The sequence below is a fragment of the Carassius gibelio genome, chromosome A11, assembly GCF_023724105.1.
Source record: "Carassius gibelio isolate Cgi1373 ecotype wild population from Czech Republic chromosome A11, carGib1.2-hapl.c, whole genome shotgun sequence".
NCBI lineage: Eukaryota > Metazoa > Chordata > Actinopteri > Cypriniformes > Cyprinidae > Carassius > Carassius gibelio.
Window position 1 is genome coordinate 19,581,965 of NC_068381.1, and position 65,069 is coordinate 19,647,033.

General features: G+C 38.4%; 2 protein-coding genes across 3 annotated transcripts; one reads left to right on the top strand and one right to left on the bottom strand.

Moving 5' to 3' along the window:
- Positions 1 to 6,035: 6,035 nt before the first annotated feature.
- LOC128022596 (zinc finger protein OZF) lies at positions 6,036 to 10,141 on the top strand. Of its 2 annotated transcripts, none has more exons than XM_052610312.1 (3): positions 6,036 to 6,273; positions 8,654 to 9,220; positions 9,537 to 10,141. In XM_052610312.1, exons 1-3 carry the CDS (start codon positions 6,108 to 6,110, stop codon positions 9,962 to 9,964), a joined length of 1,161 nt encoding a protein of 386 aa, XP_052466272.1. In that variant the 5' UTR covers positions 6,036 to 6,107; the 3' UTR covers positions 9,965 to 10,141. The 2 variants fall into 2 exon arrangements, with proteins under 2 accessions (XP_052466272.1, XP_052466273.1); XM_052610313.1 differs by lacking the exon at positions 6,036 to 6,273 and adding an exon at positions 6,722 to 7,079.
- Positions 10,142 to 18,382: 8,241 nt separating this feature from the next.
- LOC128022606 (copine-5) lies at positions 18,383 to 57,699 on the bottom strand (the record flags this gene model as incomplete). Its single annotated transcript, XM_052610325.1, is given in 13 exon segments — positions 18,383 to 20,030; positions 22,467 to 22,540; positions 23,606 to 23,663; positions 37,031 to 37,133; positions 38,668 to 38,795; positions 39,144 to 39,325; positions 39,778 to 39,824; positions 46,439 to 46,500; positions 47,273 to 47,326; positions 49,902 to 49,977; positions 50,071 to 50,112; positions 56,589 to 56,693; positions 57,596 to 57,699. Coding segments are annotated over 13 exon segments (1,224 nt in total), but the record flags the coding sequence as incomplete, so codon positions are not given.
- Positions 57,700 to 65,069: the final 7,370 nt, after the last annotated feature.

Consider the following 65,069-nt stretch of genomic DNA (forward strand, 5'->3'; position numbering starts at 1 on the left):
CTTCTGCTGTATTCATCAACACACTGCAAAGGCCTTCTCCCATACATTACCTTCAGTTGGCGCCACAGCAGCCCGGAAAGCCACCACCCCTGGATGGATACCCTGCATGAGTTCTTTCCAGCATTCGGTTATCACATTCATTCCCAAGACTGCCCTGTCACTGCCCAAACACTGGTCTTCAACAATTATCACACCCTTGGTAGTAATGCATACCCCTCCTACCTTACAGTCCATCATGGCATAGCCTATGTAAGGTATTCGTAGTCCATTGGCTGCCTTCAGTGTCAACAAGTTGGATTCATCTATCGTATTAAGGACAGTCTCCTGGAGTTGGCTCTTAAACAGGGTCTCACTAAAGAGGGTTACTTGAGAACCTGTATCCAAAAGACACTTAATTTGTTTACCATTAACTTCAACTTTTACTCCAGGACACGTACCTATTAAAGCAGGTTTTGACAACGGACCACCCTCGGTTGCATTCACCCCCGTCACTCCTTCCCCTGTGACGGGGGTCGCTAAAAACCCTTTGATTGTCCTCGTCTTGGGCAGTATCTCTGTATATGACCTGCATCACCACAATCCAGACAGATTGGCCGGCCATGTACGTCCCACTGATAATTCATGGTGGATGGAGGCGGACGTTGACGTCGCACTGGAAGAGGAGCCTGCCGGGTCCCAGGAATGGCTAATTGGCTAACTACCGGAGCCACATAGGGAGATTGATTCCGCAGTTCTTCTACCAATTTGCTACTAAGGGTTTTTAATTGCGCTGCCAGCTCATCCTGCAGCTCGGACTTCAGGATCTCTCAGAGGTCATCCAGGTCAGACTTACGTCCACCCCTTGCATCAGAAGAAACTATCTGGGTATGAATAGCATGAGCCTCTGCTTCAGCAGGGGAGCTGTCTAACTCCCTTTCCAATACAAGAGCTTCTTTCAGGAGAGCCTGAAATGTTAGCCTCTCGTCTCTTCGCAAAAGTCGCTGTAATTCATGTCTTACTGGTCCTGTCCGAAGGCCCAACACCAATTGGTCACATAATAGGGCATCTTCGTCCATGGCAGCATTCCGTTCGGTGGCGCACCACCTAGCATAGCATTCTCGTAGCCTCAAGCCAAATAGACTGACGCCCTCATCTGGACATAATTAGTGGCGACATAGGTGGAACTGTTATATTACTACCTGACTGCCCGTCATCATTCTGTTGGCTCATGTTGCTGGGACCCTGCCGACTACGCCACAAAGAGGATGTCAGAAGTGCCCCTCTACACACTAACAGATTCCCAGGAACTAGAGCCAAACATATATTTTAGAAGCCTTAAAATCCAATTTATTCCTTATAATTCACACACTAAAAACTAGGGCAGATCACAATGAATACACAATTTTCTACAAATGGAATAAAATCTGTTCCCAAACAACAGCTATCCAGATTGCTCTTCAAGCTGGCCGTTTAAGTCAACCCACGCCGGGGGAGGAGAAGGGGGGGGGGGGTGGTGATCGCGAGACACAGTGGTTCCCTGGAGTCGTGGCCGAATGCAGACACGTTAGAGCAGGGAATCCCGGAAACGTCTTCACCACCGGCAACGTATCTTCTCCGACCCAAACAAGGAGTAATATGGCAAATAAATAAAAGACAGAACCACAACAGAGCTCAAACTCTCATTCCTGGACGAGTGCAGAAAAACTACTTTCCTGTCCAGGGTTGGCAGACGCTCTGTTTCTGGGCCTCGCGGTACGAGGAGCTAGGGTGCGGCTGGGGCATCTCCCACCCAGATGCCCCACGGGAGCGACGAGGGAGGAACTTATGGAATGCTTGTTTGCGGGCCTCCTGAAACCTGTCGATGACAGAATTGACTGCGTCGCCAAACAGGCTAGTCGGCTGAATCGGGGCGTCCATGAGGCAGACCCTGTCCTGCTCTTTCATGTCAGACAGGGTCAACCATAAGTGCCTCTCCGCGGCCACCATAGCTGCCATGGACCGCCCAATGGCTCGAGCGATCTCCTTGGTGGCGCGGAGGGAGAGATCAGCGGTCCTTCTTAGCTCTGATATATCGTGGGACTTGATCTCCTCTCCCTCATCTAGCTCCTTCAGCAGGTCGGCTTGGTACGCCTGTAACACCGCCATGGTGTGCAGACTCACACCAGCTTGACCTGCAGCCGCATACCCTTTGCCCACCAAAGCCGATGTTGCTCTGAGTGGCTTTGAGGGCAATGCTGGGGCATTTAGAGACGATGCCGTGCCAGGGTTCCACCCGGGACATCGCTCTATAACTGTGCTCTCCCATCCCCACTACGTTCCCATTGTAGTCTGACGAGGGGATGTAGAGGAGGGCCGTAAATGGACGTTTCCACGACCTGGCGATCTCTTCGTGCAGGTCGGGGAAAAATGGCAGGCCCCGGGTGGGAGGTGGCTGACTCACGCGCAGGAAGTGTTCATCGAGCTTGCTTCTCTGCGGTTCAGTTGTTTTCTCGGCGGGCCAATCGATGCTTAACTTGGCCACCGCACGAACAACCACCTCCAAGAGCTCCTCATACTGCGGCAAGTGGGGTGGCGAATCCCTGTCGATCGACTCCACATCAACCTCCTTGGAGGAAGAGAGGCGGAGCGGCGACCCCTCTCCCTGAGTGGAAGGAACCGCTGAGCGTGCTTCTGACTCTAGGGATTGGGTGCCGGATCTGGCAGAAGTGGAAGGAGATAGGGACTGGCCGGTCTCCATTCCCTCCACCAGATCCACTTGCGAACCCCACGAGTGCAGCCGCCGTTCTGCCTCAGCAGAAGCGGGACCATCACCGCAGGGAACGCTGGCGAAGGCCCCCTCCTCGAAGAGGGCCCTCCAGGAACGAAGCAGCCGCACCGACATACATTCACAATGCGGGCAGTCGGCCCCCTCGAGAGCCGACTTAGCATGCTTCGAACCCAGGCAAACCACGCACAGTCTGTGTGTATTCCCACCCGTTATATATCTCAGGCAGGGAGGAACACACAACCTATAGCGCGATTTGGAATCGCCATCAGTGTGTTTGACTTTCGCCTTGCTCTTTGGCATGTCTAGGAGCTCTTAACTGGACAGACAACAGTAAATAAGACTCACAAGACAAACAGTTTGAGATTCACACACAGAGCGCTTGCTGAAAGACGTGAAGCTGACGCCAGCTGCGTGGCATGTGCTTTTATAGCTTCCTGGTGGCTTACGTCACTCCGCCGGTGACGTCACACTCTTCCATTGGTCTGATTTCACACGATATTCAGAGTCGCGCACGCTGGGCGAGTTCCCCAAAGCGCATTGACGCAGCTCAAGTTCCTGAAGAGGAACTACTTTCCTGTCCAGGATGGGGATGACGCCTTCCACTCCTTTGAGCTGTCTAGCAGGCGGCCTGACTCCAGTGTGGCTTGGCAGCTTTCTGTCCTATAAAGAATCAGCAAAAAGTCCTCAGCAAAGCAACTACAGCGAGCGCTAGACCATCGGCATCAAGCAATGGATTATGAGAGGGGAAAAAAAGAACGTCCCTTTATAGGAATACTTGCGTGCGTTGTTTACTCGTATCTTTGATCGATCTTGCTGTTTGCCAGCTGAGGAGCACCCGCATAGGAAAGATAGATCAGCGTCCGGACTCTCCTGCATCGTAAGTTTCCATCCCTTTTATAGAGCTATAAGTTTATGATTATAATGATCAGGAGGTTTGGCAGCTTTTTAGTCAATGGGGATCACCTGTAGTAGTCCATTACACACCCACAGTAGGCTTCCAACAAAACAACGTTAACACACGTGCTCTTATAAACACACACCACACGTGCTCAATATCTTTACACACTGACACTGCACACTACACTGCATCTCACTGTAATCAAATTAACACCCATTACAAGGGAGCCATACTATCCCTCAACCCACTTTACATTTTCCCCATCTGACATAAACATAACATTTTTGTTTTATTCTATAAACTACTATCAACATTTCTCCCTAATTCCAAATAAATGATCATTTAGAGCATTTATTTGCAAAAACTGGTTATTTTATGCCACTCCTAACTCAAATATTTAAGGAGCTTGGCTTTGTTTGATGGCTTGTTGCCATCCATCTTCCGCTTGATCACATTCCAGAGGTTTTTAGTGGGGTTCAGGTCTGAAGATTGGGCTGGCCATGATCAGGGTCTTGATCTGGTGGTCCTCTATCCACACCTTTATTGACCTGAATGTGTGGCATGGAGCATCGTCCTGCTGGAAAATCCAATCCTCAGAGTTGGGGGCATTTTCAGAGCAGAAGGAAGGAAGTTTTCTTCCAAGACAAACTTACATGGCTTGATTCTTGTCCCCTTCACAAAAAACAAATGTGCCATATTGTGCAGCCCCAGATCACCTCAGATCCTCCACCAAATTTCACAGTGGGTGCAAGATACTGTGGGCTTGTAGGCCTCTCCAGGTCTCCTTCTAACCATTAAATGACCAGATGTTGGGCAAAGCTGAGAATTGGACTCATCAGAGAAGATCACTTTACCTTCACTCTCTGCTGGTCTACAGCTTCGTTGTCTCCAATGTATGCAATGTATGAAATTCTAAGGATGGAAGCAAACTGATGCTCACTGTATTCCTCTGCCAGTAAAACCAGAACTCAACCCTTCTTTTCCTCACTCAAAACTTTTTTCATTTTAATTTCCTTTTTTTTTTTTTTTTTTTTTCTTTTTTTTTTTTTTTTTTTTTGCATGGTCAATAGTTTGATTTACATTACTCTTGAGGTACTACTAGCACTGTTTTTGCCATCCAGCTGGTTCTATTGCAAGGGGAAAGTGATGACTATGTGGTCATCTGCGGTCACTGGAAAACGTGGATAATGCAACAATAAAATCACAGAACCAGAGCTTCACAGACACAGACATTTCTGAAAACCAACAGCTCACTATAGATATTGAACTGATGAGGCACTTATTTGTATTGCTAATAACAAAGTATAATAAACCTAAATGCTACAGACTATTATTTTGGTGGATAAAAAAAACTAACATCATGCACGCAACCAATATTTGCTTTTCAACTGTTGAAAACATGTGAAATTGAATTTATGCAAGTAGCCAGACTAGGGCCTCATATGGCTGGGATTATAGGCCCTTCACTAAAGAACCAGAAACTAAACGGATATGTAATTCTTTTAATATATTCTAATTAAAATTTCAAAGAATAATACCACTTCTGGAAGAAAAGCAGAGTTATCTGTTTTTTGCTTTAATATTTGAATTTGCACACATTTGCATTGTATTCAAATGTAATATTTATTTTTTGGAGGATTAAGATTGATGACAGCGAGCTGCTTTTTGTCATGATTTGATCAAGAAAAACCCTTTCCACACTTCGGGCAGAAAAAAGGAAAGAATAATAACAATGGAAAAAAAAGGAAAAAAATGGCAGCATAAGGAAACTAGGGAGAGACAATATTTATACCATAAACACTTTCCTCCAGTTTAAATCAGCCATTACTAAGAAGAACATAGAAACATGAAACTGGATTGTTTGGATACTGTGGTCAAGAAGAGTTGAGCATGTAACATAACATTGCAAGACAAGAAGAAAGAGAAAAGTTTGCACAGATAAATGTGCATTAGCTTTACATTACAATGTATAATTTGTAAAAAAAAAAAAATATATATATATATATATATATATACAAGATAATATTAAACCTTAATCTTAAAACAACCGATTTAAGTAGGATGAATATTCAAATCGGATGAGTGTTTTTCTTCTCCTCTCTGTCAAGGTTTCACACCCCTTTCCAGTTGGCGGTGGTAATTCAGCATTTAAGCTGGTTTGCCAACCACAATAAAACATTAGAAGAAGGTCTGGAATCTGGAGTTTCATTTAATCTTTAAAATCAATTCTTAATAACAAGCACTATGAAACAACAAAGGCTGTTGGAAAATGTTTACACCTAACTAAGAGAATTTAATCTCTAAGCGCAGTTCTTTAACTGGACTGAGGAGGGCAGCAATACGCCTTTGATGCGTCTAGTCTGCCGCAAAATCTAAAAGAGGAAGAATAAACAGAAACAGAAGCAGCTGCAAATTGACGGAAGAGAGAGTTTGAAACAAAAACAAAACAAAACAAATATAAAGATGGAACTTGTGTCTATTCGTTCGTTTTTAATGAAGCGCATGACAGCAGTAGCCGAAGAAATATTAAACGCTCTCAAAGACAACATCATTGAATACGAGCAGGAGATCGAGCGCCTGAAGCAGGAGAATTATTGTCTGAGGAGCGCTCTTACTGAAACATGCCATGGTCAGTCAAACATTCACTATAAACGAGTTTGATTTTCTTGGTCCGTGTAAATATATATATATATATATATATATATATATATATATATATATATATATATATATATATATATATTCGGCCTAGTAAATATAGCATATTTGTATAATTTATACAAAAAAATCTGCATATTCTATAACGTTATATTATATATTTATCAACGCCAAGCCTTAAATTGAACCCTGTAAAGCCTGACATGTGAAATAATAGTATAACAAATACGGAGCTCATCTTAGTTTTATTCAGCGCCCCAATCTGGGCAAAAAAAATACGCAGATGGTATTTATATGGTAAAAAAGATTTTAAGATTTTGAATGTTTACAGTTTAACAGACTATTTGCAAAAAAATCACTCTATATTTCATAATATCTCTTAGCAAATTATTTAAATGTTAAGTTTTATGATAAAATAAATAAACTAGATTTAATTTTGTGCACCAAAACATATTGCAAAGGAATAATAATACACATTTTTCAAATACTTGTTAGTATGTACGATATGAAATAACAGGTAAGTTTCTTCGGTCTAGTAAATGTTTCTCCTGAAATATTAGTAACAGGTGCATGGTGTGGTTTAATTCCAGACTGCAGCACAGGTCAGTTTGTGCAGAGGACTTGTCAGGTTCCTGTGGTTCAGGGCTGTAGAGGTCGTCTCTAGATGCTGATCCACCCTCTGATCTGGATACAGACGGGATCTGGTGGCTACGGTGGCCTCGGAATAAGAGAGAAACAGACTAATATTAGCGTAGATGACATTCTTCGTACGATGTAGTGAGTACATTGTGTGTTATGGGAAGTGTTCCTGGTTCCGGTTTACCTGCAGCCTAAAAATCCTTGTAACGGATTTGGATACTAGAAGCATATTAGTGTGTTATGTGTAAGAAACTGCAAGAGTGTGTCTGCCTCCCGAACAGTGTTAGAGTTTAGGCACTAAATAAGAAAAAGATTGCAGTTGATTTTGATATTCTAGGTATTATCAAATTGCCTGAGTTTTGAGAACGTAGCGGACGTAGAGGAGTATAATGTAAAAGGAGTATAATTCAAATACTGAGGTGCTAAACCATTCAGGGCTTTTAAAGTAATAAGCAATATTTTAAAATCTATACGATGTTTGATAGGGAGCCAGTGCAGTGTGGACAGGACCGGGCTAATATGGTCATACTTCCTGGTTCTAGTAAGAACTCTTGCTGCTGCATTTTGGACTAGCTGTAGTTTGTTTACTAAGCGTGCAGAACAACCACCCAATAAAGCATTACTATAATCTAACCTTGAGGTCATAAATGCATGGATTAACATTTCTGCATCTTTCTAAGGAAAGATTGCGATCAAGTAGCACACCTAGGTTCCTAACTGAAGACGAAGAATTGACAGAGCAGCCATCAAGTCTTAGACAGTGTTCTAGGTTATTGCATGTGGTGATTACAAGTTTTTGTTACACACACACACACACACACGCACACACACACGCTTCTTAATCAGTAAATCAAGCAAGCATTATATTATGAAAATTGAACACTATACCATGTATAAATATTTGTCATTTTAACTGAATTTATGGTCATTAATGGTCTCTGTACAAAAAACAAAAATGATTAGTGTTAAGTATTGCTATTATGATAATACTACTAATACTTTTACTAATACTAACAATATACAACACACCAAGCATTAATGAGCTTCTGGGTTCATAAATATTTATCAAGTTGTCAGCCTATTGCCTATTGTGCATTAGTTCCGCCCACTACTGAATAAACCGGCATTTCTTCAGCTTATTCTTAAAAGCTGAATAATTAAGTAAACTCCGTTATTTTGACAGGAAAATACACCAAAGGAATGGATATTTTTCACATTTAGCTTGTTGATTCAGCTTGGTATGTACTGTATGACTCTCTTTGTGCATGTCTAAGAAACAGTGCGATCAGCAAAGCAATGGCTTCACAATAGAATTTGCAGTATGTCAACATGTCATACAGATCGCTTGATGGAAAATGACACTCTAGTGTATGTATGCCAAATTCATAATTAGCCTCGCACACTGGCGAGTTAAATATAAGAATTTATTAGTCAATTATTTAGTCACCCAGAGCGAAGATTTAGTCACATATGTGAGTGATTTACTTGCAATGTACAGGGTTGCATTGCTATGAAGCTAAAATATCTGAGTCTTTTCTCATTAAACTGTACACTTTACAGTTTTCTGTAGATCGAGGTCTGTCTGAAAAAGGTATTTGACCCTTTATCAGAAAAAGTATCGTGAATGGCATTTTGTGTTGACTTGAACATTGATATTCATTCGTTTGTCTGTTATACAGGTAAAAAGTAATTTTGTGCTTCATGTCACACAGATACTCAGCAGGATGGAGTTCTGCAAGGTCCAGTGGGTTCAGAGCTCTCAGAAATACGAGTAAAGATGGAGGTTGCCACTCTGATGTCCCATGAGCCTTTGACTCATGAAGCTTCTACCACTACTTTGCACCTTTCTGAAGATTTTAAATGGCAGGGACCTCATCAGCCCCTCTCACTTTTGCCAAATGTGCTGTTGAACAATGAAGATAGCGGTGGCACATTTCCACAGTCATCCATCACAGTTAAGTCAGAGCAGTGTGATAATCACACCGGTGAATCAAACTCAACTGCAGGGCAGTCAGGCAGCAACTGTCATGCTGAAATTCCAGTACAAGACCCACCGTCTCTTCAAGGTAACATTGAAACCTCTAATGAGGTGTTACAAAAGGTTCAAAATCACCAGAACACCTCAATGTGCAAGATTTGCAGCAAGTCTTTCAGCACCAAAGGAAGTTTACGGAGACACATGCTGGTGCATCGGAACATGGCGCCTTTCTGCTGTGTTTCATGTGGGAGTCGTTTTAAATCCAAATTTCAATTGAAAGAACATGAGAGGCTCCATACAGGTGATTACCACACTATTTATTGCTTTCTCCGTAAAATCTTACCTGGTATTTATCCACCCAAGTGAAACTTTCTTGGTCCAAAGGTAAATGATATGTGTGACTCCAATAGTTTCATGAAGCAATGTGATTGCTTTGGGTGTAATATAAAAATAAACGCAGTATTTGAGTCACTGGGGTATTTATTAAGTGTACCGAAAGATGTCTTAAATTGGTTCTTTAGTCCAAAGAATGCAATTATATTGCTTTATTGAGTAACCCATAACACCATTGTGTTTTTAATCAATAATCACATTTGTAGACATTTCTTTCCCTACAGAAAGACGAGCAAAGAATCAGACCGAAGAACCAGTGAGCTCACAGTTCTCCCATGTGGAAATAATTCTGCAGCCGGACAGTGTAAATGTGAACGCAAACTCACGGCAATCTACAAGATTAAGTCTCTCTGCTCAGGGCCCTGAGAAGTTTTCTTTCCATTGCAAGATATGTGAAAGGTCATTCAATCGTCAAAAGAGCCTGAAAAACCACATGCTTTTGCACCAATGTCGAAATTACGCCTGTATATTTTGTGGCAGAAGGTTCTCTAAGAGCTGGCATCTCGCAGAGCATTTAAGAATTCACACTGGTGAAAAGCCATTTGGATGTAGTAAATGTGGAAAGACATTTGTTCAGTGGAATCAAGCAAGATCACATATAATAAAGCATCATCAAGGAGATATGTCACTGTTATCAAAGGAAAAAACCTAAACCTGTAAATATGTACTTATTACCACCTCTTTAGCAAATAAATTAGAATATGTTAATTTTGAATTTCAAATGTACATTCCTAATTATTCACGTGACAAAGAGATTCTTATCTCATGTTTTGTAAATGCATACTCTTCCTTTATCTCAAGTCTGTCATTAAAAGAGCTTTTATAGTTATTTGTGTTTCTAACTATTGCCATTTTTTTATATAAAGTATATATATTATAATAATCTCTGAAATAAATAGGTCATTATTGTGCAGTTCTTTTTAAATCTTAAAAATGTTTCAAAGTGCTCTAATGGCAGGAAAAGCCATTATAAAATATGTGCTGGGGTTAGGGGAATTGATTCATTTGTGTTAAATCCTTAATGTAAACATCTATTATTCTTTCCAATCATGCAAGCAAAACAGAGTATATTCCTACAGTGTTGTGGGCGAGACGTTGCAAGTAACACGCATTTCATAATCAGATTACTTTCTTCTAGTAACTACTTTTTTTGTTTATATATATATATATATATATATATATATATATATATATATATATATGTGTGTGTGTGTGTGTGTGTGTGTGTGTGTGTGTGTATTCAAATAAGTAATGACAGTTCGTTTTCACATTTATTGATAGATCTTCTGTCCCCATGTTAAGAGAAATCTGGAGGAAGTGCAAAGTACAAGCATGCACACAACTACAATGATTCTGTTTGTTTGGACGGGTTGAACATCATGCTGAATTTTGATGTCTTTCAGTTTTACAGCAGTAGTAAACAGACTTAATTTTATCAGCCCTTGTTTACATATACAAGATACATTTAGAATTTGGGTTCAGATCCAGGAGATGCAATAGGAAGTATTAAACTTTAAGAAGTACTCAGGCTAACCTTAAAGTGAAAATACACATGAGATTTTCATTTATCTTCTAAACACAAATTTAAATATTTTCAATGAAACCCGAGAAATTTCACTCACTCCAATGAAACTACACACACATACACAAGTAAACTACACTAAATGTATTTTTTTGATGGTGATTTTGATAAAACAACAATAGGGATGAGCAATGGATGGATGTTAGTATAGTTTTGGATGATGAACAATATGACAACATGGGTAAGCTCACAAAAAGAGAGACAGGGTATGGTGAAACTACTACAGAAGGGCAGTACAATCAGAGGAGTATTATTTGCAAGACCAGACAATCTCAGACTCTAGGTGGATACATATAACACTAACAGTAGAGCATAAAAAGTCGGGAGGGAGTTAAGCTTCCTGACCGCTTAATGAATGAAGCTTTCCTTCAGTCTGCTGGTCCTGGCCTGGAGACTCTGCAGTCTCCTCCCTGATGGCAGCAGACTGAAGAAGCTGTGGGACAGGTGGGTGGGATCACCTGTGATGCAGAGGGCTTTGCAGGTGAGACAGGTTCCATAAATGTCCTGGAGGGAGGGGAGAGAAACACCAACGATCTTTTCAGCTGCTCTCACTATGCGTTGAAGGGTTTTCCGGCAGGTCACGTTGCAGCTGCCATAACACACAGTGATGCAGCTCAACAGGATGCTCTCGATGGTGTCTCTGTAGAAGGTGCACATGATGGGGGCCGGGGCTCTATCTATTCTCAGTTTGTGGAGGAAGTAGAGATGCTGCTGTGCTTTCTTGGCCAGTGCTGTGGTGTTGTCAGTCCAGGAGTTGTCCTCTGTGATGTGCACACCCAGGAACTTGGTGCTGCTCACTCTCTCCACAGTCGCACCGTTGATGGTCAGAGGAACGTGCTGAGTGTGTGCTCTCCTGAAGTCAACAACAATCTCCTTTGTCTTCTCCACGTTCAGAGACAGATTTTTGTCACTGCACCACCCGGCCAGGCGGCTCACCTCACTCCTGTAGTTTGTCTCATCTTTGTTGCTAATGAGACCCACTACAGTTGTGTCATCTGCAAACTTAATGAAGAGGTTGGTGTTGTGTGACAGTGTGTAGTCGTGGGTCAGCAGAGTGAAGAGGAGGGGGCTCAGCACATATTTTTTCTTTTAATTCAAATTAAAAATTACACTCAATGCGTTATTATTATTGTGTTTAATAATTGACTACAATATTGAGGTTCAGCTTATTGCTAATATTTGAAATAAGTATCACAAACAGCAGAACATTCTACCATTTATCATAGTGTAAACGGAAATGCACTCAGTGTATTGCCTTTCTCACTTAGTGATTTGATTCAATTTATTATTGTTCATTTTGAATATATGTAATATTTTTAAATGTTTTATTTAATGTGTGTAATTTGAGTTTGTATTTGTTACTTTATGCTTTAGAGCTACAATTTTAATTTGTAAATAATACAAAATTATTACAATTCATTTATTTATTACATTTATGCTTTTTTAAAATTATATTATTATTATTATTGTTATTATATTTCCATCATATTTGAGAGAGGAGGCATAACAATACAATTCTGCACACATTTGGTCTGAAGCGGCCCAGAACTCATGTAAAGTTTGCGTTGATATTAACACCCAAAGTTTAAAAGAATTAAATCGCGTTCTGATTAGAGTCATTATGAGCAGGAGACAGACAACTTGGGAAAAATTCGTGCTCGTTTCTCAAAAGGCCAGCAGAGGGCGCCAGTGTATTTTAATGGATTATCACCTTCAATACCAGATTCCACCATAACCTTCTCTTTAGAAAAATGGTTTTAAATAGTGCCAGAGAAGGGTTCTTCGGGTTTTAACAATATTAGAGCCCTTTTTGTGCTAAATGGAACCCTTCTGTAAGGTTCCATAAAGAACCATGCTTTGAAAATGCTATATAGGACCTTAATGTTTATTTTCATTAATATTTGTATATAAACATTTATATCATTATTTATATAATTTTGTCTATATTATTTATTCATATAGTTTTTACTCCTCTATCTGCTTGATATTACAATATCCTGCAGTCTCTATTAGGGTTTTACATAAAAACAACAACAACATAGTGTCATTTCTAATAGAACTGGTTCTACATGTAAAGAACCTTTAAAGAACCATCTATTTGTTAGAGTGTGGTATATTTTATTGGATGTATCCTTCTAAAAAGTGATTGGAAATGATGTTAGTGTTTCTTTAATGTGCAAAAAGGAATAGTACAACTAAAAAAGAAAACGTCATTATTGACTTGGATGTCGTTTCACACCCCTTTTTTAGGTAGACTCTGGACAGGTCATGCTATCGAGGGAAGCGAGAACTGGGAATTATTCAAATGCTTGCAGCAAAAAGGTGTTGCATGAGCAAATTTGATGCAGTAGAAGGCAATTCTTGTAAATAAACCAGTAAAAAATGAAACCAGTTCAGAATATATTACAAACCAATATTTGTTCCCAAACTAGCTGTAACGAGCGACATGCAGCTGCATCTGCATCCTGATGTTTCCTATTTTAATTTGCCATTTATTTCATTTGAAATATTTAGTAAAAGTTTAGTAAATGTTTGTTAAATTTTTATCCCTTGATAATCACAAATTAGGTTCACAGGGTTGCTAAATTTAGACATATCTCCTGATTTTGATAATATGAAGCAGTTATTATTTTCAGTACTTCACCTCCGTTGATGTTCAAAACAAAACCAAAAAAGTTTCAGAGCCGATATTCTACCTTTTTTTCTGGAAAGTTTCAAATGAATCAACCACTTAAAAAAAAATAAAAAAATAAATAAAAAATAAATAAAAAAAAAAAATATATATATATATATATATATATATATAATTTTATATTTATATATATATATATATATATATATATATATATATATATATATATATATATATATATATATATATATATATATATAATTTTTTTATTATTATTTATTTATTTATTTTTCCAGGTCATATTTCACTTACCTTTCTTTTCAATCATAAACAGGTCCCCCAGGATGCCCTGCTTGAGGCAAAAGAGTGTTATGTATATGCCTAATGACAACCCTGGAATAATTACTGCAAGACAAAAGTTTTTTATTTATTTATTTATTTATTCATTTTTAAATCAACTATGCCTGCAATGAAGTTTCATACATTTACTCATGTGGCCCCTGTCATCCCTCGTGATATTTACATAGATGAGTGTAGCACTAATTGAATGGGAGCACACAGTTATTGAGGCATTTGTCTGGATTCATCTGTTAGATACGACACAGTTCACACAGGGTCCTGAGAGCGTGTTTCTAATCGTGTGTGTGCAGAAGAGGCCAGCAGGTGCCTGGTCTCAGATCAGATTCGAGGCTCTGACAGCTGCTCGAGTCCCCCAGATGGCACAGGGGCTAAGCCTCTCATTAAGGAAAGTAACTGCGTGTGTGCAGAAGAGCGAGAGAGAGGAAGAAAAAAGTGACAACACATTCATTGAGAGTCTCGTTGATTCAGGTGTCAATTAGAAATCATGTGCAAGGACGTGTCATGGTTTGCATTAGCCGGCTGAAGGCTGTGATCCTTACATGGCTCTGTATGACAGCTCAATTCCTCATTCAATTTGAGAAATAATGAAAAGTTAAAAGTGGGATAAAGGCAAATGTCCAGAAGCAGGTCAGATCAGAACCTGGCCCTTTAATGTGGACGTTTACATGTAAACATTTACTCTCATTATCACTGCATTACATTGAATCATGCAAAAACTATAGAGCTTTGATCGATAAACTAAGCATTTAGAAAACATCTTACAAAGATATATATATTATCGGAGATTTAAAGTGACAACTGATGTTTATATGCATTTTATGTAAGTAGTCTGCTTTCCTGTTATACAGATCTAATTGATTTACATTTCGAGCCGTTAGAATCTACCTTTTGGCCATATGAATATCAGCAGCGGTACTGAATTGCATGTTTTTGCTCTGTTTGAGTCTGAATAAAATTGGTATTTATTCCTCCTCCAGTATGAGCTCCATAATAGCTCGTATATTACCTGATGTCTCAAGTATGATACTCAACAAAAAACCCTTAGCAATTTTTTTATTTTATATTTTGTCTAAATGTTTGTCTAAAATAAAATCTTCCGTTTCATGTTCATATTTAGTATGTTAAACATCATTCATAACCGATGCAAAACCAGTTGAGAACCACACCAAATCACTCCTGTGAAACACAACATATTATTGTTGTTGATTATATCAGTATTATTCTTTCCCTTTTTTCTTCCACATTTAATTTTTAGGCAATGACATTTTTGTTAAACCGAACTGAAAGTGCCTTGAAAATATTACTCTCTCATTGCCTCAAAATAGTCTGCTGCGTTTCGAGATGTAACCCTTGTCTCCCGAAGCTCTAATTTATCTGGTACTCTTTATTATCCGTGAAGAACATGCCACAGGTTTCCTGCATGACTCAACAGGACACCATCGTCTCGCAGTGAACGTGTTAATGGGGGAAACCTTTCAACATACAGTCCACCAGAATCTAGCATTCTCTAAAAAAAAGTCTGCAACTGCACAGACACGAGTTTGTAAAATACTTCATTTGTTTTTATTCTTATTTAGTTAAGGCATTTCAATACAAAGCATTTCACAACCCACCGTATGACAAAGATCATGAACAATAGAATTTGTTGGGAGCAAACATGCAAAAGAAATAATAAGAGCGATAAAACACGAAAAAAAAAATGGTCTATTGTATGTTGCATTAATAAAAAGAAATATTTAAAGAACATATTTTTGTGTGTGTGTGTGATTTAAATGTATATTACAAGTTGTATTTTAATGAATTAATAAAAAATGATATGATATGCTGGTTGGCTGCCAATGCCTCAGGTGAAAATAAACAATGATTATTAAAATATATTGCCATATAATAATATATATAAGATCCCAACATAACTACAGAAATAGCAAGAGAAAACAATCCCAATCAGTCCACTAAACTTCAGGCCATACATGCACAAGTATCCCAGTTAAAAACAGTCTCTACAGTATGTTACATGTGAACAGCACTCGATGTATACAGGTCCTGTGTCAAACACTTCCTGTAATACAGGTATACATATATCCTCTGCACGGTTTATGAAGCAATTCAGTCCTCGTGGATGCTGGTCATTTTCTTTCATGAGAACTGTATTTCATGGCTTATCGTACATTCCAGGCAAGAACAAAACTAAGCTGATTTTCTTACAACATCATCTCAAGAAAGGGGAAAAAAATAGATGCTTATTTAAAGCAGGCATGTGACATTGCAGTAAAGTGCTCCCTTAAATGGTTCAGAGAAATTAGAATTTCTTGATGAAATACAGTACACTGTAAACTTTTGTAGGTCCATGCTGGAAAACAAAGCATCGTACCAGTATACTCTCAATTCCAATTCAACACACATTGAGTGTATTCATTGTTTTGTTTTTGCGTTTTGTAGTTGTTTGATATGTTGTTGCTATGCATCTATGTAAACATGCACTGGTTAGACTTACCATTGTGCCACGTTTTAAAACATTCTTGTGAAGTTAAATGAACTTCAGCTTTTAGAAACATGCTGCAAGACCTAGACCTTTTCAACGCAAAGACAGGCAGCAATTAATCCAGGAAACAGTTCAAATTTAAAGCTGATCGCAAAGCTGTTGGGTTTTGTACAAGCAATTTTTCAAAGAATCATCCCCACCATTTTCAGATAAATATGAGCCACATTAAGTGCAGCTAAAAAATGTTGTATATAGTGCAGGAATAATACATTTGGACATGCGTGTGTTTGTCTGATACTCGAGTGTATGGCGATGCAATCATCAGAAAAGGTACAAAAGCTGTCACTGGGGCCAGTACAGTGTTCGAATGGGGGGGGGGGTTCGCCTGGTTTATAAAAAAAATAATAATAGTACATGAAACATGAAAGTAATGAAAATGAAAGTGTTGATTGCTGTCATAAATGTAGAACTGCTCATGTCACATCGTTTTTTTTTTTACACATTTTTACAGCATTGCACATCATGACCAATGTGCTTAATCTCTGGCTAGTCAGTAATAAAAATGTTCTTTACTGCGAATGTTTAAAGCTTTTGTCTTAGAATCAGCCACTAGGATATTAACGAGGATAAGACAAAAATAAACAAACCTAAAAATTAAAATATGACCAGACATTAAAATTATGCTATTACATTGATTTTTTTGGAGATATATATATTATCATTTATTTATTTTTGAAGGGAGTTGGTGGTTAGTGGGACCCCCAAGGGTGAACATTGGTACCTTAAAGTATTTATCAGTACCTTAAGTGTACATATTTATACCTTCTGAAAAGGCAATGCCCAAGTGACAACTTCTCCAACTTTTTTTCTACATGACGTGTACTGTACTGTAAATATGTGTGAAGTGTTAGCTTTGGACAGCAGTGATGATGTTTACTTAACTGTTAGATTTCTCTCTATGGGATATGTAAAAAGCTTGAACTTCCTTTGTGTGCTTTTCTAGATAAACACACAGAGCTCTCCTCTGTGCTAATTCACTAGACCCAAGCTTTTGATCAGATATTACATGCACAGTGGCATCCCTGTCTGTAAAAAGGTATTGATGTCACTGACTTCGCAAATAACAAAGAACTGATGAACAGATGAACAGATTGAATAGTGTAGTGTGCTACTGAAAAAAGGTCATTCATTTGTAGGCATTGAAATGGACGAATACGATTACTGTTGAAACTGTGCCTGGTTTAGATAAACATCTTATTCATCCGACATCAATGGCTCCCAAAATGATCTATGGACCCTCTTTGGGGAAACTGCAGCAGTGTAAACACTGACACTTCTGATTGTGAGTAATTCCGGTTGTAACGTTTTGTTGATTTTCCAAACAAAATGAGGCAGTTGGACTCAGTGTTAAGTATGAAACAGTTTTGTAATACAAAGTATCAGTGTTGCATTAAAATATCCTAAAATGCTAGATTTAGAAAACGTTCCATCATTGGACTGATTTCTGTAATGAAAGTGCACCAAGCCTCTACATATTAAAATCATTTGGTGATATGCATAGTTAAACTCGTTTTAATGATCTCACTGGCGTTTACATGGAATCATTTGGGATAAAGGTTTATCAGCAGGTTTTTGTCTTTCTGTAAAAGCAGCATTCTTCCCAATGACTATCTTGAGGGCAGGAGATGTATTAATGTGGCATACAGTGTGAAAAATGTCTATCATTTATTGTATAATTTACCTAAACAGTGAAAACATAGAATAAAATAATAATAATAATAATAATAATAATAATAATAATAATAATTATTATTATTATTATTATTATTATTATTATTATTATTGTGTGTATCAATTCACCCTAAGAAAAATCAATAGATTTTAATCAAAAAAAATAAAAAATAAAATAAAAACAACAACATTATTTAGAATTGTTAAAGTAGGTGGATAAACACAAATAGAAAGAATAAAATTAATGACATCTGGGGGGAAAGGGAAAGTGAATTTTTATTAATGTGGTATATGGTGTATGAAAATCAGATAACGTATTTAAAACAAAATTATACTGTGTGCAACACAAATCAATTAAACTTAAATCAATTGACCTGAAATAATAATAATAATAATAAAAAAACATCAATAAAATAAATAAAAAAGGATTTTAACACTAGGTCAATAAACACAAATATACAGAATAAAATACATGACATGAGAAACACAGTGGAATATTAATGTTAGTATATAATGTGTAAAAATCTGTATTAAAATAAATAGAATAATTTACTTAAATCATGCAAATTTTACATTTAAAATGCAATAATATTGTGTGCAGTAAATACAAATCGATCAATTCCACAAAAAAAAAAAAAAATGCATTAATGGGTGAATGGGTGAAAAGACTGTAATGCTTTGATGCTCTATGCTTTGTGGGTTGGCAGAAATACATCTGGAGATAATGAATGCCCCATACAGTCACAGGGCTAAATGCTCATGGTTATTACACCCAGGCAGCACTGTAATGTGCTCAATTACAAAAGCTCCTCCATTCAGCCCTGTACTGGCAGAGTACAGATACATCAAGCACTCTTATTTGATTAAAAGCCTCTTGACAAAATTGAATTGGTGAATGAACTACAGTTGAGTGGGCGACACCATTCTGAGCACACTCCAGGCCTCATTTCTGCCCGAGAGGGAGAGAGGACCCATATCAACTGACCAAAATGGCCACGAAGCATTCCTAGAGAAGCACGTGAGCAAGAATAATGCTGATTATTGATGCAAGTTGTGCTTCTACAGTCATTCTAGGCAGGTGCCATGTGAAGTTTTGGCAAAATAGTACATCTCTCATCACGCCATTCATGGATAGGAACAAAGTTATTCATTTCTCATACATGCATGCTTTCCTAAACCATAATGGATACGGACAGAGAATAGAAATGATTTTTTTTTTTTTTTTTACGTAATAAACCCAAACTGACACAGGCCTGACCTGATACGAAATGAAAGTGAAACGAATCTAAAAACGTCACTGTAAAGCACACACTCTAGTATACCAATGTGGAGTAAGGTCAAATGTCAGATTAGGGCACACTTGTCCTGGTTCACTGAGACGATCACAGACAGGCACAAGTTGAAACCACAAATATCCTCCTCCTCCTCCTGCTCTTCATTCCCTTGTCAACTGATCCACAAAATAAGAAACAGTCACAGGCCAAGATATAGATATTTTTTAACAAAACGAACAAAAAAGCTGCCCTTGGGTCAGATTCTTCGACCACACTGTCCTTCTGAGGACAAAAACAAGTGGGCAGAAAATATAAATGGCACAAACAAACACCACTGTACCTCAAAGTGTCTCGGAGAGTTCAAACACACGGTGATGCAGGGAGCTCCACCATAAAAGCTCCGGTACAGCTAGCCCACGAGTCCAGGGAGAGGACCTGTTGTGTTAAAGCAGGTTTGGGAGCGTGTGCTCAGATCTGTGTGTGGTGTGTGTGTCCTGGCGGTGTGTATGGAGGCGGCGCCGGATTGGGTTTGATTCCCCGGCTCTTCATGTAAGAAATGAACTGGTCAGGAATCTCAGCCAGAACATCTTTGGCCAGTCGTGCCATGCTCAACACGTGGTTTCCCGTCCGGTCCATGTAATCCCGGAACGGCACAAACTGTGAGGGGCAGGAAGCAACGTGCACATTTATTCATCTGTCCACTTATATAGGGGTTCTTAACCTTCTTATTTAAAGGCCTCACGTTGTCCAATATAATATTCAAGGGCCCCCCAAAATAAGGTTCTCAGCGATCCTTCAGAAATCATTCTAATATGCCGATCTGGTGCTCAGTTATTGTTGCTAATCAATAATTGATTGAAATATTATGATCTTTCTTATTATTATGAATGTTGAAATGGTTTTTGCTACTTACATAGTGATAATTTTTTTGATGAACTGAATGTTTAATTGAAATCTTATAAATAAATGTCTTGACTCTCAATCAATTTAATTCACCCCTGTGATAGAATACATTTTCATTAAAAAGTATATATATGTACAGTACGTGTCAAATTCGATTTTTTTTTTTTAATGATTTTCTTTGAGTTCGTGTAACATTGAAGACTTAATTAATGGCTGCTGACAATATAAATTCCAATAATATTTCAGATACTAAAACTTTTACTAAACTTTGATCAAATAAATTCAGTCTTGGTGGGCATAAGATGTTTTAAAGAGTCTTACAGATTCCAAACTCTTGACTGGTGTTACATTGATTAGTTAACTAAAACCATTTATTAATACACTACACATTTTTTTTTAAGAAATTAATTTTAAGTGATTTTGCAGCACTTGTAAGTCAACTTTCCATTCATCCCAAAATGTTTTCATCTTCAACCCATTCATGGGAAAGTGCATTGATGATATAAATATGAATGAATACCTTCCTTGCCCAGTTCAATCAACTATCCCCAATTTTTTAATCCACCCATCAATAAAATCCTTCACATTACAACAGCCCTCCAGCCATTAATCCAATCTATCAATCCATTCTAGGCTTTTCATTCATACATCCACCCACTCAATGCATTCTTCCCCATCCATCCTCTATTCATTCATCCATCCATACCTACATTATTGTACTTTCATCCATCCATCCATACCTCCATCCATCCAATGCATTCTTCCCCATCCATCCTCTATTCATTCATTCATCTATCATTCAAATTCTTGGGGCCCTATAAAACACCCGGCTCAATGCTAGGCAAGGCGCAGCGCAAGTGTGTTTGCTAGTTTCAGTCCGGCGCCGTTCGCATTTTCCCATTCAGCACCACGTCGTTTAATTAGCAAATGCATTTGCACTCATTTTGGCGCCCGTGGGCGTGCTGGTCTAAAAAAAGAGGTGTGTTCAGGCGCATTGCTGGCACAATGCAATTTCCAACTCAAACCTGGTCTAAAGTCTGGCGCAATGTTTTTTCTTTGTTATTTAAAGAGCGTACACACTTCTTATTAAACACAGCAGCACACAAACATGCCAAATATTACAAATTATAGGATTGCAATACATAAGATTTTTTTTGTAGGCTATATATATATATATATATATATATATATATATATATATATATATATATATATATATATATATATATATATATATACATATATATATATATACATGCCTAGATGTCATAATGAATCATAATGAGTCAACGCATGTATCAGAATTAGGTTCTATTTGCTCACACACGAGCATATCCGTTTCATAGCAAATCCGTCATGGCACGAGCGTAACTGGCTCTTAAAGGGAATGGAAGATGAGACTCTGATTGGTTTATTACATGTTATGCCCAAAAAACACCCATTACTCATTAAGAGAATAGCTACACCCCGTTTAAACCATGCGCCCGGGTGCACCAACCGTTTTTCCGTCGTTAAAATATCAAAAGTGGATTTGGGCATGCCCTGAGTGCACCTGCGCCGTGCGCTTTACACTTTGCGTTTAGATCGTTAAAATAGGGCCCTTGGACTTTTATCTATCCATCCATTCTTGGCCTTTCATTCATTTATCCATCTATCCATGCATTTTTCCCCATCAGCCCTCCATTTATTCATCCAAGTCAATCATTGATCCATTCATTCAAGCATCTATTAATTCATCCTTCTCCCTTTCATCCATCCACAAATCCGTTTATTTATGGGAAAGACAACAACATCCCAAAATATTCTTATCATTTCTTCCTGTATAAAATAAATTAAATAGTGCCTCAAGAGTGAATTCTCTTCACTTTGCTCACAGTCTTTGACTCTGTAGCCTGAGATATTCTTATTACTACTAATGACAGGTTGCATTCATAGGGGAGCTGCATAATGAATTGCTTTATAATAATGTGGGTTATGGTCTGGAGCTGTTACACCGAGTCTCGATTCCACAGTGACTGAAGGGTAATTAAAATTCTCATGCATAATGGATTTGATTATTGAAAGAAAGAGACGAGGGGCGACAAGTCACAGCTATTTTAAACCTGTAAGTTAACATAACATACTTGTGGATTAAACAAGTTTGAAAGAGCATTATTCCCCCCCCCAAAAAAAAGAAGTAGACTATGTCACCTGGACAATGTCTCGCTCTGCTAATTTTCCTCTTGAGGAAATCCTGATGTCATCACCATCCAACTCGACCATAGCTGTGGGAAAAGACAAGAAGTACATGTGAATCACTGCTCATTTATTTAAAAAAAAAAAACTAAATATTAAACTTCATTTTTATTTTCATGAATACAGTTTTGAAATGAAATGAGGGTGGGTAAATAATGACAACATCTTTTAAACTACTCCTTTTATTGTATGCATAGTGATTTATTCAGTCTCAAAACTACTAGGGCCATCATTTTCTTCAACTTCAAGTACTGCTTTGACCCCAGCTGATTGTAATTGGTCTCTGTAACCAGAATGCACAGAGCGAATTCCAATACAGTCTTCTCAAACCAGAGGCCTTCTCCACACGACCTGCTCACCTCATCCGACAGGAGCTCATCTTCCACATCTGTGCTCATGAGGTCTGTTGTTTTTCTTGGAGGAAGCTCTATTTCAATATTGACCGATGACTCTCTCGACTTCTCAAGTGATCTGACAGATCACTACAAGCCCTGACATGATAGTACGTGCTTAAATCCCAGGCAGTACGGTTGATAATTACATCTCACTCTGTGATTAGCCTAAATCAGGTCTCTTTAAATCACCTTTTGATTACCTGTACTGCAAACACAGCTCTGACTGAGAAAAACAACCGTGTTAATTGCTACCAAAGCACTTGTTTGACTAATTGCTATAAACAGCTTCAGAGGCACTCAGTAGGGTTTAAGGGTATGTGATAACACTTTACTTAAAGTCTTTATGTACAGTGTATTATATACAATATGCATTGCAATGCATTATGTCTTTTCATAAATATTTTGACTTTTGGCTTTAGTTAAGTGTTACCAGGTATGCTTACACATGACAATGATTGTGCTAAAAACAGAACAGACCGATAGATAGATAGATAGATAGATAGATAGATAGATAGATAGATAGATAGATAGATAGATAGATAGACAGACAGACAGACAGACAGACAGACAGACAGACAGACAGACAGATAGAAAGATAGACAGATAGACAGATAGATAGATAGATAGATAGATAGATAGATAGATAGATAGATAGATAGATAGATAGATAGATTTTTTTTTTTACACCCCTTAACTTACCATCAAATTCAGCCTGTCCAACCCCAACAATAATGATGGACATGGGAAGCTTGGCAGCCTGATGGAGAAACAACATTATTAATTGTCTCAAATCACACATTTACCTTTTATGGTAACACTTTATATTAACTTGCATTAATAAACCATTAGCAAACATTATATAATGCTTAATGGATGATCAGTTAATATATATTCAAAGAGTAAGAGGTGAGGTAATGTAAAAAGGTGAGATAATGTGCTTGTTAACGTTTGCTAATACACTTATTAAACATTACATAATGTTTAACAAATCATTATTTCATGTAAGTTCAAAGGTTTAGAAATGTCAATAAACTTCGAATTCCATATGATCAAGCACTTCCTGAAAATCTACAAATGATTTTAACACGTTATGCAGTGATTAAAAGCTTGCGTTAATACACAACACTTTTGCTGCTATTGTGGTGATACGGGCGAGGGTTAGAGGCAGGATTGGTGGTTTGGGAAGGTTTAAGGGTTGGTCGAAGAGTCAGCCGTGTACAGTCATCAATTTGATTACTATAAGGGAATACAATCTGTTTGTATTACATTGTTTTGACAAATGAACAAGTATTTTCTTAAAAAAGAGAAATGTTTTCCCATTTATTTATGATTTAAGTAATAGCTATCCTGTTTAATTAATGCTATACTGAAGAGTATATACTAATGTGAGTGCATTAGCTAAACTTAACCAGCCACCCTTTACATAAACCTTGTTACATTAGCTAAAGGTCCAAAGCCCATAAAGATACTATATGATTAGTAATCATTTATAAACATTTACAAATGATGAATAGTTTCAACTTTAGATTGGCTACTGCTAAACCATGAACTAATGATTAATAAAAAATCAGTAAAGATGTGTAGAAAGAGTAAATTTGGGTCTTTCGGGACACTTTTTGCCATCAAGATGACTGCTCATGAAGGTATTAATGACTGTAAACATTTATTAACATTTGCAAATTATGAAAAGTTTCCACTTTAGATTGGCCACTGCAAAAAACACGAACAAACAATTAATAAATTATTCATTAAGATGTGTAAATAGAGGTCTACACAACAAACAAAGACCAACAAAATTGAGATCACATGAACTGAAAGTTTACTGACATGTGTAAGCGTTTCAATTTATATTAAATAATCATATGTCAATAATTAGGGAATGTTAAGTAAATTTATTAGTAAACATTTACAAGAACATTTAAATGTATATTAACTAATTATCTATTAAGCATTATATAATCTTTGTTAATGATTTAGAAATGAAAGTCATTACAAAGTGCTACCCAATTCATATCTTTACATACATCAATTCAATGAGACAGATAGATTATAGAGAGAAAGACAGGTAGATAGAAAAATGACAGATGGATAGAAAGATAGATAACCTAATAGCTTCCTTGTGATTCTGTATTGCTTAACATTTTTTGTAAATGAATGGGACCGAATGCTTTGGAGGGTTAGAGGGTATTCTAGAGGGTGAGCAGGAGGAGAGGGAGGCGGGGCCAGTATGATGAGCACGACCCCCGCTTCAGCAGCCCTCCCGCCGACTCCCCGTCCAGACACTTCTCTCATATACAGCACACTTATTTACCACAAAAACACCATTTTTGTATTGTTTATGTGCCCTGTTAAATTAAAGGCTAGTCGTTTCTAGTAACTATCTGCACAGCCACACAGCACAGCTACTAACACCACAACAGCCAGACAAAATGACTAAATCAAATCACATCTGACCCCACTACGACCACACGTGCAGAAAAAAAAAAAACCTTTACCAATGTCTGCCAGTAAAAAGGCAGAAGATAATTAATGTTCATTATGCATTTAAATGCAAGTTTGCTAACATGGCATTACATACAGTTATTAAAGAGATAAAAAACTTAAAAATGAAAATTCTGTCATTAATTACCCCCATATTGTTCCAAACCCATAAGACCTTTGTTCATTTTTAGAACACAATTAAAGATATTTTGGATTAAATCCGAGAGCTCCCTGACCCAGCATAGACAGCAACACAACTACCATGTTCAAGGCCCAGAAAGGTAGTAACGGCCACTGAAAAACACTAAACAAGACTCTCGTATGAAGCTACGAGAATACTATTTGTGCACAAAGAAAACAAAGAAAAAAAGGGGTCCTTCAATCGACAATTTCTTCTCTTCTGTGTTGCGTTCACGAAAGTACCACAACGCATGTGCATTCCTCAGCTTGCAAACAAGGTGCAGCACATCTGGGTTCTGCATCAGAACGCCGGCTCCTGTGTCAGCAGCATCTTCACACTCATGCACCATGGTACTCTTGTGAACACACATCGACTGACACGGAAGAGAAGAAATTGTGATTTGTGATTTCTGTTTTTTTTTTTTTTTCTGTATTTTTAATCAAATAAATGCAGCCTTGATAAGCATAAGAAACTTCTTTAAATAAATGAAGGAATAAATACATTGCACTGATCCCGATCTTTTGAACATTTCGAAGACTTGCAAGCTTCGACCTATGTTTCTTTAGTAGACATTTGGAATGTTTTGAATCATCTCACAATTCATTTCACAGATCAACTGGCAAGTAAATTCACTTGCTTCATTTTTTAAAAACTTAATTTTTACTTGTGGCACTTGCAGAGCATTTGATTGTTATGTGTAAATGAATAAAATCCCACAGAAGCATCAATTTCAAGCTCTACTTCCTGTGATTGGAGCCCAAAATAATAATACCGTTCCCCCCCTTTGAGATGTTCTGTAATGAAAACTTTCCTGTTGCTCTTCTGACAGGTTTAGAGACCAAATCTTCATTTTTCGCTCCAAGACCATAACAACAAATAGTCTGTTACTGACAGGGGGTGTAAGGCGTTTTCTGTTTCCACAATCTTAAATTATCAGTGCAGAGCTTCTGACAGTCAAGTCATGCCTGCATGTCATAAAAGAGAGGCAGGGCACTATGAATAATTGAAGTTGGTTGTCCCATTTGTGCCATCGTCTTCAGTCATGACTGACAGGACAGATATTTAAAGAAATGAGAAAACAAAAGTCACGCATGCTGTCCCAAACCTCCACACTAACATGTATGAACACAGAAACACGTGTGCATTAGGAACCTGCACCATGTTTCTTCATAACCAAAGCTGCACGCTCACATGCTGACAGCATTATTATTTGGTCTAGGGAGAATGCTAATGTAATGTCATCAGTCCCCAGCTGCTGTAGGAAAATTATCATCTTGCTGGTAAAGGAAATGCATGATTCGGAGAATTAAATTGGCTTTTGGACTTTAAAGGAACAGTTTAGACAAAAAGGACAATTCTGCCATTATGTACTACTCTTGTCATTCCAAAACCACATGCTGTTATTATTGTATTATTATTACAATCATTATTTTTATTATTTGTAGCACAAAAAAAGATACTTTTTGGAGAATCTTTTGAAGATTTATAAACAAAGTAGAATTTTATTGGGATTTTAATGATTAGGTCACAATCCCTTAAAACTGTCATGAATCAGCTCTATCAACAATACATTCATAGTTTTATTTATAATCTCATAATGGTGTAACAATCAACACTCTGTGAAAAGCTGGACATATAGAAATATTGCAGGGTTTTTGTAGTTGTTGTTGTTTTTTAAGGAAAAAAATCATTTGAAAAATGTGGATGAAATCTTGTCACTTGCCTATAGCTTTTTTTATCAGTATTATGTATCTCATATAATTAATTGCAAATTAATTTTGCATGAATTTGGGATGAAAAATGTCCAAAAATAGCAAATCTAATAAAAAATACCAATACCAAAAGACTACAGTATATTTTGATTCAACATAAAAAAAAGTTTTTTTTTATGAAAATTTTCACTGAGTCATTCAACTATACTATTACTATACCATATTACAACAGGATGAAGATGTCTGAATTTTTCTTATTTTTGTTGAAATATCATGTTTTTCCATTTAGCATTCTTCAAATTCCAAAAGTTTTCACCCCCCAGCTCTTAATGCATCTTGTTTCCTTCTGGAGCATCAGTGAATGTTTGAACCTTTTTTTAATTAGTTGTGTTTGAGTGCCTTAACTGTCCTCAGTGTGAAAAGATGCATCTCAAAACCGTACTTTACTGCTGGAAAGGGTTAAAAAAATGCAAAGATGCTGGAAAACGTCTCGGTTACGTCTGTAACCTCGGTTCCCCGAGAAGGGAACGAGACGATGCGTCGATAACGCTTTGGGAACGCATTCTGCGTGAGTGCGTCTGAAGCCTCCATGTCAACTAGTCCAATGGCGAGAGTGAGCGTCAGGAGTGACGTCACGACCAGGAATTGATAAAAACCCCAACCGGAGCAACCGGTGTTAGCTTCGACAGTGCCGAAGCAAGTCGATCACAGGAACGAAGGAAGTATGGCAGGGAGACGCATCGTCTCGTTCCCTTCTCGGGGAACCGAGGTTACAGACGTAACCGAGACGTTCCCCATCGAGGGAGAGACGATGCGTCGATAACGCTTTGGGAACGAGAATACCCAAACCGCCATATTACAAGTGCCTGAGTGTCAGACAGAAAACCCAACGCCTCTAGAATTAAAAACCTGAGACCCGGGAGTAGCGTCCAGGTCTAGGCTATAAAACCTGACGAACGTGAGTGGCGAGGACCAGCCTGCCGCATCACAAACATCCTGAAGAGAGGCCCCAGATAATAAGGCTCTAGAGGCCACCATACTCCTAGTAGAATGAGCTCTGACCCCCAAAGGGCACGGTAGGTCAGAAGACTCATAGGCAAGAAGGATAGCCCCAACTATCCACTTACTAAGTGTCTGTTTAGTGGCAGGAAGACCTATCTTAGGTGACCCGAAACAAACAAACAGCTGATCGGATTTCCGAAAAGAAGAAGTCCGATGAACATAAGTGTCCAATGCTCGCACCGGGCACAAGAGGTTAGACTTTTCCTGGTCCGATGATGCAAACGGGGGAGGACACAAAGCCTGCAGAACAATAGGTCTCGGAACAACGGTCGGTACCTTAGGGACGTATCCCTGCTTCGGGTAGAGAAATGCTTTGACCATCCCAGGTGCAAATTCAAGGCAGGTGGGAGAAACCGAGAGAGCCTGAAGGTCTCCGACTCTTTTAAGGGACGAAATAGCAAGGAGAAAAGTAGTCTTAAACGAAGGAAACTTCTCAGAGACCGAATCCAGGGGTTCAAACGGAGCCCTAGAAAGGCCTTCTAAAACTATAGCCAGGTCCCAGGCCGGCACTCTAGAACGAGTTGCAGGTCTCAGCCTCAAGGTGCCACGAAGGAAACGAGAGATAAGAGGGTCTCGACCCAGAGATGCACCACCCACTGGGGCGTGGAAAGCCGAGATGGCCGCCACGAAAACTTTTAAGGTGGATGGACATAGACCAGAAGCGAAGCGGTCTTGTAAAAACTCAAGAACTGAGCCAACAGAGCAGTGGACGGGGTCACACTGATGTTGGTAACACCAAGAAGAAAAAACATTCCATTTGAGTCTATAAAGTTTCCTCGTAGCTGGAGCTCTGGAGCTAAGAATGGTCTCCACAACCTCAGTTGAGAGACCACTCTCTATGAGTTGCGCCCCCTCAGAGGCCACACCCAAAGCTTCCAAATCTCTGGCCGGGGGTGAAATATAGTGCCCCCGGCCTGAGATAGAAGGTCTTTCCTGATCGGGATCTCCAAGGGAGAACCGTTGAGGAGATGAATCAGGTCCGCAAACCAGATTCGACTCGGCCAGTGTGGAGCTACGAGAAGTAGACTTACTCCGTCCTGGCGGACTCTCTCCAGAACTCCTGGGAGCAGAGCAACAGGGGGAAAGGCTTACAGACGTAGCCTCGGCCACGTCTGTACCATAGCGTCCAACCCCAGGGGGGCTGGATGAGTAAGGGAGAACCATAGTGGACAGTGCGTCGTGTACTGAGAAGCAAACAGATCCACTTCTGCTTGGCCATAACATTCCCATATGAGCTCCACCACCTCCGGGTGAAGCCTCCATTCCCCTGGCCTCAGCACCTGCCTCGACAGGGTGTCTGCTCCAATATTCTGAGTCCCTGGTATATACATCGCCCTCAGAGAGCGTAATTTCCCCAGAGACCACAGGAGGATCTGGTGCGCTAATTTGCAGAGTGGGCGCGAGCGCAGACCCCCCTGACGGTTGATGTAAGAGACCACCGATGTATTGTCTGTGCGGACCAGCACATGATGGTCCCTCAGGTCTGGCAGGAAGTGCCTCAAAGCATTGAAGACAGCCATCATCTCCAGGCAGTTGATGTGCCAAGAGTGATGATGGCTCTCCCACAGACCCTGAGCTGAGCGGCCTTCCATTACCGCTCCCCAGCCGGTAAGGGAAGCATCTGTCGAGATGGTAACCCGATGACAAAGAGCTCCCAATACCGGACCCTGGGACAGGAACCAGTGTTCTCTCCATATGACCAAGGCGCGGAGACACCGCCGCGTGATCTTGATCGTACGAAGTGGGTTTCCCCTCGGGGAGAACCCTCTGGTCCTGAGCCACCACTGTAAAGGTCTCATGCCCAGCAGGCCAAAGGGGATCACATTGGACGCTGCTGCCATGAGACCCAACAATCTCTCGAACTGTTTTACAGTGCGTGACTGGCCTAGCTTTAGCTCCGAAGTGGCTGCGAGGATGTTGGCTACACGAGCGGGCGAAAGAGAGGCTCGCATCGTGACCGAATCCCATACCACCCCAAGAAAAGTGGTCCTCTGTAATGGAGATAGCACACTCTTCTTGGTATTGAGCCTCAAACCCAACTTTTGCATATGAGCGAGGACGACATCTCGATGCCGAACCGCCAACTGTTCTGATTCTGCTAAAATCAACCAGTCGTCCAGGTAATTCAGAATACGTATGCCCTGCAGCCTGAGCGGGGCCAGAGCTGCATCTACGCATTTCGTGAATGTGCGGGGTGAGAGAGCTAGACCGAAGGGAAGTACCCGATACTGGTATTCTTTGCCCCCGAAAGAAAACCTTAGGAACTTCCTGTGCTGAGGGAGGATGGAGATATGGAAGTACGCATCTTTTAGGTCTATTGTGACGAACCAGTCCTCGGATCTGATTTGAGTCACGATCTGTTTGAGTGTCAGCATCTTGAATTTTAATTTCTGAACTGTACGATTCAACAGACGAAGATCTAAAATGGGACGCAGCCCTCCATCCTTTTTTGGAACAATGAAATAACGGCTGTAAAAACCCGATGCCCTGTCGGGAGGATACACCTGCTCTATAGCATTTTTCGCTAAAAGAGATTTCACTTCTTGCTCCATGACCAGAGCCTGCTCGGGATGCACTACTGTGAGCAACACCCAGTTGTAGCGTGGGGGACGAGAACCGAACTGGATTCTGTAACCCTTCTCTACTATCTGCAGGACCCATTGAGATATATTCGGCAGACTTTTCCATTCTGTCAGACATTCTACTAAGGGAACCAGCCTCTCGAGGCTGGCCTCTGGTGTAATTTGAACAGCTAGTTCGGGGACCTGAAGCCGAAGCGCAGGAACCACCCGAGCTAACTGCTCTTGGACCCCCCTCAGAGGGAGCGAGCCTGACGCAGCGTCTGGGAGACACAGCGCCAGAAACCCGCTGGAGACCGCTGCGCCCCGAGGCACCAAGGGTTGCGGGGTTGGCAGGACGGCCCCGTGAGAGCACCGAGACCGGACGGGCACCGTATACTGAGGTGTACACCGCACCGTCTCGATTGGGGCTGCCCTCACAGGTCTGACCCATTTGGCGTCAGGACCTTTTCTTCTGAGCCGAAGCTTTCTTAGCGAGAAGAACGGTCCTCAGATCCGGCTTCTGCTTAGATTGCTTTGGCTGTGAGTGCTGGCTCGGTCCCCGTGATTTTTGAGGAGGAGCGCGAGACGCAACACTCTCTTTTTTGAAAAACACGATATGAGGAGCATGATGGCTGGGGCTGCCTTGCACGCCCAGCAGCATCAGGATTAGAACGGCGAGGGAGAAAACTTTTAAAAGCTTCAGATTGCTTTTTATTTTCTTGAAATCTTTCAACCACTCCATTCACAGCATCACCAAACAGACCTTCATGAGAAATGGGAGCGTCTAAAAGAAAAGATCTATCTTTATCTTTAATATCTGAAAGATTAAGCCAAAGGTGTCTTTCTGTAGAAACCAAAGCAGCCATAGATCTACCAATAGCACGTGCTGTTTCTTTAGTCGCCCTGAGAGATAAATCCGTAGCCCGACGAAGTTCGCGAATTTCGTCACGGCTGACTCCCTCACTGTTATATAACTCCCCCAGCAGCTCAGCCTGATAAGCCTGAAGCAAAGCCATCGAGTGAAGGCAAGCTCCAGCCTGACCTGCTGCTGTGTAAGCTTTACCCACTAAATTAGATGTGATCTTTAAAGGCTTCGTGGGCAAAGTCGGGTTCTTAATAGATGACGCTGAACCAGGGGAAAGATAGCTCGCGAGCGTCTGCTCCGCCCGGGGCATCGCTTCATAACCATTTTCTTTCAGCCCTCTTATATCAGAATAAACGCGCACTTGAGGGCTGAAAAGACGTGATGAATATGGCTTATTCCACGATCTAGACAGCTCACTGTGAAGATCAGGGAAAAAAGGGAGACCCCGTGATGTAGGCGATGTTTTAGCAGACAGAAAACGCTCGTCTAATTTGCTTTTAGGACGAGCGCTCTGTTTATCAGATGGCCAAGATATATGTAATTTATCTACAGCTCGTGTTAATACATCAACCAACTCCTCATATGCTGGGGAAAGAGATGGCGAATCCTCTTCCCCCCTGATTGTGTCACCTTCACTGCCCGTTACATCTAACTCCTCGGAGCTAGAGCAACGAAGCAATGGGCTCTCCCCCCGGGCGGAAGAAGCCGCGGGGCGGGCTTCCGACACCGGAGTTTGAGCTATGGATCTCCCAGGTAAGGGAGGAGAAAGAGCCCTCGGACCCGTCTCCAACCCCGCTGAGAGATCCATTTGCGAACCCCAGGAATGCATTCTCCGTTCTGCCTCGGCAGAAGCGGGTCCTGCACCCTGAGGAGCGCGAGGCTCGCCGCTCTTCTCATCAAAGAGTGACAAGCGGGAGCGGAGCATGCGAAGCAAAAGCTTCTCACAATACGGGCAATCAGTCTCCTCGAAGGCTGATAACGCATGCTCCACTCCCAAACAAACTACACAAAGCTCGTGTGTATCCCCACCCGTTAAATAACGCGGGCAGGGAGAAGCACACGGTTTGAATAGTTGCTTAGCCATAGTATATAAACTTTGCACAAGACAACAGTAAATATGACAGACAGGTTTGACACAGATCGCTTGCTGAGGCACAGAAAGCTAACACCGGTTGCTCCGGTTGGGGTTTTTATCAATTCCTGGTCGTGACGTCACTCCTGACGCTCACTCTCGCCTTTGGACTAGTTGACATGGAGGCTTCAGACGCACTCACGCAGAATGCTTTCCCAAAGCGTTATCGACGCATCGTCTCTCCCTCGATGGGGAACTGAAGAATCTGCAGGAGCTTAAAGATTTTTCTGAAGAACGCTGCTCAGTTTAACTGTTCAGAACAAACAAGGGACTCATGCACAACCATCACAAAACAGAAAGACAGTCGAGGATCATCCAGGTAACCACACACAGTACGTATATATACTTATAATAAGTATATATACTTATGTGCAAATAAATGCACAGACCCTAAATAACTGAACAGAGATGACAATACTGAATTCAATGATTGAACTGCATTTAACTATCATTATGCATTATTGACACACTGTTCTCCTATAATGAATGTTGTTCAGTTGCTTTGACGCAATGTATTTTGTTTAAAGCGCTACATAAATAAAGGTGACTTGACTTGACCATAATAAACAAAAGTAAAAAAATAAATTACATTTTACCCAATAATGACTTTGTATCATATGGCTTCAAGTCAAGTCAAGTTACCATATATATATACATATCGCTATGAACAATATAGATTGTAACAAAGCAAGTGAACAGCAGCTCCAGAACACTTGGTTTCATGTTCACCATAAGCTGTTGTTCTGCCCAAACGATTTTTAAGAAGAGCATCCAGGTCTTCTGTGGGAGCATCTACTGGAAGTGAGGAAATTGCACTGTACAGATTTCTACTTGGAGCCATGACAGTTTTGGGCTAAACTAATGATGCCCATGCTGTAACCAAGGGTGGAAAAAAGCAGGATGGAGTCAGAAATGGCATGAAATACTGTCAGGGTGTGACTGAGCACAGGAACTTCTATTAGGCCTATCATCAGTCACACAATGAGCGGGCGGTTCAGTCTGACAGAGAGCTGTCTAACTGAGTAATCCAGCCATCCTTCATGTTGCATGTCACATCTGATTGGCGGATGATTGACCTCTGCTAGCGTTCGAGCGTCCGGAATGGCTTATCATTGCAGGCCTGCCCAAGTCCAACAAGACAAATGAATGTGCTCCTAATGTTGTTGTTTCTCATTATCATCCTCTGATTAGCCCTTACCCGTGCCTTTTGTTATTCATAATTACCATGTCAAATAAAAAAAGGCTGCATGTCTTCAGCTGACGGATGGGAGGATTCCAGCTTTCAATGCTAATTATCTAAGACAGAAAATGAATATGCACGGCTCATTAAAGTCTGCCAGAGCTCAACGCAGAACCACAACATTTTTGTAAGACTTCGAGGAATAATTCATTCAAAATGAACCCTCGTTTGTTTTCAAACTCATATGCCACTAGTTTTTTGGTGGGACACAAAAGGAGAAATTGGTTGTTGTGTGCTGTAACCAGATGCAATGTGCTTGTTTTTATATTTGGAATGAAAAATTAGATTTGATAACTCCTTTTGGATGTTATCATACAAGACCAGACATGTACAGTAGCGAGCAGGTCATATGGACTTCATTAATGATACTTTTATGTTGTTTGCTTCGTCCTTTTGGAGCTTATTAGATATGTTCACTACAAATTAATATGGAAAAGAGCTCCATGGGCTTTGAACTTTTTTTTCTCCTTTTCATCGTCAAAAGACCAACAAATATATATAAAAATCTCAATTCAATGCATTACTTGCTGCTTCTCTGTAATTAATTGACATTTACTGGCAATTTCTGAACGAAAACTGTTTCTACACCGAATTTTTCAGTGCATATACGATTTAAGAAACATTATAGATGTCTGCAGAGGAAGCCATATTGGGAAACCCTAAATATAGCCGACAATTGACGTGTAACTGACAAATACATTTTGTAAATATTTTGCTATATGTGCATATGCCACACCACATGTCTAAATCCGCATCTCTTTCCAAACTGTAATGAGACAGATTAGCTTCTGGATGCTGTCAGCTGCTGTGGGAAGTGAAGGGATGTTGTCGAAACACCCTTAGATCAAAACGGCCGTCTGTGGGCGAATGTCCATTCCTCTTCGACCTGTTCTTAAATGAACAAGGAGGATGAGATGCAAACAGCTGCTTAGAGTAACAGCTTTTCTCATGAATGATACATGCATCTGTCCTACTGAATCAGAGCAAAGGAGAGAAGTAGGTCAGTGTTCCTCTAAGCTCTTCTGTGAATACTTCACACGCTGTTACGCAACTACCCCAACATATGCGTGCCACACAGGACAAGAGAAGGACACCTGGTGTACCTCGACTTGTTAACAGACCTCCTACATTGAGTTTCCGAGCAGCATTATGTGAGATTTAGAGTCGATTTAGTAATTATGAACATCGTTCGCTATCATATCGTGCTGGAGAGCAAAAGGCAGATTGTATTAGCTCTTCAGAAACAGTTTTCATTTCTGACACATTTCCCACAACATCCAGCAGCTGGAAAAAGGATTACTTCAAAATGTACATTTCACAGACACCTTTCACGATTTATTGTGAATGACAACTTCTTTCAAATTCTGCTAAAAGGGATAGTACACCCAAAAATGTCACCATTTACTCATTCTCATGCCAATCCAAATGAGTATTATGTCTTTCTGACATAAGAGGAGATTTTAGACTTTAGATTTTTTATGTGCAGGGTGCTTTTTTCCCATAACGGAGCTCTTCAAACTACAAAAATAGCAAAAAAGCACCATGAAAATAATGCCACCACCCAGTGGGCTGAAAGCATATGATAACTCTGGCTATAGGAACGATTGAAATTGAAATATAAAAACTATAGTAGAAAGAAAGTCATGATGTTGGATGAAACTGAATATATGAGGATGGTTTTTAATTTGGGTAAATTTCTCTTTAGAGATTACAAATGATAAAATAGTTAATAATATCCATACTTCAATCTAGTAATGTTTGGATTGATGCACGCATGGCTAATCACATACCAAGACCACATGACCTTTTCATTTGATTAAGAGATGCAGCCCCTTTCTTGATTAGATTAGTCTGATATATCCGGTTTCTGATTCAGCACCTCCTGAAATCATTAATCAGATCTGCACTGCAGTGTCACATTCATTAGCTTCAATTCATTACATTTTGATGAAAATGTTTTAAATTCAAATACCCAAATTTAGATTCAGAAATTAGATTTTTCGAACACACAAATGAAAAACATAGGTTTGCACCATAGGTCACCCATTGTTACAGGTTTTAAATGTCACACGGGAGTGGAAATGTGAGTCTTCTTGGCAGATGCAGGCCGCTGGGGAAAGAGCAGCAGGCAAGATCTTAAAAGGAAGGTGTGGCTGTTCTACAAATGGGAGTAACAGTCGCAAATTCCCTTTAAATCCAGTCTGCTGGGAAATCGGCCCATTCATAGGCCAGATGAATGATATGCACTGCTGGAGACGAGATTGACCTTTTGTGTAAATTATGACCTTAATACGCCACTAGTCATCCATTTTGCATGTATCATGAAGCATAAATAAATTATAACAATCTGTAATAAGATCATAAAAACCCATATCATCCACAAGACATTATTTAGTTCTCCAGTGCAGGCTGGAGATGAAGATCAGGGATTTTACACAAAATAAATAAACGCTCTGTTCCCAAACATACAGTAGCTAGGGTGAGCTGCCTCCTTTGATACTTCCTTATTTTGGCCACATTTTAAGGGAGCATTTCATGCTTCATGCAATAAATAAATCCAAGATGGTGGATGATGAGATAAATGTTGATTATCTAATTAAATATTTATCCAATACTTGTGTGTGTGTGTGTGTTGTATTTATGTTTTTTGAAGCACTGTGCTGTTAGCTTAGCAACATGCTAACATGAATCTCCATTGGAATCAATTGTGAGTTGGGTCTGTTGTGCGCTTTGTGTGAAAAGATCTATTTCCTGTGATGTGTCACTTAAAAGGTTTGACTTCAATTAGGATGCAACCTGAAAAGCAAGTAAAGTGGAACAGAGTGGCAATATGGACCCTCTCCAGCCTGTCCTGCTGATACACCTGTGCTCTTTTAGTGGTCATACTCACATTCACGATGGCCTCTTTGGTCTGTGACATATCAGATATAACCCCATCTGTGATTATGAGGAGCACAAAATATTGCGAGCCATCCTGGACAGCAGCTGCATATCTTCAAAGATGGAAAAAAAAAAAAAAAAGTTAGTAAACATAATAAGATATTCTTCAGTACATACTTTTCATTACATTACACATTTTATTCTTAAAATTCTTCTTTTCCTGGTTTTCAGATGTCTCAGATTCATTGCACCATATTAAGATTAACCATGGTCTGCTATGTTTGTTTAAATACATCTTTGCCTCCGCAAACTCGCTAGAATTAGACCCTGAGGAGGTGTATCATGCTTCAATTTAGAAAGTCTAATTCAGATCTGCAGAAAATGGCATTTTTAATTACCACAGCGGATGCAGCAGTGTAATCAGATGGAAAATTATTTGGTTGTGAGATGCCATGACATGACGGAGGGGGTGGAGATGTCTTCAGACAATTACTTGATCTCTTTTCTGGAAACACACCCACTATCCTTTCAAGTGATGATTAAAAAATAGCTACAGTATGTAATGAGTCAGTCTGTTATGACGCATATGGTGTGAGCTTTACATTGGGACAAGCTTGCTCCATGTCAGCAACTTTCTTTTGTCAGTTTTAGGATTAACACAAACAGTACGTGGGTTCAAAAGTCAAGCGTTTGGCTTTCGAGGACAGAGTTGACAGACAGACATCTTTCATGGAACATCAGAAAGGCACGCAATCCAGCCATAGAAATCATCTCACATGTGTTCAAAGATACAGTTTTTATGGTGGTCCAACGCTATCTCACGGCCAATTCGTACGTATTTTACGAGGTGGCTTATTCGTACGAATTTGTACGACCTCACTCGTACGATTTTATAACATTTGTCTAAACCCCAGTCACGGTTATGTTTAGGGGCGGGGTTAGGTGTAGGTCATTCATACAAATTCATACAAATTGTGTAACTCGTAAAATACGTACAATTTGGAAACAATTGTAAGTGTGGTCGTACGAATTCATACGAATAAGACACCTTGTGAAAAATGTACAAATTGCCGTGAGATCGGGTTGGGTGGTCCACAGATAAGGTGCTTAGTGTCAGGCTTATTCTGATTCATGATGTGTCTGTTGTTCATATATGCTACACCCTTGGAAATCTAAACAATGATCAACTTCACTATTCATGCAGAAAATAACATTTGCATTGCATTCCACCAAATCTGGGCAATCTATCATTTGCATGAAAAGTGCAGACAGGCTGACATTTTACATGGACACCAAAACAAGCTGCATCACTTTTAATGGCAATTTCATAGAGTAAATTTTGGAATGATGGAAGAGTGGAAAACACAAAGTAAGCTAGAGAATTAGTGCTAAATATCAGTTAATGCTGTGTTTTTATGCATTTATGCTGTGTTTCTACGCAAAACTGTGACCATATATTTTGGAGCGGTCCAAATGTAATAGTTTATCGATCTGTCAGTAAAAAAAAAAACATATTGCCAGGAATATAGCCTTATGTGTAGTGGACTATGATGTTAATTCTTCATTATCAGTTCGGAACCTAGGAGTGCAATTACTTACTATTTTAAAACTGATTTTGCATTTAAAAGGATTTCTGGACAAACCTACCTGGCCACATGATTTACAACAGGGGCAAAGTTAGTAGGTCCGTATAGTTGGACGGTCTTTAGACTCTGATGGTATGCCTCTAATATCCCCTCAATACCATTACAGTAGGGATTTTCAATATTGCCATTCTGAAAGACAGGAATCAATGGTTCACATGCATGTCTTCATTTAAGCCAACCAAAGTTCAACAGTAAAACAATGCTGAGGACAGAAAACATGGATTGTATCAATCAATATGACAGCAGAGAATGCCAATTATAGATTTCTCCCATAAAGTCTCATCTCCGAATCATTGAACCGCTTCCTGAGCATTAAAGACTAGCCCAACAGCATCTCACGCTCTCAAGGTTATGTCTGAGAATGTGAGAAAAACAGAAGGACATTGAGACGCTTGGCATCAACAAACTCTTTTGGACTAATCTCAGGAATTTTCACGAAGTTCAGGACAACAGGAATTTGAACATCGGCTCACTCACTAGGGGGAACTCATGAGACACGTGTCCATCGGGGGGCAGCTTGGCTCCAAATCCCAGTGCAGGGAACATCTTGTCACTGTCATAGTCCTGGATGATTTCCCCCACAGCCTTCAGTGCCAGGGCATAGGCGTTCATCTGGTAGGGGTTCATGTAATGTAGAGACGTGGACTGGCAAGGGTTTCCTGAAAATTTCAAACGGCACACAAAAACCTAGTAAGACAAACATATTAGGACACCAATTGCAATAGCTAAGAGCAATTTTTTTTCCACTTTAAGCATTGATCATACATGCAAAAACACATAGTTGCTGCCTACATAAAGCCCTTCCAATTGGTCAGTAACGAGCATTTCTGATAACTAAGATGCTGTCTTATTCTGTGTCAAAAATGACGAGGAGTAGCATTAACTGCCAGCTAGTGTAGATGGGCCATTTTAGACTGTTTTAATCAATTGGTTCATCTCTCAGCATGACTTAAACCCTTACACAGCTCTCTTTTCAGCCCTACGGCACATGGGGACCACCCAACAACAACTAATAGGAGTGTATTGAGTGATTGAGAAAGGCCAATGATTTGGTTTGGATTCCCTAACTTTTTAAGAGGTCACACACCGTTCTCTCCACTTAATTACTTACCGTTAGAGGCGGTGAAATCAATGGCCACAGTGAAATTGATCTGGGTCCTGGGAAAAGAGGTAGAAATGAGAAAACAAAAGAGTAAGCAAAAATGCTCTCAACAGTGATGTAGTAGCTTCCTTAGAGACAGGTACATATGTCTGTGTGGGTATGTGCTAACACACACACACGAGCATGGATACAAACACCAGCCCAGATGCTGGATCAGCACTTAGAGAGGACCTCTATGGTCCTGAATGTCAGCGGAGACCAGGACAACTAGATGAGCCCCAGACTTGACTAAATGATGGCTTATGTGTAGCCAAATGAAAGTAATGTGTAGTCAACCCCAGCTGCATGGTCTAATTTGGATAAACAGGAAGAGCCATTACTTTGAGCTCACATTACTAGTCACACTGTGCTCACAAAGCAGGGCAATGCAGCCTCCACAGGTCCATCTGCATCCCTGCCTTTAGCGTATCCCTGCACACAGATTGTCCTGCTGCTCTGGTTTTCCATTCATTTATTAAATGAATGCCCTAGGCACCTTAAAGGATGACACGTTTCTGGTAGAAGATGCAGTGATAGAAAGAGTTTAAGCAATGCTAATTAGGCTAATATGTCTTTAAAGGTTTATCATTTAATAAATTCATCTAACTGACCATACAGAAGCTATTATTGTCAAATCTACCCTATTGTAAATTTACATTCCATAACATTAGCATAAAACAGATACAAATAAAGCAAAGCAATTAAAATGATGGCACACTTTAATAAAATGTAATAAAAATGCATTTTCATGATAAAAACATGTCGCAGACAGCATTCAAATCCTCTCCCCAAAAAGTCAAACACAGTAGCCCATCAGGGAAACAGTGGGTTACAAGAGAAAAAAATCGATAAAACCATAATGAAAAGCAGAGAAAATTGCATTAACCTTTAGAATCCCATGCTAATACATGACTCATGCCCCTGTGTAGCCCAGAGAGTAATTATCCTCTTTATTAATTCAATAAAAGCCATTTACTCTCGGGTCCCAGTGCATGCATCTCCACATCACAAAACAATTCTCTCATTTTGGGAATGTAGGTGACCAAAACTGTAGAAAATAAAATCTTCTAAACTAAAGCTATTCCCGAGGAGCACGTCATCACATTTATCTTGTATTATTACTGTTTAATTATACATTCATGAGGAGGAAAATTAACCACAGGAATACTCTTTTTTTTTGGTTTTCTCTCGTCTATTCCTGAATGTGCCATTCCAAATTAGAGCAAATCCTGATCTACTTTCAGCAGTGCTGTTGTTCTGCCAGCCGTTTCAGCCTGTGGCACAAGGGCATTTCCATGGCCCAGAAACTTAATAGGCTGTAAACAGGATCGCTCGGCATTAGGGGTTACTATAGTACAACAGACATCTCCTAGAATGGGATCAACAGAAGGACAAGAGCAATCGATTTTCACAGATGCATGTCACTATGTGTCTCCCTCTCATTTGTTAGCTGCGGGGCTCTCTGCAGTGCAGTGGGAGGCAGGGAAGCCCTCCATAGTGACAGAAAACACACCTGTATCTAATGGAATGGACAGCACAGCACACATAATGCTGTCTTTATGTTGCATGATCCATTGTGATCCATTATGACCCAGTGACATCATTAATGTTTTCCAAAGGCAGTCAGACAAATGTTACGCTACTTTTTGTAGCACAGACACTATGGGCTACCGACAGACTGGGGTCCAGAGAACCATCACCACCTTCCTCACCACTAATGATGGCCCTGTCTGTTATATATACTGAAATCATTAAAATGCCAACACATGCACGCACATATATGCTGCAATGACATGTTGATCACTTCAAGTTCACCGCTTCTTCTTTGACTCTTGTTCTGCACAAACAGACACTTACCCTGGCCAGCACAGTCTCATCTGCCTTAATAGAAATGTCAAAACGGGTCCTGCGTGGGATGCACAGGCTGGCCGGAGGCTTGGAGCACATTATAACAGGTTATCTGAAACTCAGCCATGAGCACTTCCATGCAGGTAAAGGTCAGCACTTAATCAGTACAGATACTCACAGCAATGAATGCAGAGCTCAGCATAACAGATACGTTTTTCATTGGCAAAGGCCAAAAGATGCTCAACTGTCACATGATTGATAGGTTATTATTATTATTTTATATATAAAAGCCAAGCTTGTTCTAGGACCAATAATAAATGTTCAATTTTAAAAGGAATCCTTCCTATTCATCAACGTTTTAAACTTTCTAGTCATAAAAGAATCCTGAAAAAAACATGCCTATTATCAAATAAATAAATAAATAAAATTCAGCATATAATAATGATTTATTATTGAAGCCCTAAAAAAATTCTATTTAATTTAAATACAATTTAAAAATGCAATTGTTTTAAATTGTAATATTTCACAATGTTTCAGGTTTTAATGTATTTTTGACCAACAGTAAAGAGTAGTGTATATACGTTTTTTTAATCAATTTCCTTTATCAAAACGTAATTAAAAAAACAAAAAACAAAACAAAAAAAAAAAAACAGGAAAACCTTTTTTTTTTACTGTACAGAATATGTTATCTGAGCCATAATTGATTTCTCTCAGTAATCACAGTGCTATCTGATCATTTCATCAAGCTCTGGCGAGGTCTTAGATTTGATTGGCTCTCTTCATGGCTGATCTAATACCAAACTGGAGCAGCTCAGGACTGATGTGCTCCAATTCTCTCTGTCTTCTACACATCATCCCTATTGCTGTTCCCAACTCAGTCACTTAGGGAGTAATTTTTGTCAATAATGAAGAGAGTTCTTCTTCTAAGTGGCAATTTCCTGTTTTCATTTAGAGGAGGACTTAATCAATTTATGATCTGTCAGACCACTAAACAATCCCACATGCTGTGTGTGCTCTGAAACACAATGTTGCAGCTCCATGAATACACATGCGCACACAAATGCACCCACGCATTCTTCTGTTTTCTTCACATTTCATTGTGTTGTCACCATGAACCTGCAGGCCGTCTCCTGATGTTTACACAACCCAACGGCATTAATCCCTCTAACCCTATCAGGGCTACCCATGCTCGGGCAGTCAGTCGAAACTGACAGGGATTCACCTAAATGCCACTTTGCATTAGGCTCAAAACTTGTGTACTAGTGTCAGTTTAAATGGAAGATTGGCATTGTAGAGATAGCATAGTGTTTGTAAAGTCCACAGCTTCCCATATAATGCACAATTTAAAGGGATAGTTCACCCAAAAAGGAAGACTGTCATCATTTACTCACCTTTGTGTAGTTCTAACTGTTCATGTCTATGTCTTTCTATCTTCTGCAGAATGGAAGGTATTCTGAAGATTGCTCAATGACAGTCAAAGGGGTCCAAAATGCTTTGCCATACAGGTTTCAATTGACAATAGAATAAGTGAAAAATGACAGAATCCTCTTTTTGGGTGAACCAACCTAGTTGACAAATCAATTTATGATTAAATGATTAAACATGTTTGTTAAGTAGGACATGTACCTAATAAAACAATTAAATAAGTCAATCAGATCTTAGTGGTAGTGTAACGTTTAGGATGAGAATACAGCTGGGTTTTGACCCCAAACTACATCAGCATATAAATTACCCAACATAGTCTCAATGGAAAAACTTGCGTCTGTCAAAATTTTTGCTAAAACTCCAAAAACTTGCTTATAAATGTAAATTCAATGCCATTTCCAGCTGAATGAACACTAATGGTGGTAAAACACCAACAATGTTGATTCCTTTTCACACAAAATATGATTACAAGTTATATTATATTATATAACATGTTATAACCTCAAAATACTTATGCCATAGTCTATGGTTTGCAAAGTAATAATTTTGACATTTACATAAAATTACCAGCTCCATATGTGTTGCTTTTCTGAGTAAAGTTGGTAGCTTACCTGGTAGAGAAATAGGGTTGGGTACAGACCGAATTGTGCCAGTACTACCAAATACCAATCATGTTAAATCATTCAGTGCCAAATTTCTATACCTGAGAACACATATGGGCACATACGCAACAGAGAGAGAAAGAGAGACCCTGTGACGGGATGTTTTTAATTATTATTACACATGGAGTAAAGTACCGAAAAAAGATACTGTTGGGAAGTATCCATCCCTTTACAGCAAGCACTGGGGATGAGTCCCTCTATCAATTGAACTTGTAGAAGTAAGCTAAAATGACATGGTTTAAATGTGTTTTCACTCATGTTTGCATTGGTTAACATGATCGGTTAAGTTTAGGGAAGGGATTAGTATAGGTGGTATGTTATTATATATTATATATATAGATAGATATGTAATCACTATGGAAGTCAATGGTTACCAGCAACTGTCTGGTGAACAATATTATTAATAATATGTTCAACAGTGTTTGGAACAACATGACTAAATGATGACAAAATTTTCATTTCTATTCATTTAAACTATCAGTGGCACTCATTGTACATTTCATTTACAAACTTTTGCGATATGTACACAAACCAATGCTATAAAACAATTCTAGATTCACATTTATCTGAATGTTCATGCCAATCACTTGACGAACGTGCAAAACGCAATAGAATATTATTTTGCCAAATGTTTTGAGCCGAACATGAGCCTGAGTTGAACATAAGCCTGGGTTCAAATTCCCTCTGATTTAAAAATTAGTTAATGGTCTAAGTTAGGGGCAAAGTGAGGACTAAGTTTGTTCTAGGACCAACAAAATATTGATGAGGGAGCATCCTACTAGACAAAATCATGGTTACTGTACAAATTAGCTGCACTAATCCACATGCAAAAATACAGTGTCCTGTATATGCTGAAATTCAACATTTCTGTCAGGAGCTATTATACATGTGCTGTATGTGATGAAACAGAAGTTATGCTGAAATCGGTCTATTGCTTAAATACTTTCTTCAAGGGTAAAAGTTGGAAAAGGGTGATAATTCTGAGTGTGTGAAATGATAACATATCTTGTGCTTAGAAAAACCCACTGGATTCTCCAATATATTCATCACACAGTCGTCAAGGTCAAGAGGTGTATCTACAGTTTAAGCCTGACTTTTCATGGGACACATGATGTTTAGTTAAACAGCCTTGGAGAGGCATGCAAAGAGATGACTCTATGCTTTTGGTAAAATACCAGATAGTTTAAGAGAAAATCCTATCACTCCATACTCCACTGTAGTGATCACAGCCCTGATTGCCAGATCATCAAGCCCTTCAGATGTTGCTTTCTAAGATGCTGTTTATCCCTACACCACAAAACAAGGGTAAGAGGGCCGTCTTGATCTTTGGATCTTGATGAATTTTTTAATGTTAAATTTTAAGCATTAAATGTATGTGATTGTAAATGGGTGGTTGACATACAATGTCCATGATCTCTTTTTTAAATATTCATATAAACTGATGCACTGTATATTAGAAAATGTATGTTTATGTAAGAATAATATTTTTTAGTGCATGCATTAGGATTACAAATATTAAAATAAAAATATTTACATTATACATTAAATAGAAATGTCTATTTATAACTAAGTCCTTAACTCTTTCCTCGCCAGCATTTTTTTTTTTTTTACAATTATTTATTTATTTTTAAGTTGATGGCCATAAGCACCATTTATTTTTTATTTTCACAAAAGGCTCTGCTACAAACAAAATATTCCATCTTAATGGATTTTATTTTATTTATTTATTCTTTTTATTCTTTTATCAATACTTGAATGTGGGCAAGTTTAATGAAGATCATTAAACAAGAACATTTTGAACAAGAAGCTGAGAAAAATCACATTTTTGTCAAAGACTAGATCTGAATCGGATTCAGATCCATGATTAAAACAAAGATGGAGTAGATCACTTCCATCAACACCCCAAAGCTTGCACTGAAAACCACTAGCTGGGTCGACACTTCATTCTGTAACATTTAATATTTGACAGTTGTGTTGTTTTAAATATGCATTTGCTTGTGTGATCGCTTGTGTCTGCTGCTTCTTCATCTGTTTTTTGATCTGGAGATTCTGTACTCTTTCAGAAGATGTGTTATAGCGCCCTCTACCATTTGACAGTCAAAACACAGACAACCAGAAAAAATCCATCAATGGTGGGAAGAGAGTTAACCTTTCTGAAAAATCTAACCAAAACATTTTGATCACCGTCTGTTGGCTGGCTGCATTTTAAGACATAAACCCCAAATTCTTCATGTAAGTGAATAAAAAAATGAAATTACACTTCAGAGAAATGTTTTCCCAAAGATGGTTTCCATTATTTTAGGTAGTTCTTATCACACTGATGTATGTTGTGGGCTTGCGATTGGGTCTGTGGGAGTTCGGTGGGTTGAGTTTGAGTTTGGACTCTTGATCCAACTGACATAATTTTCAACTATCGTTGTTAACTGAAACTAAAATTATTACATTTTGTTTTGTTTCATTGAAATAAAGCTGGAAAGATAATCAATTAAAAAAACTTGCCTTGGAAACTAAATGAAATAAGTTCATGCTGAAATACTAATATGGCTAAAACTTAAATTAAGGAAATTTTTTTTACAAATAGCCTACAGAAGTCATGTGACCCACCCTGCTACTGTCAGAGCATCAATGCACAGTACTTTGTGTGATTCAAAGCACCTGAACAGCACCTGTACAAGAACGTCTGTCTCTCTACTCACCCTCCTTTGATGTAATCGAGGAAAGTCGACTCTGATTCCACCGAGAACGACAGCAGTGTCACCTGCATCAAATCAGATCAAAAGAGACAACTGAATCCACAACAAAACAACAAAGACAAAAATATGATGCCACATGATGTGATTCAGTCATATGTTAGAAATTGTCCTAATACAACTTGTTTCAGATGAGGCAGTGAATGATGCGGGCAAAGTGTCGGACCCTCTGGGAAGCAATGTTTTCAGACTGATCTTGTAACGTAGAGCAATAAGGCGACTTTGGCACAGCCATCAATCAAAGCATGATGCTCAAATCAGATTATCTCTGAGGTGCTACAAATTCCTGCTTTCATATTCACTACCATGATCTCTATCCACCCACAATCCCTTTGTTTTACACACACACGTAAACAGATGTTCACAGTGGTATGATATTTGGTTTAATGTTCGAGTCTTCTCCCATTTAAAAGTCAGCTTCCACTATTTGTTGATTATAATGGGCCACACACACTTAAACAGAATACTTTATAAGTGCCTGTCAAAGGAAAACTGCTTCCCTCTGTAGCTACGAAGCAAAGCTATTTCTTGTTTTTAGCGCTTGTTTTAATTAGCATGGGTGTAAAAGGGATACTCATTAATGCAGGAAGACATTTGAAAGCTACTGTGCATGTCATTCCCTTTCCCATCACACAACTGAACACATGAAACGGCTGTAGTTAGAGGCTTTGTCTGTATGCAGATACATGCGTGTTTGAACGTATGCTCTGATACACATGCACATACATGCTGACAATGGTGAAATTTGTTTCCTAAGTTAATCTCTGAGCCACCACTCACCGTTCCTGAATTTACATATTTCTTCTTCTTCATCTTCTTCTTTGGATTTACCACCTAAAAGCCATTGGAAAACAAATCAGAAATCAAAATAAGTTCAGACAGTTGAGATTGGGCAGAAGTGGGATTTAGATTCATTAAACAGATAACAAACAGCCTTTCCTCTCACAGGATGGTGCCTTGAAAACCAATCAATTATATTTCTTTGGAAAATGCCACCACCTGCGGAAGATCATAAGTCTTGCTCGCTAGTTAAATGTGATTTCACATTGCATTCTCCACTTCTCAATCCTAAAATGTATCAAAAATAACTTTTTTTTAAAATAAAATATCATCAGTATATATATATATATATATATATATATATATATATATATATATATATATATATATATATATATATATATATATATATATATTGGACCAGACTGCAACAACCTAAAAAATTGCACTAAGAAATTTAAGAACAGTTCACCCCAAAATTTTCATTTCAGTAAAAGCTCATTCGAAAAAGAAAAAATAAATGTCTCAGTGTCAGTGTCAGTGTTGTTTTAGACCCCACTGAATAGGGACTAAACTGATGACAGAAAATTATTTTATATAACTATACCTTTAAGAACAAATAGTGACACCAAATTAAGAACATGAAGAGTATATATATATATATATATATATATATATATATATATATATATATATATATATATATATATATATATATACACTGTATAATATAAAATTATATATAATGATATACAGTGTAATGCACATTGGGAGTTTTCTAACACTTTTGTGCAAAGCAGTAATAGTGTGTGTGAGCAGTAATAGAGTTGTTCGCTTTATTGTAAAGTGCTTTCATTTCCGATCTACTGTATGTACTGTATTTTTCAGACTATAAGTCGCACCTGAGAATAAGTAGCATCAGTCCAAAAATATGTCATGATGAAGAAAAAAACATATATAAGTCGCACTGGTCTATAAGTCGCATTTATTTAGAACCAAGAGAAAACATTACCGTCTCCAGCCTCGAGAGGGCGCTCTATGTCTTCAGTGTAGACTACAGGAGCAGTGAGCAGCATAGAGCGCCCTCTTGCGGCTGGAGACGGTAATGTTTTCTCTTTGTTTATTTCTCTTGGTTCATGTCAAATTAATTTTGATAAATAAGTCACACCTGACTATAAGTCGCAGGACCAGCCAAACTATGAAAAAAAGTGCGACTCATAGTCCATAAAATATGGTAAGCAAAGATTCTTTGCTATATATTAGAGCCCACATATATTTGGATAGGAAACATGAAGGAATACTGGACAGGCTATCCACTTTATTGATGAAATGGTGCTGGGAAGATAGATTTGGTCAAGATTATTGTCTCTAGAAGTAAGAATGAAAGAGAGGCAGAGTGAAGAAGAAAACGGACAGATTATGATGCTGGAAAGATCACAAATGAATGTGGAACCATCCAAGAGACCTCTCAGCTGTAAGGGGTGAAGTACAGAAGAAAGGACCAGCAACCCCTGGTCGTCCCCCATTCATCTCCAAACAAAAAAGTAATCAGTAGCTCAAATAGCCTCTTTGTGCTCAGATGGATCTGGACATGAAAAGAGTTTTTGAATATGTGCGCTGTATACTCATGACCCCATCACCCCTTCAGGTTCACAAAAGCCTGAGAGGTGAGATTACAGTGTAGAAATTCATAAGATGTAAATCTAAAGACTCTTTGGTGTATAAAAAGGTCATGTACTGTAATAAAACGTTTTATTACACTGTAATAACTTCTTTAGTACACTGTAATTACATAAAGTCTTACAAATGCTCCAGGGAAAACAACCTTTCATGTTGAGAAATATATGTACCATAAATACACCAGAACTCATTCCAAGGAAAATCAACCAACATGACACATTTGTTTAAGCCTCAACTGTTACCTCCTAAAGAGACACCATGAAGGTTTTATTAGCCCTGATTGCACAGCTTCCAACTAAATTTCCTCAGGCCACCTGAATCACTGCTTTATCGGCCATGAGATGTTTTATAATGTGTTGGTGATGTTTTTGCATCAACACATTACTAGGTAGGAGTGGTGGGAATGCTTGTGATATCAGATACCATCCTTTTGGAGAGGGGATGTAAATCACTGTAATAATTTGAAATCCCGGGAACGCTCTTATTGTAATCCCCATTTGCATGCTTCCCAAGGGCTTTGTTTACTGTACCGTCCAAGCAATTACCAGAGAATAACAAGAGACTTTTAGATACCTGCAACACTGAATGTGGATGGGGGTGGCTGAAGACGGAGTGTGAAATATCCATAAAAAGATTCTTGATTTAGAAACTGAAAAGCATCGGACATTTTTACTGTGTCTCCCAGACTGAGGAATCAGTTTTAAATTGAGATTTAAAATATTTGAAAGGATAGACGGGAGACCAGTGGCTTTCATAATGTAGGTGACTGATGTGTTGAAAAATTAAAAGCATCCACGTGGCTTGGAATATTTGACTTGCTACATCATTTTGAGTGATTTATATCTTTTTTGAGTTGTATGGCTGAATGAGAAAAATGAAATTGCTTTCTAATTATATCATAATTAATAATAATAATAATAATAATAATTCTATATGGTGGACGTCTCACCTCATAAACGTTGAACTGGCTCTGACCTCGGGCTAACTCTCTGTAGCTGGTGGTGAACTCACCGATGAAATCGTGGCTAAAGCATGGGAAAATTCACAGATTCACTACAGTGAAATATCATTTCAACTCTTCCTTTGTAATTCAGATCAAAAGCCAGCCATCAGCTTACCTGCCGTCACGGTCCCAGTCATACACTTCCACTTTGATTGCTCTGGAAAAGAGAAAAGGCCCAGTTACGTTTGACAAATCAATATAATCTGAGGAGAGAATTCATTGAATGCATTGTTTTAGCACTTGATTTACTAAAATGAATTATGCAGATTAGGCAACAGTGTCAACAAGGCCAAAAGTGAAAGCTGAACACAATTTGAATGGCATAATTCCTGTAAAAAAATCACTGTGATGTTCAGGAATCTTCTCACCAGACATCAGAATAGGCTCTTTAAAACACTCAAAGTGCAATCAGCCTGACAGTACATATGTTTGACCACTTATAGTGCTCTTCCAACCCGATCTCACAGCAATTCGTAAATTTTTCACAAGGTGGCTTATTCGTACGAATTCGTACAACCACACTCTTACAAATTCATACGATTGTTGCCAAATCGTACGTATTTTACGAGTTGCACAATTTGTATGAATTTGTACGAATTACCTTCACCTAACCCCGCCCCTAAACCTAACCGTCACTGGGGTTTAGACAAATCGTATAAAATCGTATGAGTGAGGTCGTACAAATTCGTATGAATAAGCCACCTCGGAAAATACGTACGAATTGGCTGTGAGATAGCGTTGGCTCTTCTTCATTGTTTAATAAATTACTGCGGTCATGGTCCAAAGAAAACATAAGAATCCACAAGAACATGTTTTTTTTAATTTTGTATTTATAATTTTTAAAATTCAGTTTACCACCTGGTTATTGTAAAAGAATAGCTACATCAATTGCATCAGGAAAACTGGTGGGATTTATAGCTACTGCAAAATGAGCTTCATTTAGATTGAATTATAACTTGTAAATTGTAACATATACATGCATCATCCAATATATGGAAAGAAAATAAATAAATATAAATCTTAATAATTTATTCAGATATTTTTGCAAGTTAACTAAAATATATCCGATAACATTTCAAATGGTTCAAAAAGACTTTTGTTATTTTAGAATTTAGTCAAATAAAAGAATCCTAAAACCAAAATTTAATTTAATTCAAACAAAATACTATAAAGAATTCTAACATCAAGCATTATATAAATTATTTTGATGGAAAAAAAGGATCATTTAAGCTCAAAACATACAGAATAAATCTCACAATTTGGTGTTGGTGTAACTAAATGTCATCTTAACACATTTGATCATGTCTATAATCAAAACAAAATAACAAGTTATTAAAAGTTAGCATATTTACCATATATTTAACACTTTCAAGTACAACAGATAATAATGACTAAATCAGACTTTTCCAAGAAAATAATGAACATTATGTTATGCTGATTTAAAGGGATTTCTTGGATAATCAATTTAGAGACTTGTGCAAGACTTGGATTGAATTTATTTCACCGTGCTTTGATTGGTCTCTTGCTGCTAAGGCCTAAATTGAGTCATCTGTCTCAATTAAACAAAACCAGCGCAAATCTGCGAATGTATCCTGTGCCAGGTGTTCATTCAATGGCTTCCGTCAACAAGATTTGCTGAAAAAAAAATAAAGCTAGCCACTGCCCATATTAATGAGGACGGAAACACAGGTTTTTAAAGCTTGCTCATTAGCTCGACTGAGAGGCATTTCAGAAAACTCTATAGACCGGCAAAAAAATCTGTTTCTGTTTACTTCCTGTCTGCAAACAGTCCGGAACTCCCACACAAATCATTACAGCCATTTATGGAGAAAATGAATAATGCTTATGATTACACTGAGTCAATGCCCTGAGGGCACAGTGGGTCTGGAATAAAAGCATAAATGAATGTCATGGGGTTGGCTTGCTCAGTTCTGCTGAGTTGTCTTGAGGTTTACTTTGGGGTACACAAATGAGCGCATGGCTATATGTCCCTCAATATCTATTAATGTGTATATATATATATATATATATATATACACAGTGGGGATCGAAAATTTGGGCACCCCTTGCAGAATCTGTGAAAATATGAGTAATTTTCAAAAAATAAGAGACATCATACTAAATGGATGTTATTTTTTATTTAGTACTGTCCTGAGTAAGATATTGTACATAATATATATTAACATTTAGTCCACAAGACAAAAGAATTGCTGAAATTATTAAAATAACCCCACTCAAAAGTTTGGGAACCCTTGGTTCTTAATACTTTGTGCTGTTACCTGATGATCCTCGACTGTCTTTCTGTTTTGTGATGGTTGTGCATGAGTCCCTTGTTTGTTCTGAACAGTTAAACTGAGCAGCGTTCTTCAGAAAAATCTTTAAGGTCCTGCAGATTCTTCAGTTTTCCAGTATCTTTGCATATTTGAACCCTTTCCAGCAGTGACTGTATGATTTTGAGATACATCTTTTCAGACTGAGGACATTTCAGGGACTCAAACACAACTATTTAAAAAGATTCAAACATTCACTGATGCTCCAGAAGGAAACAAGATGCATTAAGAGCTGGGGGTGAAAACTTTTGAACACGATGAAGATGGCCAAATTTTTCTTATTTTGTTGAAATATAATTGTTTTCCATTTAGTTCTGCCCTTCGTAAGCAACAGAAGATACTTGTATGTTTCCCGGTACACAAATTAAGTACAATTTACATTGATCTTCAAATTCCAAAAGTTTTCAGCAATTCTTTTGTCTTGTGGACTAAATGTTAATATCTTTTATGTACAATATCTTACTCTGGACAGTACTAAATAAAAAATAACATGCATTTAGTATGATCGCTCTTATTTTTTGAAAATTACTCGCATTTTCACAGATTCTGCAAAGGGTGCCCAAACTTTCGATCCCCACTGTATATACACACTTTTAGAAAAAAAATTAAAATAAATGGTGCAAAAGCTGTCACTGGAGCCCTGTACACATTTGCAGTATTGGGAAAAGTAAAAAAAAAAAAAAACGTTTTAAAGTAATGCATTACAATATTGCATCACTGCATCAAAAGCAACTAACTGTGTTAGTTATAAAAGCTTGCATCATTTATTTGAAAAAGTAACTCAGACATTATCTTGTAAATTTAAAAGTAATGCCTTACTTTACTAGTTTTGCAAAAAGTAATCTGATTGTGTAACTTGTGTTCCTTGTAATACATCAGTCCCAGCACTGCACCTTTGTGCTTTATTTACCACTAAAAGTGCATACTGCTAACTTGTAGAACGTATATGGTAAAAAAAAAAAACTGTTTAAAATGTCTTGTTTTGTGTTTCATATACAAAAAAAAAAGAAAGCCGTGCACGTTTGGAAAACTATGAGAATGAGTAAATGATAACAGCATTTTAATTTTTGAGAACTTCGCTCTACTGACAAAGTGAAACTTTATTAGAAAAAAAAACTTTTCACCTCAACATTGCATCGTTTGACTTGTAGGCAAAAGTTTTGCACACCTCACCAGTAAGCAACAGCGAACGCAATATATCAAAAAAAGCTCCTGTAGTCAAGGAAGCAACAAAAACATGCTTCCTCCATGGAATTGTGGCGGTAGCGTCCTTTGACGTTCGTTATCTTCAAAGTAGTGAGTCAGCACCTCTCTGAGTATCTGTCACCTGGATGTCATGTTCCCTGACAGTAAGAGAGTGCAGCCGCAAAGATGGCTCCCTAGACAGCTGTCTATCAAGCCTCACAACAGAGAAGACGAAAACAGATTGTGCTCTGAGCCCAAACAGCGAGGACGGGAGGTGGAAAGGAGGTGTGAAGGTACAATCAAGAGCTCTTTTTGATTCCCATGCAATGACCTCAAACCAAAACATTGATCCAAATTTCTCATCTCTTCGGGTGTTGTGTGGGATTGGAAAGCCACACTGTCAACACCAGCGTTTATTGCAAAACTGTGGCAGTCTCTTGATAAAACATTAATGTATTTCGAGCTGAATTTTCTAACTTTGTTTGACGGTTGTCATTTGCTAGTGGAACATCAGTGAAAATGTGATTCCTCTGGAAATGTAAAAAGCAAAAAAAAACCTTCAGCCTACGGTTTTCGTAGATAAAACGAGGCATATATCCTCCCTGAGGTTTATTCTTAGTCTAAAGTAGAACATCTGTGATTCATTTCATTACCGTCTCAAATTAACTGAGATCAGAATAAAACCATGGAGACGTGTGGGGGATGTTTCGTATCTACTCTTTTGAAGCTTGGAATAGAATGGATGCACACTGACATCTATTTTAATGGGCTCTGGAGCTATAATTTGTTAGCGTCTACATAAATGGCATGGGTGATGTATTGACGCCATCCTCTTTGGGAACTTCATTCACACAGATCAGCACAGATCGCCAGGAGACAACCGCCTGTGGTGGCACTGCAACATCATGTAATTTATGTTCCATATATATTCACTGTCCTGGTTTATTTCCCCACTGTTAATGCTCTTTCATGAAGTGGATGGCCTGTCCCTGATAGGTGAGTGCCAGGGATCTGCAGTATGAGCCAGAACAGACAGCTGGACACAGAAAGAGATGTGCTGACAGCATTTTTTTAATATTTATAAATGAAACAGGCTATCTCAGAATTTGTAGCACAGAATTAAAAGAATAGTTCATACAAAAATGAAAATGCGGTCACCATTCATTCACTATCTGTGAAAGTCAGTAGGGTCCAATCTAACAATATGCATGGACAAAAACCTTCAAAATCTCTTCTATGAGACATTTTTCAGAAAGTCTTCTTTTGTCAATCCCAGTCACTTTACAGTGGTTATCAAAACAACGTTCCATGGGAAAACCGCAGACTTGGCATCCACCTTTTTTAAGATAAGTAAAATCTTAAAAAAAAAAAACAATTACAAAGTATTACCAATTTACTTTATGTTGTAAAATAAATAACTTTAATAAATAAATATATTGAGCTTGTATTAACCGCAGACCTTATCTGAGGCATTTAACCAAACAAATGCATCAAAAGAAACCACTGACTTTGGGATGACGGAACAGTGCTGTTTCCAGGTTTTGGCCTACAAATATTCAGCATTGCTGCAGCACTCTACTGTGACCATTTTTATTTTGGTGTGAAGAATCACTTTGAGTTGCAGCTCATGATTTTTATTTTTCAAAGATAATGACTGTTAGAAACATGTTTCCATTGATGCTGGTTGAACAAACAGCTCATATCGTCCCAAATCTTTAACCACTGACTAATGTTGAAGTATATTGCCCTCTTTTTTGAATGCAGGCACTTTGAAATCCCATTAAAATGCCTCACTTCCTTATTCACCATTGCATGTGGCACATTTATCTACTGCAGCGTGCTGCATGTCATGAAAGATTAACCCTGGAAAGCAGCTAGAGCACACACAGGCAATGACATCATTTTCTGACACACAGTTTTAGTTCCCCAAATAAATTGGTCGAGACAGGGTGGTGACCCTCGCTCTGTCAAAAGTGTGAGGACAAACAGAGCACAAACTACTATAGCAATTCAGGCAAGTCACACTAACTCTTATGTTCTCTTATGTTCTCTTTCCACTGCATGGTAAGGCTCGATACAGTTCACTTTTGGGGGGTTTTGCACTGGGTACAGTACTTTGTATGTAAACACTATTGAACAAGCTTTTTAAAGGCAAATACTGGCTGGCTATTCTACACATCACACTTGATTATGGTCTTGTATGTCAAGTGTACAACACTTATCATTCTAATTTAAAAATAATAAAATAAAATAAAATGCCAGGGCATGAAATACAAAATAAATGAGGCATTAAGCCATTAATGTTAATGTTAACTAATACTCAGTCTGTGTTAAAATTGAATTTTAGATAATTGAAAAAAGTCTGAAAAATATAGAAATATGACTGGTAGACTTTAAAAATTTGAATTAGGTATATTAAAATTACTTAAATCATATGAAATAAAACTGAAATAAACAAATTTAAGCTGAACAAATATAAATATATAAACTAATTAAAACTACAAAAGCACATAACATATAGTAAAACAAAAACTGAAAATAAAAGCTATTTCAAAATTTTTGGGGGCTTCAATCTTTGAGCCTCACGTGACTTGTACCTGACCACTCTACATTGCAAGTGTAGTGCTTTACCAGGTGAGCTACCGAGCAAGTTTACTTCAACAGAAAATCCATACATATGAAGCTGGTTATGTGATATATGAATGAACTATGCTTATAGTTTCTTTGTGTTAGTGTTTTACTGCCACTAATGTTAATCTCAACTCCAGCAGAGATACTGTATGTAAGTAGAGTCAAGTTTTCCAATAAACCTATGTTGCACGTCACATGTCTCATATTTCATCTCAAGCTCTTCTCCTGCTGTCTCCTTGGTAACCAACTACACTTATCTTTGAAATCTCTCTCTCTATATATATATATTTATACTGTATATATTAGTGGCAAAATTGTTGGTTGTGTTGGAAATGGCATATTACATATAATTTTCTCATAATGAGGACATAAAAACAACTACATTATTAAAAGATCATGTTGTTGAAGAAATAGCCATACAAAAATAATTTGTGCAGAGAGCTAATGGTGTTATGTAAGAAAGCCGCTGCTGGTCTGTGTGTCTTACCTGTCATAGTCTCCATTACAGAGAGCTCTGACTGGAATGGTGAACGGCTGCCAGACAGGGTTGAGGGTGTTCTTCACCACCTCCGTCTTATGGCAGATCGTAAAGCTTCATGTTGAGAGAACAAACAGAAACACAAAGACGTGAAGGCACCGCAGAACTTCTGAGGAAACTTGAATATGACTGACATCAGCCACCTGCTCTGTTTATCTCACAGTGGTGAATGCTGACAAACCATATGGACTTCAGCATCTTTGCTTTGCTAACAATTTTATAAATTGTATTTAAATGTATGCATTTAGCAGACGCTTTTATCCAAAGCGACTTACAAGTGCATTCAAACTATCAATTTTTACCTATCATGTGTTCCCGGGGAATCGAACCCCCAACCTTGCGCTTAATAGAGCAATGCTCTACCAATTGAGCTACAGGAAAACATCACATTGTCATTTAGGCTTTGGAAATTACATATTTATCGTTCATAAGCCTTAAGTTTCAAGTGAATAATATAAATGGTCTCCAAAGATTTTAGAAATTTTTGTCAAATCGTCAAACTAGATATTAAAATAACATTGTTAAATAAAAGAGATTATTTAACATGTGTTAAATGGCCTTTTCATCTGGTCAAGAGCATCATTAAACTAGCCTAAAGTTATTAAACTTCAGTTGAACTCCTCTGAGCATCTGCACAGCTTTTTTGTTGCTCCTTTGAGGAGTTTTGCTCTGAGAGACAAGATGGGAACACTACTTCACGGCTCTTGAAAACATGAAGCCGCGGTCACTCAAGTAAAGAGACTTTGATGGGGATAGAAGGCCTTTTCCTCTTCCTCTGTACACACACGGAGAGTCATTTTCAGCCCATAAATTCCCCACCGAGCAGCAAAATGTTCTCCAGTCTCACAGTACAAGGCTGAGGGTGGGTGCTGGGTATCATGGGAGATGTTCCTTTCACAGTACCTATGGCTAACACACAGCTGTGGTGTTTTAAACCAAGGTAGGAGGACACTTACGTGCCGTCTTCATTGCTTCTGTAAAAGACCATGAAGGGATCAGATTTGCCGAAAAAGTCCTTCTTGTCCAATTTGTTGGCACAGAACTGCATGGTTGCACTGTCCTATAAAGAAAACAACAACAATCGTTTTAAGGGAAATATTTTAAAATATAACTTTAGAATGTATTGTGTTATTATTATAACCACCCATAAAAAACCTTCACGTGGCAAAACATTTTAAATAAATGCAATATATAGGGCAAACATTTTTTTTAAGTGTATATATTTATTATTTTAATTTAAATAACATCATTTTTTATCTGCTATGGGGTGTTGACAGCAGCAACACACAATCTGCATTACAATGCGGAGAGAATAGAAGCAAAACACTTTCGTCTTATTCATCTGGGTGAACAGGAGGCTCGTTACAGCTCTAACAGTGATCTTGTTGAAGCGAACACACAGAAACTAATGAAGTCTGTAAAGCTTTGGGATTTGAGCTCTATTCGGTGATGAAGAGTGCTGGTCTATGATCAGCTTCTGCTTCAACTGGCACTATGAATATAACCATGACTGCCATGTAGAAACAAGTCTAGATCAGCAGTTTCACACTTCGATAATTTGGGATGCGAATAAACTAATGCATGGATAGCCCCCTTGAGATCAAATGTAAAGCACATTCAGTGCAAAGTTATGTCTACTTCAACTAGAAGCTGGCCATCTGAGAAATTATCCCATCCTGTTATTAAATTAGACTGCAAGTTCTGAAGGTCTGAAAGCTTCACAGAGACATCTATCTATCTGTTATACCTGCAGAAGTTTCAACTCGATCTCACGGCAATTCGTACATTTTTCACAAGGTGGCTTATTCGTACGAATTCGTACGACCACACTCGTACAAATTCATACGATTGTTGCCAAATCTTACATATTTTACGAGTTGCGCAATTCGTATGAATTTGTACGAATGACCTAAACCTAACCCCGCCCCTAAACCTAACCGTCACTAGGAGTGAGGTCGTACAAATTCATACGAATAAGCCACCTCGTAAAATACGTACAAATTGGTCGTGAGATACCGTTAGAAGTTTAGAGAAATCAATTGATTATATTTTATATTTTATTAACATGAAATACATTAAAAAAGAAAAATGTTTTGACAGAATTATAGCAGTTACTTATCATTGTACTACAATTTAATTAATTACAATAAATTAAAACATAAAACATATTATTATTGAAAGAGTATAGTATTAAATATTATAGCATTAGTTGCTTGCTAAACAACAAAAACTGTGTGTAATCAAATCAAATTAATGCAAATTATACATCTATGGTTTCACATACACACACAAGCAGAGAGAGGACATTGCCTCCTCATTTCAAAAGCTCACAACACCCCACTGGCTGTTTGGTCTCGGCAGTAAGGCTCTTGCAAAACATTTTATAGTTTAAATGCACCCCCGTGTATAACACCTCTCTGACATAAATTGCAGCTCTTTCTCTCCACCACAGCGCTGCTGCTCATTCTGACCCAGAGGTGTGGCACTGCAGATAGACTGAGCGTGAACGCCACGTGACTTCATGCTAAAACCGATATGCAATCTCCAAACTATCTCCTGCTTTTGAACGTGATGACCACTATAAAACACACCCAGATGTCAAAAATACTTCTTCTGAAATCAAATAAACAGTGTTTTCCTTTGATATCTCAGTGTGGATGTTCTGAAGAGTTAATTTTCTCCTCATCTACCCCAGAATACAAAAGACAACACATCTGACACCACACGATAGCTTCTCATGTTTTTTCTCGTCTGTTATAGCAAAAGCACCTTGTCTTCACTGTAGGCAAACTTTAACTGACTCATACTTTTGTTTCCCATTCATTTAAAATAAATCAGTAAGCCTCTCTATTTGACGGCAGCGGTCAGCGTCGCTGTTCTGTTTTTGATGACTGACACTGTTCAAATGAAAATGTCTGAATTGTCTCAGCTCGGCGCTCGCAGAGCTCCCTGAAAATCAATTTTCACTTTCCCTGGTAGTCTCCCTCTGAGAAAGGATTGGTATTTTCCCTCAGTTTTAAGAAAGCTTCATAGAGTTGATTTAAGATTGTGATTTGTCATTGTTACTTGGATATGAACACTGTTATTAAACATCATGTAAATTAGCTCCAGACGCTACCACTAACAACAAGAGCTTCACACTCACAAATGAGTCAAAGAGAAGAAAGGCTGCTAGACTTCTTCAGTAAGTGGACTCGAGAGAAACAGCGGTCAATAAAGCAACACCCACAACAGAGAAAATGAAACAACACACACACACACACACACAAACTGGTTAAAGCATAAAATTGTTTTCATCGCTAATTCGGTTTTATAACATAAAATATTTATGTTTGAATTGAAAGTATTCAATGAGAAATGTAAGGTTGGACTTGATTTCATCCACTGGGATTGGAGGTTGTTTCTCCAGGCAAATAACAGTATATTATATTTATGATGATGAATATGTATTACCATTTATTACATTTATTATTACAAATATATTTATATGTAGAATTCTTACTTTGCCATCACTCAGTAAATCACTACAAATAAATAAATAAATAAATACTGCATAGCATAAGCTATGACTCTGGTTGTGTGTTGAACATAAGCTACCAAAGTTCCTCTTAAACCCTCCACCTCCCAAGCTCAACCTGTCTAGATCTGCTATGAGGTTTATGTATGCCCATTCATGCAGAAGATGAATGTATTTGTATCTGTTTGACAATAGCAAGTCCATATGCTCAGCAGCAGCAGCCTGCGTAGCAGATCTAGTCCTGTAAGACCAAATACACTTACACTGTTATATTCATTAACATGCTTATATACACACATATATATACAAAATAAGAGACACTTATTATGCTTCACTCAATCTTGCTTTTCTTTGATTCATTTTTGCATTATAGTCTTTAAATCAAACACCTAGGCATTTGGTTCAATTTTGTTTCATGTCATTGCATGGTTCAAGTGACCAAAATTCATAAATGGAAATAAATCCAACCTGTCCTCCAACCAATACGCTTGTATAGGTCGTTTGTCCAAATCCCTGAAATACGACCCATCAGAGCGTATAATACAGTTGCGCCCCTATCGGCAAAAGGTCGTTTTCATATGAATGTTTTGTACTCTTTTATTTGCTCTCTGGTTTGCGTTTCGTGTAGCTCAGTTACTAGATTATTGTGTTATACCTTTATATGTAATCATGCTATCATGGGTTGGATCCCAGGGAACAGACGTGCATGAAAATGTATATGCTCAATAAATCATAATTTAGCATGATTTTCTGTGAGGGTTAGGTTTAGGGGTGGGGTTAGGTGTGGTCATTCGAACGAATAAGCCTAGTAACCTAGTAAAATATGTAGGAAATACTGTGAGATCGGTGTAAAACGGCCACACATTGCATTGAAATAAACGTGCGTTTTGATTGGTAATGAATTTATACGTCAATTCAAGACGACAGACGCAACGCGATACTGTCATTATTTTTATGCCCGCTAGATGGCGCTTAACTTTAAAATGTAAATATAAGTCGTAATAAATGGTTGCACAAACAACCTATATGGTCGTTTTTTGTTGGAGGACAGGCTCAATAAATCTGTCGATATATACTGTCTACCTTGGATTGTTTCACGGAGTGTAAAGTGTAAATGCAGACAACAGATAAAAATGTTAGGGTAAGATTTTCATTTTTTGGGTAAACTGTCCCTTTAACAGTCAGGCAACAGGCTTTAGAAGTGGGTAAAACAACAAATCAAAATCCCAAGCTATTAAAAGTCCAGTGTGTTTTGAATCTACAAGCAACACCCGGTTATCTGCACAGCTCTGGTGTCAGAGCACTAGATCACTCTTAGTAAACACATTCTGTTGTTACGAGCGAACTGCAGAATACTGATGACATGCTAATAGACATTTACTGCTGATGAGTCTGCGTTCACATTTATAATACACAAAGATGCTCTGCTTTGAAAGAAATTAATCATGCAGTTGCTCTAAAGGCTAATTTTCTGGACTGCTATATCAACTTATCCCGAGGCTGATTTGAAAGCCTTTCCTCCTTTCCCTCTCTAATCGCCTGTTACTGTCCTCCAAAGTCATTCGCCCTTGTTACAACACCCCGACCCTTGTGTTTCAAGCTGTCCAGATAGCGTGGCATGGCAGATGAGAGCTATCACATCTCTTCTATCGCCTTCCCATAAAAAGCCCAGTGGCAAATGATGCCTTGGTGCCTTTTCACATGACAACCTTCAGGAATCTGCCAGCTGTAGAGGGACATAACACTTTGAGAGCAGCTTTAGGGGTCTCACTAGAAATCATCAGTGACTAATATGAGGCTGTATGAATATCCGCCTGAAGCGCAGACACCTTAAAGAGGGCACATGAGAGGGAGCTAAGGGTAGAAAGTGCAGGATGCACTTGGTTTAAAATGCAGTCTCCACCCACACACCCCCTTTGCAGCTACAAAATAATGCCACTCTGTCTTTGTAATGCCCAAAAGCCTCATAAATGTGTTCTGCATTCCTGGATATAAGGACTATTAAGGGGAAGGAAGTCTGACAGTCTCCCTCTGCCAGATTAAACATATTCTGATCACATCACTGTTCTGCTTCAGGACCCATATTTCACATTTGATATGAAGTGTGGGCCAATGATAAAAATTATTTGTTTATCCTATATATATTTTTGCTGTGTTGCAAATGGAGTTAAAAATTCACTGGTTTCTGTGATTTGTCAGGCATGACTAATCATGATTAATTGCACCAACATTAAAAATTGTAATCACAAATTAAAGTTAGTCATTAAAGTGTTCTTATTATACTCACTTACTGTTTATGGTTTATGATTTACATTTACATTTACATTACATTTACATTTAGTAATTTAGCAGACACTTTATTAACAACAAAAAAAGAACATGACCAATCTTTTAATTTAAATAACATATCATTGCATAAATGCAATAATAAAATAATAATCATAATAATACTCATAATAATTTATAACTTTTAAATAACATTTTCAATAAAACATGTTTAAGCTAAAAAAATTTCAATCTTTATACATAAAATCACTAGTTAAAATGTGTAAGAGCAACTTAATCGTATTATGTGTTTCTGTGGCTTAGTGGCAGAGCATTGCATTAGCAGTGCAAAAGGTCCAATTCCCAGTGAACAGACACACTGATAAAAAAATAAAAAGTAGAAAAGGCAAGTTTATTTATATAGCACATTTCGTACACAATGGTAATTCTAAGTGCTTTACATAAAATAAAGTAAAATAATCATGAAGTAAAAATAATCACAAAAATAAAACAAGCAATTTAAAAACTTTGAATATGATTTAAAAGTGTAAATTATTAGAAGAACATAGTTTAAGCCTCAACCCCAACAGCCTTCGTCCAACCCTAAAATTTCAAGCTCAGTTTAGTGTGGGGTAGATGTACTAACATGAGGTTTCACAGTACAAAACAAGCCTGTGAAATTGCCTGTGGTTTTAATATCTAAAATGTTGACATCCAGAACAGAACTGGGAAGTGTGCCTGAATAATACCTCCAAGATTTATCTGGCTCATAATGAAACTGACTTACATTCTGCTCTTGCGATACAGTCATGACATCTTGGCAAATTTAAAAGTGCAGGCTAATGCTAAACGTAAATACAGTAAGATTGTTATTCATGCCGGCGCTAATGATGTTCGATTTCGCCAGTCGGAGATCACTAAAAATAACTTTAAAGAGGTGTGTGAACTTGCAAGCACGATGTCAGCCAGACACTGTAATATGCTCTGGTTCCCTCCCTGCTTACCGTGGTGACGAGATGCATAGCAGATTGTCATCACTCAATGGCTGGATTTCTAAGTGGTGCCCACAGAATAACATAGGTTTCATAGACAATTGGACGAGCTTTTGGGGCAGACCTGACCTGTTTAAAAGAGATGGTCTTCATGCCTACTGGGGTGGTGCCACTGTTCTGTCTAGAAATATGGCACATAGTCTTAGTGTTTATACTTGACTAACTGGGGCCCAGGTCAGGAAGCAGACAGACTGGCTAAACCGACCTTGTGCTAGCTGCCTCACATCACAGAGGTCAGTTAATTCTCAGCACATAGAGACTCTTTCACCTAGATATCACAATATAGAGACTGTGTCTGTTCCCCAAACTTGAAAATACAAAAAAATGTCCAAACCAAGTTAAGGTTAACAATTTAATTGAGGTTCAACAAATAAAAAACAAATGCAATATGGATAAACAAATGATAAAGATTGGCTTATTGAATATCAGATCCATTTCTACAAAAACACTTTTTGTAAATAATATGATAACTGATCATAATATAGATGTGCTCTGTTTGACAGAAAATTGGCTAAAACCTGATGATTACATTATTTTAAATGAGTCCACCCCCCAAGATTACTGTTATAAGCATGAGCCGCATCTAAAAGGCAAAGGAGGAGGAGTTGCTTCAATTTATAACAACGTTTTCAAGATTTCTCAGAGGGCAGGCTTCAAGTATAACTCGTTTGAAGTAATGGTGCTTCATATAACATTATCCAGAGAAACCAATGTTAATGATAAATCCCCTGTTATGTTTGTACTGGCTACTGTATACAGGCCACCAGGGCACCATACAGACTTTATTAAAGAGTTTGGTGATTTTACATCCGAGTTAGTTCTGGCTGAACAAACATAACCCCAGGTATTTATTCAATACAGTGGCTAAATTAACGAAAAATAAAGCCTCAACAAGTGTTGACATTTCCCAACACCACAACAGTAATGACTTTATGAACTACTTTACTTCTAAAATCGATACTATTAGAGATAAAATTGCAACCATTCACCCGTCAGCTACAGTATCACATCAGACAGTGCACTATAGACCCCCTGCGGAACAGTTCCACTCATTCTCTACTATAGGAGAGGAAGAATTGTATAAACTTGTTAAATCATCTAAACCAACAACATGTATGTTAGACCCTATACCATCTAAGCTCCTAAAAGAGGTGCTTCCAGAAGTCATAGGTCCTCTTCTGACTATTATTAATTCCTCATTGTCATTAGGATATGTCCCCAAAACCTTCAAACTGGCTGTTATTAAGCCTCTCATAGAAAAAAAAAAAACACAACTTGACCCCAAAGAACTAGTTAATTATAGACCGATCTTGCATCTCAATTTTCTGTCCAAGATACTAGAAAAGGTAGTATTACAACAATTATATTCCTTCTTAGAGAAAAATGGTATATGTGAGGATTTCCAGTCAGGATTTAGACCATATCATAGTACTGAGACTGCTCTCCTTAGAGTTACAAATGATCTGCTCTTATCATCTGATCGTGGGTGTATCTCTCTATTAGTTTTATTGGATCTTAGTGCTGCGTTTGACACAATTGACCACAACATTCTTTTGCATAGACTTGAAAACTTTGTTGGCATCAGTGGAAGTGCAT

Excerpts from the sequence above, each read along its gene's own strand:
- LOC128022596 (XM_052610312.1), top strand. The coding sequence starts at position 6,108 with ATGGAACTTGTGTCTATTCGTTCGTTTTTAATGAAGCGCATGACAGCA. Across the intron at positions 6,274-8,653 it reads TCTTACTGAAACATGCCATG|ATACTCAGCAGGATGGAGTT; the intron begins GTCAGTCAAACA and ends CATGTCACACAG. Across the intron at positions 9,221-9,536 it reads ACATGAGAGGCTCCATACAG|AAAGACGAGCAAAGAATCAG; the intron begins GTGATTACCACA and ends CTTTCCCTACAG.